Here is a 72,089-nt window from a genome sequence, read left to right as displayed (position 1 = left end):
AAACTTGCCACCCGGAAACACCACCAGCTGATCCGCGCCGCCAAGAAAACAGCATTCAAGGACCGGTTGGACAACAACGCACACAACTGCAAGGAACTCTTCAACATCGTCAAAGAGCTTTCCAACCCCAGCGCAGGAAACAACGACATCACCCCATCGCAAGACCTCTGCAACTCCCTGGCTTCATACTTCCACAACAAGATCGCGGACATACACAACAGCTTCAACAACCAACCAACGCACACCATGACCGAACAACCACCCCCCACCACCACCCTCCACGCCTGGACCCCGATCAGCACCGAAGACACCATCCGCACGATGAACTCCATCCACTCCGGATCACCGACCGACCCCTGCCCTCACCACGTCTTCAACAAGGCCGACGCTGTCATCGCACCCCACCTGCGTGACATCATCAACACATCCTTCGACACCACCATCTTCCCCGAGAGCTGGAAACACGCCGAACTCAGCGCTCTACTCAAGAAACCAACAGCGGACCCCACCGACCTCAAGAATTACCGCCCCATCTCGCTCCTCCCGTTTCCAGCCAAAGTCATCGAGAAGACCGTCAACAAGCAGATGGCCGCTTTCCTCGAGACGAACGGATCCCTCGACCCCTCACAGTCCGGCTTCCGAGCCAACCACAGCACCGAGACCGCCCTCATCGCCGCCACCGATGACATCCGAGCCCTGATGGACAATGGAGAAACAGCGGCCCTCATCCTCCTGGACCTCTCCGCGGCATTCGACACGGTCTGCCACCGCACCCTAGTACGGCGCCTCAGCAACGTCGGAATCCAGGACAAGGCGCTGGAATGGATCATCTCCTTCCTCAACGGGAGAACACAGAGAGTCCGCCTACCACCGTACAAGTCAGAGGCCACCGAAGTCATCTGCGGCGTCCCCCAAGGATCATCTCTGAGCCCCACCCTCTTCAACGTCTACATGAGCCCCCTCGCGGCCATCGTACGCAAACACAACCTCAGCATAATCTCCTACGCCGACGACACCCAGCTGATCCTCTCCCTGACCAACGACCCCGCCGCCGCCAGAGCCAACCTGCACGAAGGGATGAAAGAGGTAGCCGAGTGGATGACGACCAGCCGCCTGAAACTGAACTCGGACAAGACGGAGGTCCTCATCCTGGGCTCCTCTCCCTCCGCCTGGGACGACTCCTGGTGGCCTCCCGCCCTGGGCACCGCACCCAAACCGACAGACCATGCACGCAACCTGGGCTTCATCCTGGACTCCTCCCTCTCCATGACCAGGCAAGTCAACAACGTCTCCTCGGCATGCTTCAACATCCTACGCATGCTACGGAAGATCTTCTGGTGGATCCCCACCGAGACCAGGAAGACCGTCACCCAGGCCCTCGTCACCAGCCGACTGGACTACGGCAACGCCCTCTACGCCGGTACCACCGCCAAGCTCCAGAAGAGACTCCAGCGGATCCAGAACGCCTCAGCCAGACTCATCCTCGACATCCCACGAACCAGCCACATCTCCGGACATCTGAGAGACCTTCACTGGCTCCCCGTCAACAAAAGAATCACCTTCCGCCTCCTCACCCACGCACACAAAGCCCTACACGACCAAGGCCCGAGCTACCTCAACAGCCGAGTCAACTTCTACGCTCCCAAACGCCACCTCCGATCAGCCAACCACGCCCTCGCCGCCGTCCCCCGCATCCGAAGAGCGACTACAGGAGGAAGGTCCTTCTCCTACCTGGCCGCCAAGACCTGGAACTCCCTCCCGACCGACCTGCGCCTGACCCAAGACCACCTCTCCTTCAGGAAGAAGCTGAAGACCTGGCTGTTCGAGCAGTAGCGGCTCCCCCCCCCCCCCCAGCGCCTTGAGACCCTACGGGTATGTAGCGCGCTTTATAAGTGTCACTGATTGATTGATTGATTGAATTACAGCCATTTTCGTTTTTCACTATTCCATGCTACCTGTCCCCCATAGTCCAGAATGGGCAGTTTGATTATTACATTTTATAATCCTATCTGACTCAGGGAACTAGGTAGAAATTTAGTTTAGTATGCCTGAACTCAGAATGATAAAATACATCTTTAAGTGAAGTTGGTTTTAACATTCTGTGTTTGAAAGTACCACTTTCTAGAAAGTAGGTTGCTTCTCCGCTAGTGGAATTATAATTCTTCCTGGGCCTACTCCTATCCCCACTGTTGACTGAGGAATGGAGCGCTCCCCAACACATCTAGGGGAGCACTGACAGACTTGGAGAGTTGTGGAGTAACTCTCCGAGAGATGTTCATACAGTGCTTTGTAAGGGAGATACGGAAAAGAGAAGAAGAAAAAGTAAGAAGGCCGTCCAGGAACACAGCCAGAGGAGAATGCAGTGAGACCTGTGCATTCCACATCTCCAGTGTGCTGTGTCATGTTGTCTGTGATGCAACAAAGGAAGAATGAGACATACCTCTGTTTATGGCGCTAGAGCCCAGTGTGCCAGAGTCAGTCAGCCTGCTTCAGTGCAGAATGTAACAAACCTGCCTCTGACTGCCGTGTGCCTCTCAGCTCCATGGCTGCTGTAAGGAGGCGTGTTATGACTTTTATCCTCATTATGCATCCTTTCCCTTAGTTACCTGTTCCCTACTGCTCAGCCACTATAGATGTGGTGTGTGTGGAATGTTGGAATGCTTCATGAGGTAGTGGAATGCATGGGTGCCTGGTGTGGGTGACAGAGAGACAGTTGGAGTGTTTGGGCTGAGCGGCAAGGATGCTGCTCCTGGTGGGGCTGAACTTCTTATCTTACTTACTGTTAGACCTGGTACCATTGGCGTGAGCCTCCCTTCCATTTTTTACTGATTGCCTCCTCTTTTTTTTATATATTTTTGCTGGTTAGATGCTTTGGGCACTGTGCCACTGCTATTCGGTGCCACAGTGCAAGTGATCCCTATGTTAAATTGTTGTACTAATTAGTGACTCCATGATTGGGTTATTTGATTTACTTGTCAGACCCTAGTACAGTGCACCGTGTGTGCCCAGGGCTTGTAAATCAAATGCTGCTGGTGGGCTTGCAGCACTGGTTGTGCCACCCACAGAAGCAGCTTGTAAAGTGTGTCTCAGGCCTGCCATTGCAGAGCCTGTGAGCAGTCTGTGACTGCCATGTCGACTTGGCAAGTACACCCACTTGCCAGTCCCTAAACCTTCCCTTTCTTCATGTCAGACACCCCTAAGGTTGGCCCAAGGGCTGGGTGCATTGTAAGTATGAGGTAGGACATGCCCTGGTGTGTGTGGCATGTCCAAATAGTGAATTACAGCCATTTTCGTTTTTCACTATTCCATGCTACCTGTCCCCCATAGTCCAGAATGGGCAGTTTGATTATTACATTTTATAATCCTATCTGACTCAGGGAACTAGGTAGAAATTTAGTTTAGTATGCCTGAACTCAGAATGATAAAATACATCTTTAAGTGAAGTTGGTTTTAACATTCTGTGTTTGAAAGTACCACTTTCTAGAAAGTAGGTTGCTTCTTGCATAACTATCCAAGCCTGCCTCAGCTAGGTTGTGTATTCCTTGTCTGGAGTTTGAGTGACATGGGCTGGGGGATTCCAGGAGACAGGGTGAGTCAGCACAGTGCTGAATAGAGAGATCTGCATCTAGATGGGTTGGAGGAGTTGCATCTGGGAACTGAATAGGGCTGTGCCTTCCCTCCACAATGCTGGCTCCATCTCCTGTGGTGTGTCTGATGTCCCTGGCCTACACTGAGAAAGGAAAGAAGGTGTCTTGTCAACAAAGTGCTCCAGGACTGACCGGAACTGGTTTGGACTAGGCAGAGGCCTCTCTGCCTTCAGAGAACAAAGATAATTTGAGTATAAACATGGGGACCCAGACCTCAAGACTTTAGATCACTTCTGGGAACAAGACAAACCTTTTGCCAAGGAGAAGAACCAAGTAAGCTGCAGGAGTTTGGACTGCCCCTCTGCCAGTGTGCTGTTTGCTGGGTTGGCCTGCATTTCATTGCCAAGGAAAGGGGAAGGAACTTTTAAAGATCTTTCATCATCGTGCAGAATATTACTCCAAGGGCTTGTTGTGAGCTTGCCTCCTGACCATAGTCTCAGGGATACTGTGAGAAGGTGGCCTGATATATGCTGTCCACTAGTTCTAGTGGGCACCTTGTATCAGTCCAAACAACCCCTTATGGTGATAGGTTAAAGACAACCTTTATTGAAAGCTATCCTAGTGGTAGCTATGGAGAGCAGCCTTCAGGCTAAGTCTTGAAGGAATGTAAAGCAGCTTGTTTTACCAGTCTATATTCTCTTGAATGATCAAATGAAAGGACAACCACACCAGGTATATATTTAAAATATATGTATTTAGGTTAACACACATCCCTCTAGTCTCTTTATGAGACTGGAGTTCGAAGTACTTAAGTTACAAGATAGCAATCATCAGTAATAGCACAAATACACGTTTGGGCCCTAGGGGCCTACCAAACCATATACCAAAAAAGTGGTATAAGAACGACGACTGGAATAGACACTAGGCCTATAGCCTCTAGAATCACTGAGACCCCAAGGAACCACCCAAGGTAGTGACACAGGGGACCCACAGGGACTGTATGCAGTGTGTGAACACAACCGCGGGTTCCCGTTATCTTCTATGGGCAATGTCGCGGTTGGAAATTTAAAGATTAGGGACACTTCTAATCGAGTCAGGACCAAACCCTTTGGGACTTAGGTAGTTCTAGGGCTAGCACCCACGTGAGCACCGGAGTATTCGAGTTACCTCACCCAGGCAAACCGGGTGCATAGGTGTCTTTTAGTGTTGGGTCGCGTCGTCGATTTCAATGGGAGCCTGCAAAGAACTGCGGCTGCCGTGAAGAGAAGTGTCGGAGAGATTCAAGCCTGGATCTAGGATGTAAGGAACCTGAAAGCAGAGGGGACAGAGTCTGGGTCACTTGCCAGTGATCGGCGGCAGGATGGACCAATGCCCACAGATGTCGGGTTCTTCAGGTGAGTTGATGGGTGTCTTGACTCTTCAGCCACGAGGTCCAGGAGGCGGCGACGAAGTCCACAAGCCGGATTCGAGCTGTCCAATGAAGTCTGTCGAGTGCTGCGGTGTCGGCGACCAGAATGGACCCAACAAGCCTTGGCAACGGCAAGTCACTGGAAATCAGAGAAAGGACTGCGGTGCAGACCAGCAAGGTCTGAGGGACTCACCCAGCGAGGGTAAGTCAGGGTATGTCTGGGGCAAGCAGGAAAGCCCAAGCAGAAAAGGAGTTGCCTTCGTGGGGACCAGCTAACCAACGGGCTAGTGATCGCGAAGGAGCCTCGAGGGGTCGCACTTGAAGCTGGCCCACGGGTCACTCGTGGAGTGGAGGCCAACAATCTTCGGTGCAGGAGGTGCTCAAGGGGGGGCTACTGAGCCTAAAGCACAACTTTGAGTAGGACCAGGAAGATAGTGTTGCTGCAAAACTTCATGGTGTCCAGGGGTCACGGTTCCACATCACCCATGATAGCCACGGGCCTCTGCTTTGCTGTGGACTCAGGGTAGCCTCCAGGAAGTCTGGAAATCCACCTCTGGTGATGCAAAGACTTCGGCGTCTGGTGGGAGCTTCAGCGATGCAGACCGGTCAGTTGCTTCTTTGGTGCCTGCCAAGCAGGGGAGTCACTCCTTGACCCCAAGGGAGATTCCTTTAGTCTTCTAGTCAGGATAGAACGTCGAAGGTCCAGGATATAAGTTGGAGAGTTTCGTCCAGGGTAATCTAAAGTCCTAGGGACTGGATTCCTATACTTATAGTAAGTTTAGGGGATGGACTAACTCTAAGCCCCCAAGGGTGGTTACACCCATTTCCTTTGACAAGTTTTGCGCCAGAGCTGGGGCAGGTAGCCCCTGCAACCGGTATGAACTGGGCTATGCACAGGGACAGCAAACGTACCCCCAGTGCAGGACTTCAAAGCACCAGAGAGTGCTCCCACCCAGCCCCAATACACATCAGCCTGTCTGGGGAGGTGGTCACACCTCCCTTCGGCAGGAAACCTATTGTCCAGGCCTCCCCTGCCGGAGTTTCGGTCAGCAGCAGGAGGCCAGACCCATGTCTGTGGCAGAGGCATCCATTTTGTGATGCCAGGGCTCAGAAAAGTCCTACCGGGTTTAGCCAGTGTGAACATGTCTCTCCCTCTAGAAGGCTGAAATGCTACCCCCGCCGCCAGAATTGGCGGGAGGTAGTATTCCAAAGCGTTTGACACCAAACACTACATTTTTTGATGCAGCCATTCCAAAGTTAGCATTTACCGCAAGGTTATAATGCACTTAAGAGTATATGGTATGGCTGTATCACATAACAGCCATAAGGAAGTTTTCCGAAAGCTGCAGAGGGGCTCACCTCATGCTTGGGCACCCTCTCGCATAAAACCAAGCACTCTGCCTTCAGGATTGTCAAGGCCTGCCATAGGAGTGGCTTATAGGTTTATATGTGTCTGTATTGGGTAGTGATATAGGTAGCCTATACCACAGTAACGTGTGCAAGCACACCCTTACCCAGGCTGCTGTAGCAGACCTGCGGTGCCATTTTGGAGTGCTTCTCAGGGGTGGCATAATACATGCTGCAGCCCCTGGTAGGTCTCTGAGGTACCTATGCCCTAGGTACATAGCATACCATATACTAGGGGCTTATAAGGCACTACAGAATCCAATTAGATATGTACCTAATATACATGCAAACTGTTGGAAATGGCCCTTTTTGCAGGGTCATCCCTAAGATATTTGCCTTCCTCCTGGATTTTTCCTAACTTGTGTTTTTTTGGCTTTATGACTTGGTAAATATGACAGTGAATTGGTATATCCCTGATTGGCTTATTTGGTTTACCTGTTAGTCCCTAGTAGCGTGGCCTGTGTGTGCCCAGGGCTGGTAACCCAAATGCTGCTGGTGGGACTGCAGCGCTGGTTTGCACCACCCACAGAAGCAGCTTGTAAAGTGTGTCTTAGACCTGCCACTGCAGTGTCTGTGTGCAGTCTAGAACTGCCATATTGGCTGTAAAGTGCACCCACTTCCCAGCCCCTGAACCTTCCGTTGGCATCATGTGACTCACCCCTATGGTAGGGTGCAGCATTGTATGTGTAAGGTAGGACATGCCCTGCTGTTTGTAGCATGTCCTGGTAGTGAATTACACCCAATTTCGTTTTTCACTACTGTAAGGCTACCTGTTCTCCATAGGCCAGAATGGGCAGTTTGACTATTACATTTTATATTCCTAACTGACCTAAAGAACATGGTAGAAAAACTAATTTAGTATGCCTGAGCTCAGAATATTAAAATACACCTTCTAGTGAAGTTTATTTTTATATTGTGTGTTTGAAAATACCACTTTTAGAAAATAGGTATTTTCTTGCCTAAGCCTTCCAGTGTGCTCTGCTGTTATGTGTATTGGCTGTCCGGTTTTAGAGTGACAGGGCTGGGGAACTCCAGGAGACAGGGTGAGGTGTCCCAGTGGTGAATAGAGAGATCTGCATCTAGATGGGTGGGAGGAGTTGCACCTGGGACCTGAATAGGGCTGTGCCTTCCCTCCACAATGCTGGCTCCACCTCCCACTGTGCATCTGATGGCAGACCCCCACTTTCTGAAAGGAAGGATGCAGCCTGGTAAACAAAGTGCTCCATGACTGGGCAGGACTGGTTCTGGCTGGGTTCAGTGACTTGTAGTTTCTGAGAACAAAGACTTTTGGGGTATAAATATCTGTGCTGAAACCCCTACAATTTGTATTGCTCCTGGACGACAAAAAGAACCTCTGTCCATGTAACTGAAGGAATCTGCAGGAGGTGACTGTCCTTGTGCTTGTGTGCTGTTTCTTGGATTGGCCTGCAGTGGTTACTACTGGACTTGGAAGAAGAGGAAAAGGACTTTGAAGAGAACTTTTATTTCAACTTGCTAGAGCAATCACCCAAGAGCTAGAAGAGAGCTAGCCTCCTGCTGGGGTCTCAGGCACATCAGACTCCACCACCAGCCTCCTGTTTCCTCCCAGCGAGGATTTCTATCTGCAGGTGAGGCTCCCGTGAGTTCCAGGGCCTCTAGTTCTACTACAGAGAAAAGAGAAGAGTGCTGAAAATCGTCGCTAACGCTCGTGTGCGAGCCGCAGCAGCTGAAGCGCGTACGAAAAATCATCGCGCTGCTGCCGCTGAGGGCTCGCTACCGGAAATCGACGCTTCACACGTTTGCGGGCTGCCAAAGGCTCGCTAACCCGAGGATCATCGCATCGCACGTTTGCGGGCTGCCAACTGCTCGTTAACTAAAGTTCATCGCATCGAGTTCATCGCTTCACGACATCGCAGCGCGGACGCTGGGCGTCCGCCATTTTCATCGCATCGCACCCGGATTGTTGCTCCCTCGCGGAGTGCCATTTCTTTTCATCGCAGCAAAATCGCACACGCACAGGGCCCGGCGCATCATCCTCCCTCGCGACAAGGATTTCAACGCATCGCCGGCGTAGCGTGGAGAAGTTTGTCGCTTTGTCCCACACGCTTCTACAGATCAGCACATCATCCTCCCTTGCGGCAAGGATTCAACGCATTGCTGGCCTCGCGTGAGGAAAATCATTGCTACAGCTCCTTTGCGACATTTTGGTTGTTTTGCCACAGAATCCAGGTACTTTGGAAGTAAAAGGGTTGCAGAGACCACTGCTTTGAACTAAACTCCTCTTTGCACACTTTGAACTATTTTTGCAGCATTTCAAGAGTAACCCTATTTTTCTAGTATTGTGGGTTTTTACTGTTATTGGTCTTGTGTTAAGTATATATAAAGATACTTATTTCTTATAACTACTTGTGTGGTGTCCCTTTGTAGTGTTCGTCACTGTGTTACTGTGTATGGTCATAAATGCTTCACACCCTGCCTCTGAGATAAGCCTAGCTGCTCGTGCTACGTTACCACAGGGTTGAGCAGGGGTTATCAAAGGGTGTAGCCCGCTTACTCTGACTTAGGAAGAAGGGTCCCTACTTGGACAGTGGCCAGCCATTGCCAACTAGAGACTCCCATTTCTAACACAAACCATTTTGGAGAGGAAGCAGCTAGGCTGTGGTTCTGATTGGCAGCGCCACAGCCAGACTAAGGTCGAAAAACAGTGAAACACCAGCAAAAAGTGGGGGTACCCATGTGTGGCAGATGCTACTCTCCTACACAACCCCCCCCCCCCCAAACGCACGGACATTAAGCTAACCTTGACCTGTTGAGTCTTCATGTTCTAAGTGGAAATACCTAGAGAGTCCATCTGCATTGGCATGGTTACTCCCAGGTCTATGTTCCACTGTAAAGTCCATCCCCTGTAGGAAAATGGACCACCTAAGCAGTTTGGGGTTTTCCCCCTTCATTTGTTTTAGCCATAAGAGGAGCTTATGGTCTGTCTGAACAAGGAAGTGAGTACCAAACAAGTATGGCCTCAACTTCTTCAGAGCCCAAACCACAGCAAAGGCCTCCCTCTCAATGGCTGACCAACATTTCTCTCTAGGGGTTAGCCTTCTGCTTATGAAAGCTACTGGCTGATCCTGACCTTCTTCATTCAATTGTGACAGTACAGCACCAACCCCCAATTCAGATGCATCAGTTTGAACAATGAAGTAGTCAGGACTCTGCAGAATGGGAGCAGTACATATGGCCTGCTTCAGGTCATCAAATGCCTTTTGACAGCTAGCTGTCCACTGAAACGTTTTGGGCATTGTCTTAGAAGTTAAGTCATTCAAGGGTGTCACTATTGATCCATACCCTTTGACAAATCTCCTATAGTACCCAGTCAGGCCTAAGAAGGCTCTCACCTGAGTCTGGGTAGTGGGAGCAACCCAGTCCATTATGGTCTGGATTTTGCTCTGCAATGGTTGAACCTGGCCTCCACCTACAAGGTGGCTCAGGTACACAACCTGACTCTGCCCTATCTGGCACTTAGTAGCCTTAAGAGTTAGGCCTGCTTTTTGTAGGGCCTCCAAAACATTCCTTAGGTGGATGAGGTGATCCTCCCAGGTGGAGCTAAAGACAGCAATATCATCTAGATATGCTGCACTAAAGGCTTCCAGGCCTGTGAGAACTGTATTCACCAACATTTGGAAAGTGGCAGGCGCATTTTTCAGACCAAAGGGCATTACCACAAATTGATAGTGCCCACTAGGGGTTGAAAATGCTGTCTTTGGCTTGGCATCATCAGCTAGCCTGATCTGCCGGTAACCAGCTGTCAAGTCAAATGTGCTAATGTACTTGGCTGAGGCCAAAGTATCTATAAGCTCATCTGCCCTTGGTATTGGATGGACATCAGTCCTGGTGACTGCATTGAGACCCCTGTCGTCCACACAAAACCTCATCTCTCTTTTTCCAGCAATGGTGTGAGGTTTTGGCACAAGGACCACTGGACTAGCCCAAGGGCTATCTGAGGGTTCAATAACACCTAAATCCAACATTTTCTGGACTTCTGTCCAGATAAAGTCCCTGACATGGTCAGGTTGCCTATAAATCTTATATTTAATAGGCAGACTGTCCCCAGTCTCCACTTCATGAGTGCACCATGTAGTCTGACTTGGAGTCCGTGAGAACATGTGTCTGAACTGATTGAGCACCTGTCTGCAATCAGCTTGTTGCTGGGCAGTGAGGCTGCCTGCCAAGGCTACACCATCAACTGACCCATCATCAGGGTTCTGTGAGAGGAGGTCAGGGAGTGGGTCACTCTCTTCCTCCTGTCCCTCATCAGTTGCCATGAGCAAGCCCATGTCAGCCCTGTCCACATATGGCTTCAGTCTGTTGACATAGAGCACCCTATGGGGACTCCTGGGAGTTCATAGGTCTACTAAATAAGTAACCTCTCCCTTCTGTTCAACAATAGTGCGGGGTCCATTCCACTTGTCCTGGAGAGCTGCTGGAGCCACAGGCTCCAACACCCACACTTTCTGTCCTGGCTGGTAAACAGTCAGTACATCCTTTTGGTCAAGCCAGGCTTTTTGCAGTTCCTGGCTAGCCTCAAGGTTTTTGTTTGCCTTTTTCATGTACTCAGCCATCCTGGAGCGGAGACCAAGTACATTGTCCACTATGTCTTGCTTTGGGGGCTTGAGAGGTAACTCCCATCCTTCCTTCACCAAACACAATGGACCCCTGACAGGGTGACCAAACAGAAGTTCAAATGGGCTGTCGCCAACCCCCTTCTGAGGCACCTCCCTGTATGCAAATAAAAGGCAGGGCAAGAGCAGGTCCCATTTTCGCCTAAGCTTTTCTGGGAGTCCTTTGATCATGCCCTTTAAGGTTTTGTTGAATCTCTCAACTAAACCATTGTATTGTGGGTGATAGGGTGTGGTGAACTTGTAGTTCACTCCACACTCCTTCCACATAGCAGTCAAGTAACTAGACATGAAGTTTGCACTCCTGTCAGATACTACCTCCTTTGGAAAACCTACCCTTGAGAACACACTCAAGAGGGCTCTTGCCACTACAGGTGCTGTAGTGGTCCTTAGGGGAATTGCTTCTGGATACCCGGTGGCATGGTCCACTACCACCAGTATGAATCTGTGCACAGATGCTGTTTGGGGATCCATGGGACCAACAATGTCAATGCCTAGCCTTTTAAAGGGCACCCCACCACAGGTAGTGGTATCAGGGGGACCTTTGTTGTGCCACCTTCTTTGCCACTGGCTTGGCAGGTTACACAGGAGCAACAAAACTCCTTTGTGTCTTCAGACATGTGTGGCCAGTGAAAGTGAGGAACAATTCTGTCCCAAGTCTTGTTCTGGCCTAATGTCCTGCTAGGGGAATATCATGGGCTAGTTTCAATATGAAACCCCTAAACTTCAGAGGTATAACCAACCTCCTGGGTGCACCAGGCTTGGGGTCTCTACTCTCTGAGTATAGGAGTCCATCATCCCAATAAACTTTATGGGTGCCACTAGCATTCCCAGCAGCCTCATCAGCAGCTTGCTTTCTGAGGGGTTCAAGAAGGGCCAGGTTTTCTGCTCCTGGCTCAGATCAGACCTGGAAGGGCCCCCTGTCCCCAAGAACTCAATCTGGTCAGTTTCTGGGACAGTTCCTTCTGCAGGCTCAAGATCATCTCCCTGAGGAGACTGATCAGTATCCTGAGACAGGTGGGAAGGCTCTGCCTTGACCTTACTGCTCCTCCTCTTGTGAGGCACCTGGTCCATTATTCCAGAATCCAGGGCCTGTCCGGCTTTTGACATTTTTGCCTGTGACCTAGTCACAGCAAAGACGTGCAGGGATCCCTAACATTTCTGCATGTGTCCTGAGCTCCACTTCAGCCCAAGCTGAAGTCTCTAGATCATTGCCAAGCAAGCACTGTACTAGCAGGTCCACACTTACCACAACCTTCTTAAGGCCAGTTGCCCCTATCCAGGTGAAGTTAACAGCTGCCAGAGAATGGTCTGTTCCGACATTTCTAGCATTGGTCACTTGGTACATTTCACCAAGTATAATCTGCCTAGGATCCACAAGATCTGCTGTCACCATTGTGACACTTGCTCCTGAGTCCCTGAATGTCCAAGCTTCTACTCCATTAATTAAAGGCTGCTGTCTGTATTTGTCCAAGTTACTGGGACTCACAAAGGGGGACATATCCATGCCCCCATCACTGACAAGCACAGCCTGAGTTGGTACTCTGACTAGGCCACAGTCCATCTCAGAACCCAGGGTCAACCCTACTACACCCGTATTCTGTGTATTCCCACCACCAATTGTAACTGCACTAGGGGGAGCAGGTGCCTTAGGGGCATTGGTGGGACCTGGAGTATTTCTTTGGCCTTGGTGCAGTCACTAGTCCAGTGAGTTTTCTGTTTACAGATTTTGCACCAAGGTTTCTTTTGGCCTTTACCCTTTCCTGACTGTGAATCCCCACCTGAAGAAGATTTTTGGGGCCCTTGAGAAGACTTCTGGTCTTTACCCTTGTCCCCACCCTTGTCAGAGTTTTTGGAATCTTGCTTCTTTGGGTCACCACCTTGGTTCTGTACCTTCAGCCTCACCCTGGTTCTGACCCATTTGTCTGCCTTCTTTCCCAATTCTTGGGGAGAGGTCAGATCAGAGTCTACCAGGTACTGGTGCAACAGCTGATTTTGACAGTTATTAAGAATCTGCTCCCTCATTATCAGATTGTACAATCCTATGAAGTCACACACTTTACTGCCCAATAACCAACCTTCCAGAGCCTTAGCAGCACAGTCAACAAAGTCAACCCAGTCCTGGTTTTGTGCTTTTTGGGTGTCTCTGAACTTTAACCTGTATTGTTCAGTGGTTAGGCCAAACCCATCTATTAGAGCACTTTTTAATACTTTTTAGTCATCAGCATCCTCTTCTCTTACAGTGAGGAGCTTGTCTCTACCTTTGTCTGCAAAGGAGAGCCATAAGATTGCTGCCCACTGACCTTGAGGGACCCTCTGTACTTTACAGGCCCTCTCCAAGGCAGTTATCCATTTGTGGTAGGGAGGGACAATCTTACTTAGGTTTCTATGGTCATAAGACCTCTCCCTATCTCTAGGGAATATGCTGCCACCAAGGGACTCTAGTCCCTCCTTTTCACTAGCTCTGTAGAGCTCCAGGGCTTCCCTATCTAAGACCATCTGCTGCTTTCTGAGGTTGAACTTGCCTTGCTCATACTTCAGCAGTCTCTCTCTCCTCTCCTGGGAGATTTCCCTCCCTCTGTGAGAAGAAACAAAGGTTCCTATAGAGGAGTTAGACTGGATAGATCCCCTTGACAGAGATCTAGGGAAGGAGCTCACTGGTTCCTGGTAGGGACCCACTGGTTCCTGGCTGGTTAGACATTACTAATGTGGTGTGGTGTATTGCACTACCTACACTAGTGTGGCCTACTAAACTCTCTTGAGTTGTTGAAAGGGTGTGCTATCCCTTAACACACAACTCTAAGTTTAGTAGAACTTACTGTAGCTAAACTTGATATTATATGTACCTCAGGTACCTTTAGTGGTTTACAGTTGATCAATTCAATTGAGATTATCTGGTAAAACAATAGCAAGCTGGAATCCCACACGCTGCACACCAATGTGAGAAGGTGGCCTGATATATGCTGTCCACTAGTTCTAGTCAGCACCTTGTATCAGTCCAAACAAACCCTTATGGTGATAGGTTAAAGACAACCTTTATTGAAAGCTATCCTAGTGGTAGCTATGGAGAGCAGCCTTCAGGCTAAGTCTTGAAGGAATGTAAAGCTGCCTGTTTTACCAGTCTATAATCTCTTGAATGATCAAATGAAAGGACAACCACACCAGGTATATATTTAAAATATATGTATTTAGGTTAACACACACCCCTCTAGTCTCTTTATGAGACTGGAGTTCGAAGTACTTAAGTTACAAGATAGCAATCATCAGTAATAGCACAAATACACGTTTGGGCCCTAGGGGCGTGCCAAACCATATACCAAAAAAGTGGTATAGGAACCACGACTGGAATAGACACAAGGCCTATAGCCTCTAGAATCACTGGGACCCCAAGGAACCACCCAAGGTAGTGACACAGGGGACCCACGAGGACTGTATGCAGTGTGTAAACACAACTGCGGGTTCCCGTTATCTTGTATGGGCAATGTCGCGGTTGGAAATGTAAAGATTAGGGACACTTCTAATCGAGTCAGGACCAAACCCTTTGGGACTTAGGTAGTGAGCACTGGAGTACTTGATTTACCTCATCCAGGGAAGCCGGGTGCATAGGTGTCTTTTGGTGTCGGGTCGCGTCGTCGATTTCAGTGGGAGCCTGCAAAGAACTGCTGCTGCCGTGAAGAGGAGAAGTGTCCGTAGAGATCCAAGCCTGGATCTAGGATGTAAGGAACCTGAAAGCAGAGGGGTCAGAGTCTGGGTCACTTGCCAGTGACCGAGGGCAGGATGTACCAATGCCCACAGATGTCGGGTGCTTCAGGTGACTTGATGGGTGTCTTGACTCTTCAGCCACGAGGTCCAGGAGGCGTTGACGACGTCCACGAGCCGGATTGGAGCTGTCCTACGAAGTTTGTCGAGTGCTGCGGTGTCGGCGACCAGAATGGACCCAACTAGCCTTGGCAACGGCAAGTCACTGGAATTCAGAGAAAGGAATGTGATGCAGACCAGCAAGGTCTGAGGTACTCACCCAGTGAGGGTAAGTCAGGGCACTTCTGGAGCAACCAGGAAAGCCCAAGCAGAAAAGGAGTTGCCTTCGTGGGGACCTGCTAGCCAACGGGCTAGTGATCGCGAAGGAGCCTCGAGCGGTCGCACTTGAAGCTGGCCCATGGGTCACTCGTGGAGTGGAGGCCAACAATCTTCGGTGCAGGAGGTACTCAAGGCTGGGGCTATTCGGAGCCCAAAGCACAACTTCGAGGAGGACCAGAAAGATAGTGTTGCTGCAAAAGTTCACGGTGTCCAGGGGTCACGGTTCCACGTCACCCATGATAGCCATGTGGACTCAGGGTAGCCTCGGGAAAGTCTGGAAATCCACCTCTGGTGATGCAAAGACTTTGGCGTCCGGCGGGAGCTTCAGCGATGCAGACCGGTCAGTTGCTTCTTTGGTGCCTGCCAAGCAGGGGAGTCACTCCTTGACCCAAAGTGAGATTTCTTCAGTCTTCTAGTCAGGATAGAACGTCGAAGGTCCAGGATATATGTTGGAGAGTTACGTCCAGGGTAATCTAAAGTACTAGGGACTGGATTCCTATACTTATAGTAAGTTTAGGGAATGGACTAACTCTAAGGCCCCACCTATGGGTGGGCTTGAAGAGAGGGGAGGTTACACCCATTTCCCTTGTCCAGTTTCGCGCCAGAGCAGGGGCAGGTAGCCCCTGCAACCGGTTTGAACTGGGCTATGCACAGGGACAGCAAACGTGCCCCTAGTGCAGGACTTCAAAGCACCAGAGAGTGCTCCCGCCCAGCCCCAATACACATCAGCCTGTCTGGGGAGGTGGTCACACCTCCCTTCGGCAGGAAACCTATTGTCCAGGCCTCCCCTGCCGGAGTTTCGGTCAGAAGCAGGAGGCCAGACCCTTGTGTGTGACAGAGGCATCCATTTTGTGATGCCAGGGCTCAGGAGAGTCCTACCAGGTTTAGCCAGTATGAACATGTCTCTCCCTCTAGAAGGGTAGTATGCTACCCCCGCTGCCAGAATTGGTGGGGGGGGGGGGTAGTATTCCAAAGCGTTTCACACCAAACACGACATGTTTTGATGCAGCCATTCCAAAGTTAGCATTTACCGCGAGGTTATGATGCACTTAAGAGTATATGGAATGGCTGTATCACAGAACAGCCATAAGGAAGTATTTCCGAAAGCTGCAGAGGGGCTCAGCTCATGCTTGGGCACCCTCTTGCATAAAACCAAGCACTCTGCCTTCAGGATTGTCAAGGACTGCCATAGGAGTGGCTTATAGGTTTATATGTGTCTGTATAGGATAGTGATATAGGTAGCCTATACCACAGTAAGGGGTGCAAGCACTCCCTTACCCAGGCTGCAGTAGCAGACCTGCGGTGCCATTTTGGAGTGCTTCCCAAGGGTGGCATAATGCATGCTGCAGCCCCTGGTAGGCATCTGAGGTACCTATGCCCTAGGTACATAGTATACCATACACTAGTGGCTTATAAGGCACTCCAGAATCCAATTAGATATGTACCTATTGTACATGCAAACTATTTTAGAGAGGAAGCAGCTAGGCTGTGGTCCTAATTAGCAGGGCCACAGCCAGACTAAGGTCGAAAAACAGTGAAACACCAGCAAAAAGTGGGTTTACCCATGTGAAGCAGATCCTACTCTCCTACAGATACCAGACTTCACCCCCTTCTGTTTGCCTGCATCTGGAACTTGCTGTTCTAGTGCTACAGAAGGACTCTGCAATACCGACGTCGGCAGCTGCCGTGCCACATCGACGCCAGCGAATGACATCGTAAGCCTGCCATTGCAATCAGCGCTGCTCCAACTTGCGACGCCGGCCCGACGCCTGCTGCTGTGCCGCATCGAATCCGAAGCCAACATCATCTCAGAGCCGATCATAGACGTGGGTGGTCAAGAATCCATCGACAGCGTGACATCATACGGAACCATGGTTTTGGCGCCATCGTGATGTCACCTCCGCTCCGGTCAGGAACCGACGCCTCCCCTGCCTGTGCAAGCATCCAGGTCCCGACGCATCATCTCCCCCGAAGCAAGGAACCGACGCCGCAATGCGCAAACGACACTGCATCTCCCCGACGCCGTGAGCTGTCTTTGTTTCCACGTTTCCAAGGTACTGTTCTTTGTGGGTCTGTTTTGACTCCGGGCCCGACGCCGCGCACTTCGTGGTGGCGCCGTACTTTGGGATTTCTTTGACCTTGACGTCGTGATAACTCCCGTTGGGGTTATCTGTTGCTAAAGACTATTTTTAAGTGAATAACCAATTTTTGAACCATTTCTACCATTTTGAAGAATTCTTATTGATTACAGTACTGTGGATGTTTGTCGTTTATGGTCTTGTGATAAGTCTATATAAAGAATACTTATTTTTATAAAAACCTGTGTTGTGTCCCTCTGTAGTCTTTTCACTGTATTACTGTATGTATTCACAAATGCTTAACACACTGCCTCTGAGATAAGCCTGTTTGCGTGTGCCAAGCTACCAAGGGGGTGAGCTGGGGTTATCCAGTAGTGTAATCCCCTTTCCCTGACTTAGAAGCAAGGGTCCCTATTTGGTCAAAGCTGTATACCATGGCCAACTAGAGACCCCCAGTTCTAACATTGTTGGTCAGGATTTGGACCTGCATTTGTGACTCATATACATTAATTGGTGTACACTACTAGTGAGTGCAGACCAAACGCGACCATATACTTTTTTTTGGTAGATTTTTTTCCCTTGGATTAGTTTTCCTGAGAACTGCCAATTCTTACTGCCATGAGTAGACCAGCATCTGTTGCATATATGTATCTAGATTTTGAGGAAGAGAGGTTGGAAACCTACACTTTGAAACAGCTCAAGCATCTCTGCAAGAAATTGAAAGTTGCTACACCAGGCATTTCCTAAAAGGATGACTACCAAAAGGCGCTGAGGGCCTGGGTAGAAGCAAGAAATGCCCCTGAGTTGGTGGTGGAGCCAGCTGGGGATGCAGATGGGCAACTGGATGGCCCAGTGTTTCCTACCAGGGGAGGGGTACTCTCCCAACCTGGCAGTAGTACCTCTTCCAAAGACCTGTCCCCAGAGAGTTGGAAGACAGGGAGAGAAATAGGGCACACAAGCTGGAGATGGCTAAGCTTAAGATGAAGGGTCAGAGGGAATTCGAGAATAACAGATTGTCCTTTGAGAGAGAGAAAATGAGAATGGAACATGTGAGGATGTTGAGGGAGTTAGAGATCAAGGCAAAGGGCTTATAGATCAATCCCTCTGGTGGCAGCGGACCATCTGTGCTTTCAGAAGGCAGGGTGTATATCCCCAAGGATGTCATCAAAGATTTCCATAAGCATGAAGATATTGGGCAGTGGTTTGCAGCCTATGAGATAGCAATGTTGGCCCACCAGGTCCCTGAGTAGGATTGGGGAGCGGGGTTGTGGGGCCGCTTTGTGAGTGAGGGGAAGTATACTTTGCTAGACCTACCCAGTGAGAACAGGTTGTCTTATGCCCACATGAAGGAAGCCCTGATGACAAGGTATGGTTTGACTCCAGAACTCTATAGACAGAGGTTCAGAAATTGTAAGAAGCTGGAGGGAACCACTTGGGTAGAATATGTATCTTTCTTTTGCAGAGCTATGGATGGTTGGTTGAAGGGTAGCAAAGTGAATACTTTTGAAGCTCTCTATGATTTGATTGCAACGGAGCACTTGTCTGCTAATTGTTTTCCAGAGCTACGCCAGCTTCTTATTGATAGCAAGTTGACTAACCCTAGGAAGCTTGCTGAGGAGGCGGACCACTGGGTCAGTACCAGGGTCCACAAGGGTCATGTGGGAGACTCTGCCAAAGATGGGCAGGGTCCCCAGCAGAAGAGTGGGGGGGAACAAGGGTAAACAAGGGAGAGTTCCAGAAAGGGCCCCAAAGTATATCCCAAGGGAACCAAGGTAAGGGTTCCCAGCCTCCCCCTGAGAAAAAGTCAGAGCCCCCGACAGGTAAACCTGTACACAGGGGGCCAGCTACCTGCTTCCAGTGAAGCAGGTGGGACACTGTTGGTATGATCCCCAGTGTCCCCAAAAGGGTCAGTATGTGCCACCCCGTGCACTACCCCATCAGATGGACAGTGTAGCCCTGGGTGGGGAGGAGATGGGTGCCCAAGGTGGGTGAGGTCTCACAGAAATGTCCCTTGTCTCATTAGGAGACTTTGAGATGGTCCCTAAGACTCAGTTGCCTGATACCACTAAGAAGTACAGGCAGTGGGTGACCATCAATCGCCATAGAGTGGAGGCTCTTAGAGACACAGGAGCCAGTGTGACAGATGTCAAGTGTCATCTGGTGTCTCAAGAGCAGGTTGCCCCCAATGCCTTTTACCCAGTTGTTGCTGCTGACAACACAGAGAGCCACTGCAAGGTGGCTCAGGTTCCCTTTGAGTGGGGTGGGATCTCTGGTACTCTTCAGGTAGCTGTGAGGCCAGCCATGCCTGTGGATTGTTTGTTGGGCAATGAGTTGGAAAGCTCCCCTTGGGATAAGGTGGAGAAGAAGGCTCATTTGGAGATGTTGGGTGTGCCTGAGTGGGCGTGTATGACCACTCGGTCTATGGCAGCCAGTAAGGGTGTTCAAGAGATCCTGGAGCATGAAAGTATGGCCCAGGAACCTGCCTTAAAGAGAAGAGGAAGGGGCGCGGGAAACCAGCCCCCATTGTTCCCACGGTCCAGGAGATGGCAGATCTTGAGGGGGATGCCCTGGAACCTACAGGGGAGCAAATTGCTGAACTGGGGGACCTACCTGAGCTGACCCATTGGCAGCAAGAGGGAGGACCCTCCAGGGAGGAATTTTGTGCAGAGCAGAGGAAGTGCCCTTCTCTTGAGGGTTTGCAGCAACAGGCCACAATCCAGGCAGCAGGTGATCAGTCTGGATCACATTGGATCTACTGGGAGAACAACCTCCTGTATAGTGAGCTTAAGGTTGCTGAGCCTGGGTCAGCCCGTGTGCTGGTGATACCCCTGCGCTTCAGAGCCTTCCTACTGGGGTTGGCTCATGATGTACCTTTAGCTGGACATCTAGAGCAGGACAAGACCTTTGAAAGGCTTGTCACCCACTTTTATTGGCCCCAGATGCGGAAGAGTTCAGATACTCATTGTAGGACTTGTCAAACTTGCCAGGCAGGTGGGAAAAGTGGAAGGAAGCACAACGCTCCTCTCCAACCTTTCCCTGTAGTCAATACCCCCTTTGAACGGGTGAGCATTGACATTGTGGGGCCACCGGACCCCAAGACAGCCATGGGCCTCAGATTTATCCTGGTCTTGGTGGACCATGCTACCCGGTACCCGGAAGCCATCTCGCTCAGGACAGGGACGGCCCCCGTGGTGGGACATGCACTGATGGGGATTTTCTCCTATGTGGGGTTCTCCAGAGAGGTGGTGCCAGGCCGTGGTAGGATAGGATAAGGATAGGATAACCATTTATAAAGCGCAACGAATGCCGAAGCATCTTGGCGCTGGTAAGCAGAGAGAGAAAGACCCCATCTTAGCAACGGATCTCGTCAAAAAGCCATGTTTTTAACAATTTTCTGAAAGCTTGATGACTATCTATTAATTTCAAGGCACAAGGAAGCTGGTTCAAGAGACTAGCAGCATGAAAAGAAAAGGCTCTGCCGCCCCATCTAGCTTTCCTGATCCGATTTATCTTAATAAGGCTTTGAGTAGAGGACCTGAGTGCCCGACCCGGAGAGTAAGGAATGAGGAGCTTCTGAACATCCTTGGCTCCCCCCCAAACACAGCCTTATGTACTAGGCATATAGCCTTAAAATCTATACACCGCTGAACCGGGAGCCAATGTAGTGTTTTGATTCCCTCAGCGATAGATTGATCTCTGGGGACGTCTAACAGAAGTCTAGCTGCAGCATTCTGCAGAATCTGCAGTCTCCTCATCAGAGTCTTATTTATCCCTAACAGCAAGGCATTGCAGTAATCCATTCTAGATAGCACAAGGGCCACTACCACAGTCCTGCGAAGGTCAGGTTCAATGAAAGGAAAGATCTTCCGCAAGGTCCTTATTAAATAGGAACAGGAGGACGCAAGATTATTGATATGCGCTGAGAAGTTAAGCTGGTTGTCAAACAACACTCCCAAATTTCTGACCTTGGGCACAGGACAGGGGCATTCCCCGGCCTCGGCCGGCCACCAAGATCCATTCCACAAAGAGGTACCCTGGCCAAACTCTATAATCGCTGTCTTCTCAGTATTGATTTTCAGGAAGCTCTCTCGCAACCAATTCATAATTTCCGACAGGCAACTATGGAACTTGATAGCCGTATCATTCGATTGTTCAACAGCTGACACTATGAGCTGGGAGTCATCAGCATAGGAGATTATCGTAAAGCCATGTTCCCTAATGAGCTTGGCCAAGGGGGCTACATAGATGTTGAAAAGCGTTGGAGATAAGGCTGAGCCCTGCGGTACTCCACACGGTAGATGGAAAGTATTTGACTGCAAGCCGTCCCATAGCAGGCTCTGCTCCCTGCCTTCCAGAAATGAGGATAGGAAGGCCAGCGCAGCAGTACCAACTTCATATCTAATTATATGAAGTCCCTGTGGAAGGAGTGTGGTGTAACATACAAGTTCACCACTCCTTACCACCCACAAGGTAATGGGCTGGTTGAGAGATTCAACCGGACCCTTAAGGGCATAATTATGGGTCTTGAGGAACCTACGAGGCGTAAGTGGGACGTCCTCTTGCCATGCCTTCTTTTTGCTTACCGTGAGGTGCCACAAAAGTCCCTAGGGTTCAGCCCCTTTGAACTGTTGTATGGACACCCGGTAAGAGGACCTTTGAGCCTAGTAAAGGAAGGCTGGGAGCAATCCCTTGATCAGTAGCAAGATTGTCGCCAACTATTGGGACAATTCTCTGATTTGTTATACTGGATTCTTGGTGTAACTAAGTGGTGTGTCTATAACGTGGACACTGGGGACAGTCCTCCTGTGAAGTACAAGGCTTACAGAGTGACTGACAAGGTCAGAGCTTACATCAAGGAGGTCTCCAAGATGTTTGCCTTAGGGGTGATTGAGTCCTCCAACAGTCCTTGGGCCAGCCCAGTGGTTTTGGTCCTAAAGGCTGCTGCGCTTGGTGCCACACCCGAACTCTGGGTCTACCGAGGACTCAATTCAGTCACCAGGACTGACGCGCACCCCATCCCCAGAGCTGATGAGCTCCTTGATCGGTTGGGGGCTGCACAGTACCTCAGCACATTTGATTTGACGTCTGGGTACTGGCAGATCGCCTTGACTGATGGGGCTAAACCAAGGTCAGTATTCTCCACACCAGATGAGCACTACCAATTCCGGGTTATGCCCTTTGGGATGAATAATGCCCCTGCCACCTTTCAAAGGTTGGTCAACCAGGTGTTGACTGGACTGGAGGATTTCAGTGCCGCCTACCTGGATGACATTGCAGTGTTCAGCGCCAGTTGGGAAGAACATCTGTGCCACCTCTGGGAAGTGTTGATGGCACTGCGAAAGGCAGGCCTCACGATCAAGGCGAGTAAGTGCCAGATCGGGCAGGGTTCTGTGGTGTACTTGGGACACCAGGTAGGGAGCGGCCAGGTGGTGCCCCTGCAACCCAAGATTGATGCAATCCTGGCATGGGAACCCCCTAAGACTCAGACGCAGGTGAGAGCCTTTTTAGGAATCACGGGGTACTACAGAAGGTTTGTCAAGGGGTATGGCAACATTGTTACTTCCTTGACTGAGCTGACTTCCAGGAAGCAGCCCAAGAAAGTGAACTGGACTGACACCTGTCAGAAGGCTTTTGATGCCCTGAAGACTGCCATGTGCACAGCACCTGTGCTTCATGCGCCCAACTTCTCAAAGGAATTCATTGTTCAAACGGATGCTTCAGAGCAAGGTGTGGGGACTGTTCTATCACAGATTAATGAGGAGGGCCTAGACCAACCTGTAGCCTTCATCAGTAGGAGGTTACTTCCACAGGAACACAGGTGGAGTGCAATTGAGCGTAAGGCATTTGCAGTGGTCTGGGTACTGAAGAAGTTGAGACCATACTTGTTTGGGACTCACTTCCGGGTTCAGACCGACCACCGGCCCCTCAGATGGTTGATGCAGATGAGGGGTGAGAACCCAAAGTTGTTGAGGTGGTCCATTTCCCTACAGGGGATGGACTTTATAGTGGACCACCGTCCTGGTACAGAACACACCAATGGGAAGCACCATGTGACTCTTGGCAATAGCTTACTTAATCTTCCCGATGGCCCCCAGCGCCTATAGACCCTTACGGGTGATTGTTCGCGCTGTACAAATGTGGATTATTATTATTAGAATGCTGATGGTCTGTCCAGATTTTTCCGCCTTAGTGAAGAGAACTCCCAAGGGGAAGGGTAGTTCTCCCCATATTTCAGCTGGAGAGGACACTTGTTAGACCTAGTACCATTGGCATGAGCCTCCCTTCCATATTTTACTGATTGCCTCCTCTGTTTTTGATATGTTTTTGCTTGTTAGATGCTTTGGGCACTGTGCCACTGCTATTCGGTGCCACAGTGCAAGTGCTCCCTATGTTAAATTGTTGTACTAATCAGTGACTCCATGATTGGGTTATTTGATTTACTTGTCAGACCCTAGTACAGTGGACCGTGTGTGCCCAGGGCTTGTAAATCAAATGCTGCTGGTGGGCTTACAGCACTGGTTGTGCCAACCACAGAAGCAGCTTGTAAAGTGTGTCTCAGGCCTGCCATTACAGAGCCTGTGTGCAGTCTATGACTGCCATGTCGACTTGGCAAGTGCATCCACTTGCCAGTCCCTAACTCTTCCCTTTCTTCATGTCAGACACCCCTAAAGTAGGTCCAAGGGCAGGGTGCATTGTAAGTAGAAGGTAGGACATGCCCTGGTGTGTATGGCATGTCCTAATAGTTATTTACAGCCATTTTCGTTTTTCATTATTGCAATAGTACCTGTTCCCCATAGTCCAGAATGGGCAGTTTGATTATTACATTTTATAATCCTAACTGACTCAGGGAACTAGGTAGACATTCGAGTTTAGTATGCCTGAACTCAGAATGATAAAATACATCTTTTAGTGAAGTTGGTTTTAACATTCTGAGTTTGAAAATACCACTTTCTAGAAAGTAGGTATTTTCTTGCCTAACTATCCAAGCCTGCCTCTGCTAGGTTGTGTATTCCTTGTCTGGAGTTTGAGTGACAGGATCTGGGGGATTCCACGAGATAGGGTGAGTCAGCACAGTGCTGAACAGAGAGATCTGCATCTAGATGGGTGGGAGGAGTTGCACCTGGGACCTGAATAGGGCTGTGCCTTCCCTCCACAATGAGGGCTGTGGTGAGTCTGATGTCCCTGGCCTACACTGTGAAAGGAAAGAATGTGTCTTGTCAACAAAGTGCTCCAGGACTGACCAGAACTGGTTTGGACTAGGCAGAGGCCTCTCTGCCTTCAGAGAACAAAGATAATTTGAGTATAAGTATAAATAAATAAATTGAGTATTTGTAAAGCGCACAGCTACCCGGAGGCATCCCGGTGCTGGGGGCCGTCGGGAAGATTAAGCAAGCTATTGCCCAGAGTCACATGGTGCTGGTCTGATCTGCCGCCGGTGCCAGGGATCAAACTGTGAGCCCCAGCGTCCGATGTCAGTCACCCTGGCCGCAGCACCACACCTCTTCCATATGGGGACCCAGACCCCAAGACTTTAGATCACTTCTGGGAACAAGACGAACCTTTTGCCAAAGAGAAGATCCAAGGAAGCTGCAGGAGTTTGGACTGCCCCTCTGCCAGTATGCTGTTTGCTGGATTGGCCTTCAGTGGTCTCTTCATTGCCAAGGAAAGGAGAAGGAACTTTTAAAGAACTTTCATCATCTTGCAGAATATTACTCCAAGGGCTTGATTTGAGCTTGCCTCCTGACCGAAGTCTCAGGGATACCAGACTTCACCCCCTTCTGTTTGCCTGAATCTGGAACTTGCTGTTCTAGTGCTACAGAAGGACTCTGCAATACCGATGCCGGCGAGCGACGCCAGAATCTGCACCGAAATCGCGAGCGCTGCTCCGACTTGCAACGTGGACCCGACGCCGGCCGCCGTGCCACCTCGACGCCAGGGAACGACATCGTAAGTCTGCCATAGCCGTGAGCGCTGCTCCATCTTGCGATGCCGGCCCGACGCATGCTGCTGTGCCTCATCGACTCTGAAGCCGACATCATCGCGGAGCCGATCGTCGACGTGGGTGGTCAAGAATCCATCGACAGCTTGACATCGTACGGAACCGTGATTTCGGCACCATCGTGATGTCACCTCCTCTCCGGTCAGGAACCGACGCCTCCTCTGCCTGCGCAAGCATCCAGGTCCCGACGCATCATCTCCCCAAAGTAAGGAACCGACGCCGCAACGCGCCTACGACGCCACTTCTCCCCAATGCCGTGAGCTGTCTTTGTTTCCACTTTTCCAAGGTACTGTTCTTTTTGGGTCTGTTTTGACTCCGGGCCCGACGCCGCGCACCTCGCGGTCGGCGCCATACTTTGGGATTTCTTTGATCTTGACGTCGTGATAACTCCCATTGGAGTTATCTGTTGCTAAAGGCTATTTTTAAGTGAATAATCTATTTTAGAACCATTTCGGCCATCTTGAAGAATTCTTATTGATTACAGTATTGTGGATTTTTGTCGTTTATGGCCTGTGATAAGTCTATATAAAGAATAATTATTTTATAAAACCTGTGTAGTGTCCATCTGTAGTGTTTTCACTGTATTACTGCATGTATTCACAAATGCTTAGCACACTGCCTCTGAGATAAGCCTGTCTGCTTGTGCCAAGCTACCAAGGGGGTGAGCAGGGGTTATCCAGTAGTGTAATCCCCTTTCCCTGACTTAGAAGCAAGGCTCCCTATTTGGTCAAAGGTGTATTCCATTGCCAGCTTGAGACCCCCAGTTCTAACACTTACCATCTTGATTATCCTGCAACTAAGCCTAATAAACCATCTACTTATAACCTACTTCATGGCTAAATTTGGACTTCCTTTGGATTGTATCAATGGTGATAAGTGGAAAAGGACCTCCTGTGAGAAAAACGTCGCTTCTGATACTTAAGAGGAGTCATGTTTGCTGCAACAGGGGAGGAGAGACATTAGGAGTACTTTTAAGAGAACCTATTTTAAGCCTGCTGAGAGAAAATGTGTTTGGGAGCCCCACCAGTGTCAGTTTCCATCAGATGGCCTCAGCACAGGGCATTTGTACAAGCACTGCAGAGGTAACGTGCCTTTGGAACCAACTTAAAACGTTTTCTGGCTGTACTGATGCGGAGTGAGCCAACGGTTCCTTGCTGTGAGTACTTCAAAAGTGAAGGGGATCCAGGAATTATGTCAAATGTTTAGGGAGAACAGACCACAAGCTTCCGGCAGCTCTCCATTGGCTTGGAGGTGTAGTGCTTTAACATATATTTACCACCCTCTATTGCATTAAATTGGCAGTTTATTTGAAATTGTACACCAGCATTTTATGGGATTGAACCGTCCTTTTTGTGCCAGTGGTGAGTTCGTAATGGACCTGCTGTCACTGGATTTTGTTTTTCTGCACTTCAATCTGACTGCCGGTAACCTGAGAGTTATTAAAAAGGGGCCAGCCAGGGCCGTTTCTAGGTGTTTTGCCGCCCTAGGCGAGAACTGAAAAATGCCGCCCCTCCATTTTACTACCATCACTCTCTCCCCCTGCCATCCAGGCTAGAAAGGCACACCCTCTCCTGCCGAACCCTTCTATGTTGTTCTTATTTACTATCAGGAAACACAACAGTCAGTCCTGCAAACAACCTCAACGAAAGGCCCAGACCAGACCGTTACAGTAGCCATACACTCACAGAATTGTGTACATGGATGCCCAATAGAACCTTGTGTTTAAATACCACCAAGGCATCAAGTGCACCTCGTTTTCAAAACCATAAACAACATAAATAGAAACTTGCACTGCCCACTCACCCAGTACCTGTCCTCAGTACCCATCAGTGAACACAGACATCGGGGCTCACTTGGTCGTACCTGTCCTCAGTACCCATCAGTGAACACAGTCTTCCGTGCTCACTCGGCCAGTACCTGTCCTCATTACCCTTCGATGAACACAGTTTTCAATGCTCACTCGGCCAGTCCCTGTCCTCAATACCCCTCAGTGAACACAGTTTTCAATGCTCACTCTGTCAGTGCCTGTCTTCAGCACCCCTCAGTGAACACAGTCGTCAATGCTCACTGTCAGTACCTGTCCTCAGTACCCATCAGTGAACACAGTCTTCCGTGCTCACTCGGCCAGTACCTGTCCTCAGTACCCTTCGATGAACACAGTTTTCAATGCTCACTCGGCCAGTACCTGTCCTCAATACCCCTCAGTGAACATAGTTTTCAATGCTCACTCGGCCAGTACCTGTCCTCAATACCCCTCAGTGAACACAGTTTTCAATGCTCACTCGGCCAGTACCTGTCCTCAATACCCCTCAGTGAACACAGTCGTCAATGCTCACTGTCAGTACCTGTCTTCAGCACCCCTCAGTAAACACAGTCGTCAATGCTTCATCGGTAGGTACCTGTCTTCAGCACCCCTCAGTGAACACAGTCGTCAATGCTCACTGTCAGTACCTGTCTTCAGCACCCTTCAGTGAACACAGTCGTCAATGCTTCATCGGTAGGTACCTGTCTTCAGTACCCCTCAGTGAACACAGTCGTCAATGCTTCATCGGTAGGTACCTGTCTTCAGTACCCATCAGTGAACACAGTCTTCATGCTCACTCGGTCACTACCTGCCCTCAGTACCTCTTAGTGAACACAGTCTTTAGGGCTCACTCCGTCAGTACCTGCTGTAGGAGAGTAGGGTCTGCTATCCTATGGTCACCCCAAATTTTTGCTTTTTGCTTCACTGGTTTTTGACATATTGAGGCTGTGGGCCTGCTAATCAGACCCCCAGCCTGCTGTTCTCTCTACTAAATTAATACTATGCACTCTAGGTGCATAACCAATTGGAACTAGATCACCCTGGGAGCCCCTTGTACCAGTGTACACTAGGTACCCAGGGCATTGGTGTATCTAAGGCCTACCAGGGGCTGAAGCATGTATTATGCCACCCCTGGCCTTGCCTAGCAATTTGACACAACTGGCTGATCACTCAGCTGGGGTAAGTTGGTGTAACCACCTCTTACTTAGGTGTAGTATACCTATACCTAACCTTAAATGGAACACATGTTAACCTATAAGTCACTCCTATGGCAGGCCTTAACAATCCTGAAGGCAGAGTGCTTGGTTCCATGTGAGATGGTGCTCTGGCATGAGCTGAGCCTGTCTGCAGTGGTCGGAACAACTTCCTTCTACCGTTTCCAGATATCGTCATACCATATACTCTTAAGTGCATTATGAACCTCGCGGTTAAATGCTAACTTTGGTTTGGCTTTATCAAAACATGTCGAGTAAGGTGTCATACGAATTGGAATACTAACCCCTCGCCAATTCTGGCGACGGGGTTAGCATTCCACCCTTCTAGAGGGACACGACATGTACAGTACCTGAAACCCGGGTAAAATCAGACATAGCCTCAGCTCCACAAAATGGATGCTGCCACCACAGACACAAGTCTGCCCTCCTGCTGCTGGGAGTCCATCCAGCTTTGCAGGTGTGGACAAAGGGTTTCCTGCCAGGGGAGGTGCGAGCACCACCCCAGACAGGATTTTGTGTAGAGTCTTGCCTAGTGGTAGAAACGGCCCTGTCTGCAGTGTAACATTGCCTCAAGCACCGAGGCCTCTGCTGAACTGCCATGTCGGGTGCTCTACACTGCTGGCCTTATAATGTGTGAAGAGTGCATCTGTCAAGATGTGCGTTTGGGGGCCGAAGTGTGACCGGGGATCGCTGTGAGTAATGGGCGCATCAGACTGTCTCGCCTGCGGTGTCTGCCCGCTGTAGCTGCTGAGTATCGTTGCCGCACAAGGCCTCTGCTAAGCTGCCTGGCTGGGCACACACACTACACAACTGGTCTTGTGTTGGTAAAGACTGCCCGCCCTCTACACGACGCGCCTGTTGGAGCCAGTTCCCTACCGTTTTGGGTCAGTGTACACTGCGGAGGACGATTCATCGGGTCTGCTCTGTGGCTGGGGCGTTTCTGAAGACGGAGAGTCATGGCTCATGTGACACATTAGAGGAAAGGCTGTATCCTCTGTCTGAGTATACTGGGTGGTTTTCAGTAGAAGAAAGTACCTCAGCAAGCAAGACCCAGAAAGACATTAACCCTTTCAGAGCTCCCCTAGCATTTAATTATGGCGCATTCCTCAATTGTGATTCCACCCCCACCTCTGGCACAACAGGGTCAACCTCCCATTCAAGGGCAGGAGTGGATAGACCTGTTTGATAATTACATTATTGCACTGGATGGGCTGGAATTCCCTCCTGAATGGAATAAAGCGTTGTTATTAGACACCATTAGCAAGGAGGCTCATCATATTTTTAAATATTTAACTGAGATGCTGGGTAGTGACAATCAGCCTGTCGAGGATGTGTTTAAGGAGGCAAAACTACGTCTGGAAAAAACGGTTTGCCAAGGAGGAAAATATTGTAATGTAATGTTACGAGTTTTATAGCAGCCCTCAAAAACCAGGCAAATCGCTGGATGACTGTGTATCAGACTTATGTGAACGTTCTATAAAGTTTTATTTTGGTCAAATGACCGACGATCAGGGACCAACTTATTGTCCGGTGGCAGAGTAAAAAAGCACAAGAGCATATGTGGGCAGCAAAAAATCCTTCCTGGAAGGATGCCATCTCCATTGCCAAGGTTAAGGTCCAATTGGTCGCACACTGCTCTACCTACCAGCGAGTAGCCCCAAAGAATTGTGGTCCCTGAAGTCAGCGTCGGCGGGTACGCCTATGCCCGAGTATTGAGTGCAAGTAAGTGTAGCGTTAGCCATCCCTGGACACGTGTTTCGAGGTAGTTGCCTCTCGTCAGCAGGGAGTAGGTGAGTGTGTAGGGTTGCTGTGTAGGCTACCATTGCCAAGGTTGTTGAAGAATTGGAGGGCTGTATGGAAGAGATGAGTAGGAAAGAGGCTGTAGAAGGAGAAGTTGCTGCAGTTGGAAAGACCAAGCAAATACAATAATCAAGCACAGAGAGAGGCACAAGCAAATGGTTGCTCCAGGTGCGGCAGAGCGTATCATACCAGTGACTCAAAGTGGTGTTTTGCTTCAAACAGGGAGTGCAGAAGATGTGGCCATAGAGGTCAATATGCCCGGGTTTGTAAAGAGTCTGCCAAATCCCGTGCTTCAGTTACCGATGACTTCAGTTGGGAAGACGAGAATGAGGATTGTGTGTTGATGGTTCTCCCTGGCTTGGGAGAATATGTCAGAAGGATTCAACCAAGGGCACAGTCATGGCCAGCATGGCTCACGGGCGAGGGGTCACGAGGGAAGGGGGTCGCATTGGGAGGGGGTTCAATAATTAAAAAAAAACTAAAACCTATCTTTCTCCCGGCCCGGGTCTTGCGTCTTCACTGCTCGGTCTGTGATTGGCCGGGACGCCGCCTAGCCAGTGGCTGGAGAGGATTGCATATTCTCCATGTAGGCTGCAACCCAGAGTACGCATGACTGGTTTGGGCGGCCCGAGAGGGCCGACCAAACCAGTCATGCATACCCAGGAGTGGGCAAACCACTCCTGCCCTGCCCGGGCATCTCTGCCCACCAGCCCGCCCGCAGTGTAAAAAGAAATATAAAATGGTAATAACCAAAAGTTATTATTATTTTATATTTTGGCTTTCTCGCACTGCGAGAAAGCAGTGGGGCGACACTCCTCCGTCCTAGTGGAGGAGCCGCCCCTGCAAAGGCATCATTCCAGATTCTGGGCAGATGGGTGGAACTGATGGACCGATTCCAGCTCTTTATTGAAGATCGTACCTAAGAAGATGTGGAGAAGGGAGAGGCCTTATGTTACTCTTCTGCCCAAAAATATTAATTCTCGAGGTTACAGGGAGAAAAGATAGAAGTGTTGGGATATTTTTTGTCTCCCATTGAGTTCAAATCACAACAGGCCGTGGGAAAAGCTTACGTGGCTGAAGATGGGCCAAAGACTTTGGGGTCAGGATATCAGTTTGACCTGCATATTGTTATTGATCGAAAAAGGTAAGAGAGGCTGGCTAAGTAGAAGGCGTCCCTTTAAAGGACAGTATCCCTCACCCACCTCACCCAGCAGAGTTGGCATGCTTCATCATAGGGAATCCTCCTCGCACAATGAAGCCTAGTCATGATGCGGGCTACAACCCTCTCGCTGCGAGGGAAGAGCTCAGGGATGTTTTGTTTTCAGAGGGGTTCTCATTAAGACCCGAAGTGAGCTGGCAGAGTGTTGTGAGTGGTACAGTGCTAATGAGGGTGATTAAAAGCTAGCTACAAGGTTTACCGCATACTTTTATTCTGTCTGCCTTATACTAGGGTTAAAAACAGCAAGGAGAACATACCAGGCAATGTATTAGTAAGTATACAACTCATAGTGGCTGGCTCACTATGAGTTGTATACTTACTCATACATTGTTCAGTATGTTGTTTTTTGTTCCCCTACAGGTACCACCAGTGATTTCACCATCTTGCTACCCCTTGATCACTGGTCTAGTATCAAATACAGTTTACTGAAACACTCACCATTGTTGTTATTTCTTTTCACTATTACAGCAGTAGCTCACTCACTATCCTGAAGAAAGCCATGACACTTTCAAGGTCATAGGCTGAAACATGCCGATTTAAGTTGAGGACGACTTTATCTAATGGTTCCTGTCATACCTCTTTTTATCCTTGCTGTTTTTAACCCTAGCACAAGGGGTTTTGCTTGGTCTTTTGCTTTCTCGCCCTATGTGCTCCGGTTATGCCCCCAGAAGTGGGTCCCGGGCTCACTGTACCACTGGATTCAATTTAGCCTGGCTGATGAGGTGGTGAAACCCCGAAACTGGTCACAGGATGCTTGTTTCCAGTCCAAGGAGGGCCTAACTTGGCAGTTCAGGCTGGACTGTTCCCATGAGGCACAGAGTCAAGACTGATTTGCATATGGCCATGTCTAAACTGGGGTGGCATGGTGAGCAAAAGAATGATGGATTTAACCCAGATCGCTTGACTGGGGGTGAATGTTCTGATTTGTTCGCCATTCCGTCGATCAATTGTGTCAGTCACGGCCGCTGCAGGTAAGAGCGGTGAGGCAGTTGGGCCAGTTTGGGGGGGGGGAGGGGGATTTTCAGCGACAACCACGAGGGAAAATTAATTATTCATTTAATTTTCCCTTATAGTCATCTCTCGAAATCCTCCCAGCTGGCCCCACCGCTCCTACCTGCAGCGGCTGAATAGTGTGTCTTTTGCTGTCTCACCCTAAGTACCCAGGATATGTCCAGACGTGGGTCCCGGGCTCACTGTGCCACTGGATTCAAGCTAGCCTGGCTGATGAGGGGGGAAACCCTGAAACCGGTCCCAAGATGCTTGTTTCCGGTCCAGGGAGGACCTGGCTTGGCAGTTTGGGCTAGACTCTTACCATGAGGCACAGGGTCAAGACTGATTTGCATATGGCCAGATCTAAACAGGGGTGGCATGGTGAGCAAAAGAATAATGGATTTAACCCAGATCTCTTGACTGGGGATGAACGTTCTGATTTGTTTGCCATTCCGTCGATCAATTGTGTCAGTCGCGGCCGGTGCATGCAAGAGCGGTGAGGCAGTTGGGCTGGCTTGGGTGGGTGGGGGGGGGGATTTTGAGAGACAACCAAGAGGGAAAATTAATTATTCATTTAATATTCCCTTGTGGTCATCTCTCGAAATCCTCCCAGCTGGCCCCACCGCTCCTACCTGCAGCGACTGAGTAGTGTGTCTTTTGCTGTCTCACCCTAATTGCGCAGGGTATGCCCAGACGTGGGTCCCAGGCTCACTGTGCCACTGGATTCAAGCTAGCCTGGCTGATGAGGGGTGAAACCCCGAAACCGGTGCCAGGATGCTTGTTTCTGATCCAGGGAGTACCTGGCTTGGCAGTTCGGGCTAGACTCTTACCATGAGGCACAGGGTCAAGACTGATTTGCATATGGCCAGGTCTAAACTGGGGTGGCATGGTGAGCAAAAGAATGATGAATTTAACCCAGATCTCCTGACTGGGGGTGAATGTTCTGATTTGTTCTGCATTCCAGCCATCAATTGTGTGTCTTATGCTTCAAAGGATTATGGTGGAGGTTTTCAGAGATCTGGAAAACCTAAAGTTTTCCCAAGTTAATATTCCGGAATTTGGAGCATCCATTCAGGAACACAACAACATCTTAAGGTCTATGTTGGGTAGGATAAGGGAGGCTGGTCTTACCCTAAGGAAGGAGAAATGCAAGTTCCTTGTAGAGGAAATTTAAAATCTTGGCCGTACGATTTCGGGGCAGGGCATTCAACCTAAAATTTACTTTTTGAAAGCTATTAAGTCTGCACCCATTCGACATGATAAAGACCAGTTACGTTCATTTATGGGCTTGGTCGAATACTATACAATTTATTTTCCTAATTTTGCAAACAAGACAGAAGAATCTAGAATGTTATTGCGGAAGGGGTGTTCATTGGTTTAGGGCAATGCTCAGCAAAGTGCTTTTGATCGTGTAAGGAGAGACGTTTGTGAGGCGGGAATTCTTGCACCTTTTAACACTCACCTTAGAACATTTCTAATGGTGGGTGCCAGGGCGCATGGTTTGGGGGCAGAATTTTCCCAGGTGCGGTGGGTATTGAAAAAACGGTGGCTTCTGCGTCATGCCCATGGAGGGAACGTGAAAGCAACTATTCAGTTATAGAGTTCGAGGCCCTAGCAGCTGCCTGCTCTGTCGAGCATTTTAGGACCTATTTATGGGGTTTACATTTTTGCATACACATTGATCACAAACCCTTGGTGAAAGTTTTGAGTCCTGGTGGTACTGGTAAGAGCTCAGCTATGCTGGCTGGACTTGCTTCCAGACTTCAGGAGTATCGTTACAACGTTGCCCACATATCAGTATGGAAGAACGAGCAAGCTCAAGCCTGCAGGATGGGGGAGGGGCGCCAGAGGCTAGCGCTGAGCTGTCTCCTGCTGCCATAGGTCTGGGAAGAGAGATAAGGAGGCGCAGCGGTGAAATGAAAGAACAGTGACTTGAGCTAGCCTGAAAAACCCTGGCCTTGTCACCTGCAGAGCCCAACGTCTGCCACATGTCTAGTCATCAATGAAAAGTGTGTACGGGCTGTAGGCAGAGCCAGCAAACACAAACAAAACAATACACTTACGTGTTGGCACTGCCGTAATGCATCCTCCAGGCTCTTCTTTTAATTCCCGCATTAAAGCATGCCTTATGCCAAACTGAATTTGATCTGGTGAATAAATCTTCATGGTATTTTTCTCTATTTACGTTGCTGTATACCCTGCTGTGCATTTGAAAAACCCGATAAAAAATAAAATGAAAAAGAAATAAGCTGTCCAGTTTAATTGCACCACTGACGCATGTTCTCATCTATTTAATGAAATACAAAGTCTCACTTCCAGTTGGCAACTTCCTGTAAATACTCCTTAGTCCTCTGCATCAGTGTTTTGAAGATGCTCAAGTGAATTGAAGCTGTAAATACTTTTCTACAGCAGCAACCGAGAGTGAGACCCTGTAACTTGGACTGTGTGTGTCTTAAAAACATCCATATCTGTGGCATCTAAAAACATAGGTCTTTCCTGCCATAAAATGTTTGTTCGTGTGAAATGTATTCTCTCCTGGAGCCTGGAAATTGAGGTTCTGTTAGTGGCCAGTAGAGGGCGCACCTCGCCTTCTGAGATTAATCCACTGGGCACATTGTATGAAAGGGAGAAGGGTTTCCTGTTCCAGGTCAGCGGTGGCAGAGACAGCAGCAGCAGCAGATGCTGACATCACTTCCGGCCTCTTCGTCTGTGTCCAGCCTGCTGGAGAAGGCAAAGGACGCCCTGTCTTTCTGTGCAATTATCTTCATCTTCAGACCCTCACAGCCCCCCCAGACCCCAGATGTGCACCTGCCCCACCCCAGCCACAGGAGAAGGAGAGAGCCTGGAAATGTCTGCACTGGTTTCTGCTCAGGTAGGAGATTGTCAGCACCTTCTGCTGTGTTTGACGGTATAATCCTGGAGAAATTCTCAATCAGGAGCCGGGCTCTTCTATGGGGGGGGGGGGGGGGGGGGAGAGAGGGCGGAGGCTTTTCTTCGGGCCCTGTGGGTGTTTGTGGTCATTATTTGTATTAAGATCTGTGCACGGTGCTTTGCATCTTACTGCACTATCAGAAATCTGTGCATGCTGCAGTGCATTTTACTGAACTGTGAAGAATCTGTCCACACAGCAGTGCATCTTACTGCACTATGAGGAATCTGTGTCACTGCACTGCATCTTACTGCACTGAAGAATCTGGACCACTGCACTGCATCTTCCAGCACTGTGAGGAATCAGTGTACTGCACTGCATCTTACTGCACTATGAGAAATCTGTGTCCCTGCACTTCATCTTACTATATTGTGAGGAATCTGTACATGCTGCAGTGCATCTTACTGCACTATGAGGAATCTGTACATGCTGCAGTGCACCTTACTGCACTATGAGGAATCTATGCACTGCCATATACTGCACTGTGAAAAATCTGTGCAAACTGCACTGCATTTTACTGCACTATAAGAAATCTGTGCATGCTGCACTGCATCTTACTGTACTGTGAGGAATCTGTGCACTACATCTTACTGCACTATGAGGAATCTGTGCACGCTGCACTGCATCTTAATGCACTGTGACAGATCTATGTACACTGCATTTACTGCACTATGAGGAATCTGTGTCACTACAATTTATCTTACTGTACTGAGGAATTTGTGCCACTGCACTGCATCTTACTGCACTGTGAAAAATCTGTTCACATTGCACTGCGTCTTAGCGCTCTATGAGAAATCTGCGCACATTCTTTGCTCGGCTCTCGCTGTTTGTTGACTTGCCCACCTGTACCCCTGTGTCAGAAGCATGTCCTCCAGGCAGTTTACTGTCAAGGCTTCCCTGCTGCCCGTGCCCCTTTGCCCCTGTTTTCCTATCTCAGTCTAAGTAAAACTTCAGTCACTGCAATAGTTTCCAGCGGCATAGGTTGGCTTATAGCCTTATCTGCTGCAGATTTTGTGTGTCTGCTGCAGGGATTGTGTGTATGTGTATTGACCTTGGGTCTGCCAGGTAGGAGGCCTTCCAAGCAGTATGTGTCTGTGTTTTTGATTAATCTCTGCAGGTTTTATGTGTGTTCATGTGAACAGGGTAGCGTTGTCTTTGCAGGCGGTGTGTGTGTGTGTTGTTATGAGACACGTCTAAAAAGGGTGTCTGTTTTAGCAGATGTTGGCGACTGTCAGTCACTCTTATTGGCCTTTCCTCTCTGTACAGAAATCTTTAGGATCACTGGATGTAAGAGGGACTGCTCTGTGCAGAATAGTCAGGTACTTCTCGGCACACTGCAGACGTCTGAGCAAAGTCACGTGTGAAGTTCTTCCCCATAGTTTGGTAAAATTAGGCAGGTTTGAGTGAGACTTCAGCACAACCTCCAAATGTGTGAGTGACAAAAGCACCCAAGGCTACTTGTATGATAATGCTGCAAAGGGTTACTGTACTCTCTCATCAATGGTGTGTTGATGAGGATTGTACTATGATATAGGAGTCTATGTGAAGGATTCCATTCTGCTCTGCTTGTCACTTCAGCAGGAAGGGGAGAACAAGATGAACAAGCAGAAAATGCTAGAAGTGGCCAGAATAGAGAAATAAGAGTGACAGAGAGAGAAAAACACGAAGGGTGGAGTAAAGTAGTTAATAGATATTGATCAAAATGTGAAAGAAATACGTTTGTAGGGGAGGGACTGAGAGTTCTTGAAGAAGGGCAGGAAAAGAAATGTAATGAACATTATGTGGAAATTTCCAAAAGTGTAATTATATGTTGTGAGCTAAAAATGTAATTTAAGTGTGAATTGAATGTGAGTCTTCAAGAGTTATAGGTGTAATGTGCTGTTTAGTGGTACCAATAATTGAACCAACTTTAGAGCTGTGGATCTGTGATTTATTCCCAATCAACAAACGGTGTAAATGAACCAAATGGAGGAATCAATGTATTTTCCTGCGTGTTACCAATTTTACCTTAGTGAGATAGCTAGGAGGTCCTAGGTTCCAACTGTCCTCCTGTATAAATAGGTTAATGTCAAATCACAAGGGGGAGAGTAGAGGTAGGAGAGATAGGGACTCGTCCTCCACGAAACTTGTCAAATAACCAAAAAGAGAGTCCCTTTTATTGCAGAAGGAGAGCGCACTCCTTGCTAGGACTGTAAAGAAAGAAAAAACGTTTTCTTTCAAATAACCCTCACCCCTTCCCCAGGTCTCCCCTCGGTGGCATGCGTCATCATGGTCCATCCCTGCCCTCTATGGACAGGGGCATGCTGCTACCTACAAATATGCGGGAGCACTTAATAGTAAAATAAGGGTGTCCCTGTACACCTATACACCTATGTGGTCTTGTTATGAAGATGGAGTGGGTTTTGGAAGTGAACGTAAAAAATATCAAAATAGTGTGACAAAACCAAAAAAACAATTCTACCCCTAAATGAGTTACAGAAATCTGGGGACAAGCGGGAAATGCTAGAGGCGTGACTACCTACTGTTTCCCTGGTTGGTCGACTAGTTTCAGGCCCTACCCCAAGGCTTTTCTTCAGGACCTCAAAGGAGAAATGATGCTCCCACTCCTGATGTTGCTATCAGCACAGTTAAAGTGATAAAAATAAGGACAAAAGTATATACAGCACCTAATTGGTTTGCTTTAAATCTCAAAAGTCTTGCAGAGGTACGAAGAGAAAGAAAAAGGAAAAATTGCTCAACCTTCTGGTCTACAATGGGTTAAAAATCATTGGTGATTCACTGGTTATATAGTGGTGAAAATACACCAAAACAGTGCGTATTAAGTGGGAAAATGCTGTGATAATTGGACTAACAAGACATTACAAACATATAAACATTTAAAAAGCATAAATTGCAAGCACATTGTCATGTTACCGTGGTGATTGAGGTTAATTACATACATGATCAGATACCTTCACTGGGCCTCATGAGACCTTCGAGGAGTTGAAGGGACGCCTGTAGTCAAACCCTGAAGGCACGTTAATAAATGAGAAATTCTCGGAAGTTAGAATACTGTCTAAAACGACGTGACAAATCGCTTACGAGATGTTGGGCAGAGCACGTCTACTAACTTCGTCAAGGCTACTCCCTTTCGGCAAACCTGATTTGCTCACTCGAGGCTCTGATGTTACTGGAACAGCTTGTGAGTTCAGCATATAACGTTGGTTCATTGCCAAATGTAAGCTTCCACGTAGGTTAATACACATACTGCACAGATCTGTAATTTTGTATCCTACATACCAGTCCTAATAAGTTCTGTTGGAAATAGCGCTTTCTATGGTGCATTTCCTTGCCTTTTTTGGCTTCTCTCCCTTCCGGTTTTCCGCTGATCTATGTGCTAGACTTAGGATTTTGAGCCCTTTTGACACTGCCATTTAGTGCCAAAACGCTGTGCCCGTCATATACATACTGGTGATTAGTGTAGACATGATTGGCTGAATTGAGTTAGCTGTAAATCCTTTGTCTATAGGTGAGATATATATCTAGAACATGTAACTCAAAGGCTCCTCCATGGGCCTGCAGCACTGGTTGTGCCACCCACGGAGGTAGCTCTTTAAACGTGCCACAGGTTTGCCATGACGGGGTCTGTGTGTGCAGGTTACTGTTACTTGGCTTGGGATTTAAAAGGCTACTTGGAAAGGTTCTGCAATTCTCTTGCTATATCGGAGTACTTCCTAGTGACAGGGTGCGGTGTCGGGAAGAGGTAGGGCATGTGTGCGTTTGTGCTACATGCACTGGTAATGAATGGCACCAGGTGGTGTGTTCGGTCCAGTAGGGCATGTTTCCCGCATTGGATTGATTTGAGGGTTCTGTGGAAAGGCGCAGAAGCTGGATTTCTTGCATGCAGAAGTGTGGCAGTATAGTGTTTTGATATTGATGAATTCAAAATAGCTAACCCTCTCCGGTGGAGCGAGTAGATCCGACATTACGATGTTGGAAATACCTCTTTGAGAAAGTGGGCATTTCTGTGCTCGTGGCTCTGTGTGCCTTTCTGACTGTCTCCAATTCACAGCTGGGTTCTAGGGGGACAGTAACATTTGTGCATTCCGAATAATACAGCCATAATCTAGGGGCACAAAAGAAATTGCAGACCTCTGACTTTGAGGGGCCTTCTTGGGTTGGTTAAGAAGGGGTAGAATTGGCACCTGCATTCCAAGGGGCAGGGTTGTGACCCAACTAAAGATACTGATCAAGCCTCCCATGGTAGGATGTCAGACAGGACACAATTTAGAGAGGACCCTGTTGCAGGGATTCTGCCCAAGAACAGAGCTATGCGTAGGATTATGGGTTCTTAGTGAATAGGGACTGAGTCATCCTACCACATGAGTACCCATAAGCCCAGGACTGACTAGCTATAGTGTGTCACTTGCTCTCCTACTCACTCACAGAGAAACAAGTGATTAGACACCCCAAAATACGACATTCCCAGATCTCCTCTTCAGCTCATCTCTTTTCCTGTAAAGCCATGGCTTAAGGTGGGGATTGATTTGGTGGGTCCGTTCAATTTTCTTCCCTACAACTTACGCTTTGCGTTTGTGTAAATGGATTTTCACAGCAAGTGGCCTGAAGTCAAGTTTTGTGCTTCTCCCACAGCAAGCAATGCTATTCTTTTCCTTAAATAGATCTTTATAAGAGAAGGGTTTCCAGAGGCTCTAGTTTCTGATAATGGTTTGCAGTTTGTCAATCAGGAAATGAGCGTGTTTATGAATGAATCTGGCGTGAAACATTTAAGAAGTTCGGTTGGACATCCGCAAATCAACGGTCTGGTTTAAAGGATGAACAGGGTTGTGGTGGATGCATTAAGTGGGCTAAACATAATTGTTTTGATGTGGAGGGTGCTGTCAGATCCATGTTGTGGTGTTATCGCACAACGCCACATTCTCTCACAATAGTTGCACCCTTTGTTTCACTCAAAGGTAGAGTACCCACTTCTGCTCTTTATCCAGCTTGGCTTTTAAGAACTGTTTGTGACAAAGTTTCATGTTGGTTGGATCATGTTGCTTTAGAATCTCGAGTCAAAGTTGCGCAGAAGATGTCCGACAGGTATAATCAAAAGAAGTCAGCCAAGACAGTCAATTTGCGTCCTGGGGACATGGTTCGGGTCAGAAACACTAATTTTGTCAAAAAAGGTGGTATGTCCTTTGGTGAACCTGCCTGTGTCGAGAAAGTTTGTAGTGGTGCCATTATGGTACGTGGTGGGCATTGGTGGCATGCGGGAAACGTTGTGAAAGTTCAGTCTACTGTACATAATTGTAATGGCACCACGGGTGATGTTGTTTTGCCTTCTGGACTAACTAATGTTTCTGCAGGTAATTCTCATTCTGGACCAACTAATGTACCTTCAGGTAATGCTTCTGAAACCATTATGACAAGTCATGTGCCAAGGAGGTCTATTCGTGTTAGACGTGTTCCTTGGAGTTTACGATGAACTTTTCAAAATTTCTATGTTATCTCATCTGCATTAATTGTTCTATACTAGATATTTTTCTTGTATTTCCATGTTCAGGCATTCTGACTTTTGTTAATTATTGTTTCTTCGTTTATTTTTATTGTATGCTTTTAATTTGGTTGTTTTTAACCAAAGGAGGTAATATGTTGTACCTAGATATGCTTGTTTAAGGTTCTATACAGAACCCCATGTGTTGTCATGGTGTTGGGATGCGGGGAGTTCTAAGAAAGACAGTTGGTGCCTCTCTTCTGTCGTGAGAGGAGCAGTGGCTCGTTGTTCCCACGAATAAATACTGAAGACTAAGCTACTGTGTCCAGTGGTGTTAAATTGTGTTTGGGGACACAACAGTACTTAACCAGGGTCAATCACATCATTACACCTGCTTCTCGCTCAACCCGTCATTGGTCGTGGTAGACGTGACATTAATTTCTCCTTCATCTCGGGCAATGGACACTCCATGTCATCCCCACTGGATAGCCAGCTTGTGCCATCTGGCACTAGAGAGACTCTCCTCGTGCTCGGGATACTCCCTTCCAACTATAGTCCTGTCTGCACCTGCATCCTTCAGGGTAATGACCTTCCTCCCTTGGAGGATAACTAACAACACAGACCCCATGATATTGGATGGCTGCACCTAGGAGCATCCGTGTCCCCTTCCAAAATGGTGATTGTTGCTAGATTGTGTCCAACAGGGGCCCATTACCCAAGTTAACAACTCACTATAATGGGTGCTGCTGGGACACGTCTGTCACCCGACAGTTCTTTGGTGAATGCCCCCACTGTTGGACCCCTGTAGCAAGTTATCCTTTTGAGCTTGAAATGATGTTCTTTTTCTTTTGTACTGACTTGAAACCCAATTCCTTTTTGCCTGTGTCCTACCGATTTGAATGTTCTATGGTTCCTACAAATTAAGTAGGACTGTGTATTCTGCACAACATAAACGTCAAAATATGGGAACTTGGTTCACGAGTATCATCAGGAATTGTTGGCCTGGTTCCTAACTAGCTCACAGTGCCCGATCTGAACCCCCTAAACTCACTAGGGTACCAGATGGTATCAGCAACCACGAACATGACCACTTTATTACTTTCCAAGGGAAACATGGAAACAGACCTACCCTTTTGTTGTTTACTTTTGCATGCCCAAGGTGAACACAAGAAAGATACAAATTGGCTTTTCAAACATTTATTGAAACAATCATATTCTTGTGTAAAAAGAGTGTGCTGCAATTATCAGGCAAAACAAACAAAGCAGTGTAACCAGCATTACAAGAATGGTGTAAAAGACAAAGATGTAATTCTTTCCTTTTTGGGTCCACTTCGGTTCTCCCTTAGTTTTGCGTTTTAGGCTGTCCGTGCTCGCTCTGCATAGCCACATATAACACATTTGTGTTTGTGATATTGTTTTGAGAAGACGCTGTACGCTTTTGTTATTCAAGGACTATTCTTGGGATTTCATCTACACATTTCACACAAGGTGCTTGGAATACATAACAGCATAGTGTACTGTTTTCTTTGCTCGTCCAGCAACAGCTCCTTACATTTAGAGATAACACGGTCGCACAACTGCAACTCCAGCACAATAGTTTATGATATAAACGGTGTTCTGTCCCCTTGGGGGCAGAGACGAGAATTCCGGCAGAGAGGACTGTTCTGGAATGACAGCAGTGCCCGACATGCAACCCTGCGTAAACTAAGTTTACACTTGTGATGCCGACCATCTTACTACTTACACTAGGTATGGGGTCTTAGGCAAATCCCAGAGATCGCAAATGTATCCCTGTGCTCACATAGTAAAGGTAGAACGAGACACACATATAATTTGCCATGGTTGGGATGTTGGTCCTATACAATCAGTTAGTAATTCTAATAACTTTTAGTTGCATCTGCCTAATGATCGCAGCACATTTGCTTCATAATAGAATATGATAGTTTCAATAAATGTATTGTAAACTTTCTTTGTGTCTTGCTTATGTTTACTATGGGCATGCATGAGTGAGTAAGTGAGTAACACAAGGGGGGATCCGTTTCCACAGTGCCCTTGGGGAGAGCGGGTCATGTTTGAGGTTGCTGAAATCACCTGTTACTCTGGAAAGATTAGGCGTTCAAGTGAGGTACTGTGATCTGCCAGGATTGGGCCGACCAGTACTGACGTTGTAGAGAAACTCAGTCCCTACACTCTGACATCCTGTCGTCCTAACAAACAGTTCTGCTTTACCAACGGAATCAGTGCAACAAGATCACAATTATAACATTACTGTGTGGTTATATGATTATATTATTCTACTCCTACCTAACACTATCTATACGATTGCTGGCATAGTGGGAGTACCCTTTGCCAGATACCTTGGGTTAGCCTAAACTGCCATACCTGACTAAGATGTATCACAAAGCCAGCCTGTGTAGAATGGTTAGCCTCCATCTGTTTTTGCATCAGTCTTTGTGTGTGTGTTAAATTTTAAATCAAAAACAATTCTGTTGTGTTTAGACATTTCTAAGGCCCACGGTTTGATTTTAAAACCTGCTATTTCCACTCAATGGCATAATTGTTCTCAGTTGACTTTGTCCATGCTGTAAGAGAGACGTGTCATTAAGTGTAACATAGAATGCATAAGATACAATATTATTTAAAGAATATATGTGATTTGACCATGCTGTCAAGGCATTGTCCACAACAGCCAATGCATTTTCCAAATTAATCCTGTCAATTTATCTTAAGCGTTCAACGGTTTCCACAGTTCATTGTAAGTGGTGTATATGAATCTTTTAGAATGTGGTGAACTCGGACCCAACAAGAAATCTTGTAAACCCATGTCATCAGAAAGGAAATATAGATGTTCCGTAACTGCAGATAATGTGGAATGTTGTAACCATTGCTATGTTGAAGCAGGTTCTGATTATCAAAAAGGAGAACAGCGAGGCTTGGCAATCGGGAACAGTTTACATTTAATTAAACAATAATGGCCAGGAACATCAGCCACATCTCCTACAGCTGCGTGCCGAAATTCCCTTTGCATTAGGTACATGGCATGCTTTATTCTGTGCGCTCGGTGCAATAAAGTGAAGCTTGTCCCCCTTTGGGCAGGAAATACTGGTACAGTGGATCATAAATTGTGTCTTTACATGTTTGATTCCCTCTGATAGAAGGGACCATAAATACCAACTGAAAGTCACATTCTGAGGTGGTCCAGGTGGCTGGGTGTGTTGTGTGTATTATCTCGCTTACTGCTAGGCATTGTTTGGGCTTTATTTGATGAGTGCAACTGACTGGCTGCTCTGGAATCGTCCTTAGCCGGAATGCAGGCTCTGTGCTGTGCATTTATTTGTGTTTATGAGTGTGTGCATCTGACTTGTTTCTTTAGGTATTACATCCTGGGGCCATATGAGATTTACTGCTGCAATCTTCCAGGTGTGTTGAGACTTGTTCCATATCTCGGGCCCGATGGGCGACCCTATTTTGCATGCGCAAACGGATTTGCGACCCCTTTGCGCATGCAAAATACAATAGGGCCATGTACATACCCTATGTAGCGAGTCACAATTTTTTGCGACTCACTAAATAGGATTTGAGACTCTTTATTAGGAAGGGCCGTTCCAAGGGGGTCCCTTCCTTATAGCGACTCGCTATCCTATGTAAGAATGTTTTGTGACCACAATTGCGGTTGCAAAACACTTGTAATTTACCACCCTCTTCAAAAGGGTGGTAACCCATTCACAAACAGGAAAGGGTCCCCGTTGCAAATGCAGGGGGAAATATTTTTATGGGGTCCCAGGGTCCACAACCTGCCTTTAAAAAATGAAGGGAAGAGGTCCCGTTTGCAACTGCACAGGTACATATTTTTAGGGATCCCAGGGACCACCACCTGCCCTTAAAAAAATGAAACAAAAACAGACTGCTTTAAAAAAAAAGCTGCTTTATTTTCAATCAGTCCCAGACATGGAGGTCTGCTGAACCCAGCAGGCCACCATCCTTGGGAGGGCCAGCCATTCCCAATGGGGTTGCAATTTGCAAGTGCCTCATAAATATTCATGGGGCATGAAATTTGTGACCCCATTGGGAATCGCTAACAGTGTCTCAGACACTGTTGTACATGGCGTTTACCGACTCTCAAATTGCAACTTCCAATCGAGCGCAATTCGCGAGTCACAAATTTTCATGGTAGTACATCTGGCCCCTGGTGTCTCCATCACATGAAGTGCTAGGGGTGAACAGAGGGGGCTGTGTTACGTTGATCGGATAAAGTGTCACTCTGAAACCGTAACAAGTGTTTTATGGTGAATTTAGGTAGCGCAGGCAACAGTTGTTCTGTGGTGTGCTGGACTCCTAAGAGCGGGATCTTTCTATAAATTAATCCGAAGCTAACATTCCCCCATCTAATTGAGTGTCTTGAGCATGGACGGTTCCTCTTTCTGGCTTGTAGTACGAGCGTTTCCCCTGGCATTGGCTGTCCTAATCAGGTGTATTCCCCCCTACTTTCTGGGTAGCCTTCTTCACACAGGCACATATTAGTTGTAGGTTGCAGCACAGCAAGAGCAAGATTACAACCACTGGTAACAAGGCTTTGCATAAGTCTGCGATCCATAAACAAACCTGTGTACAATTCTATGTTTGGGGCACCACCTTCTTTAACCATTACCTGCTGTAGGTTGACAGTGAGCCTTTGTATAGGTTTTTCATGGGGATGAAGGTACAGCAGGTTGTACCTATCTTGGCGCATACACACCCTTCCATTGTTTTTTATTAAGTCCAACACATACCGGTGCTGCATCACCAGGAGTAAGATGGTGTGCATTTTTTCATTCTGTTGAGGCCATCTTCAGTGGTGTTCATCATTTTCAGCAGTTCCCTCCTGGTGATCTGCAGCCACCGAGTGTAGGCCTTGGTTTGCACGATGAAGAAGCGGGTTGAACCTCCTACACATATTTGCGCATCGGTGAAGAGCCAGAACTCTTCAGAAATGTCTTGAATCTGTCCAAACCAAAGTACCCAGCTGACCATCTTCTGTGTACTTGGTGTAGAAGCGGGGTGCTTTTGCTGATGGGATGGTGATGCAGTGCAGAAATATTACTCCGGGTATGACCAATGTTGCCGTGTAGAGGGTGACCAGTGAGCAGACCCCTCTCCAGTCTGGGACGAGCTGGCTGTAGGCGTGGGCGCTGCATTACCAGTATTAGTTCATCATGGTGGAGGTGCCCCACTGGATATCATTATTATAGGTTATACTCTTGCATTTTGCTGTTTCTCCCCCCCGCCCCCCCTACGGGCATTGTCCCTTTCCCCCTAAAACACAAGGAATACACTGACAGCTACCTGACTACACTGAGTTTCTTCTTACCTTCTATCCATATGTACCATCCTGTCTCTGATTTCCAGGGGTCTTGGCATTGCGTCAGTAGAGTGTCATTCAACTAGAAATTTTCAATGCCCTCAGAATACTATTCTCTGTCAGTGCATCCACATCCCTCACCACAGCAGAGCCAGAACAGGAGGTTACTCCTTCCATGTCCTAGCTCCGACTCTATGTAATTCTATGCCTCCTAACCTTATAAAGATTCAAAATCCTTTACTGTTCTGCAAACAGACTGACGATTTTGCTTCTCTGCCTCTGTGATATCTTCTGACACCTGGACCCTCATCTCCTCCCCAAGGCAGGCAACCTCCAGGTGTTTTGCTTTCTAAGGCTCTTCACCCCACCCCCGCTTGTAAAGGGTCAAAGTGGTAGCACCCATGCACTAAGTGCCCTTATCAGCTGCGGAAATAAGAGACGGTGTACACCAATACCCAGCCCAGTGAAGACCTGAAACAGACACAAAAAGGAATGTGTGCTACGTGTTCACCTCCTCTATTTGTACCTCATAAGGAGCTACCTGTGCACTTCCTCCATTTGTATGTCCCGGGCAAGCTTCTTTGTTGATGCTTGTGATCCTTGTACTGTCAACCATGGCCGATGTCTGCTGTGTGCATCAAGTCACTCCCCTGCTTTAGTTGTCAGTGAACCTTGCTGAGCGAGCACACAGACATAAGGGAGTGTTGCAGGGTTTCTGCACATACACAGAACCATGCGCAGGATTATGGGACCTCGGTGTATAGGGGCTAAGCCTTCCTACCACCTTAGTGCCCACGAGCCCAGGTCTGACTAGCTATAGTGTCTCACTCGCTCTCCTACTCATAAACGGAGGAACCAATGATAAGACAACCAAGAACACAACACTCCTGTATCTCTCCGGAATCACGGTAACAAGACACACCTTTTCTCTCACATTCTCGTACTCGTCCACAATAAGATCAGACTAACGTGCTCAAAAATGCAGTATACGTGCCACAACCAGCAGCAACATGTATAATATCAATACAGTTAGCATTGCAGCAAGGCAATGTATCATAAGGGGAGATGTCATGTTATAAAGACTGTGGATAAAGGACTATAAGGCCTAACCACCCTCCCCTTTGTAAGCAGAAGTATTATTATATAATAGAAGATTTCTGGGCTTTGTCAGCAGACCCCATACCTCATGCCATAGATCGCATTTCTACATCACAGGTGCATGTTGCTCTTCTCCCTGGAAAGGTCCCTTTCCAAGTGTGTGTCACCCAAACGTGTATCCCCATAATATCAAAGTACAAGCTTCCAGCAAGAACAGATGCCTTGGTAAGTTTTGTCTAAGATGCTAGGGCCTGGCCAGAACAGAATAACAAGAGTCTGTGTTTATCGACCTTGCTCACAATGTTCAGACTAAACTCCAGGAACAGACAGAGAACAAGCACAGCAGAGAGTTCTCATGTGAAAGGCATGAACAGAGTTTCGTAAAAATAAAGGCATGTAGTGTTGTGCGCAAAAGCAGCATCATGGCTACCGGGCTCATGCTAACTAAAAGATGTCGACAATGACTCTAGCACCCACGTGACAGGAGTATGGAAAGTGATGAACACGGAATAAGGTAAAGCTGAATTTAAGAAATGCCCAAAGGTTTAAATGCTGCATTCACCCTCAAGCAACGGACATCTTGTCCCACTCTGCCAACGCCCCAACCACCCACAGAGTATCATGCTCGCAGCAAACGGAATTAAATAGAACAAATGGTTCTATCGGGTTTATACAATTGCTTAGAGTAATATATTTACTTTACCGAACCAAAGAGTATTTAAAGCACATACAAAGAAACGAATACACCAACACGAGAAATATATTTAATCATATATTGTAAAGGGTATTGAATACCGCTGGCTGTCACAAATACAAATTAAATTGCAGGAAGACAATGAGTGACTGTCATGAGAGAGTGACATATAGTGAATAGTGAAATGAACAGTACACTATATACATGACAAATACATTGGTGACATGAAAAAAGGAAGAAAAAAAATCTTTCAAGTATTGTGTAGGGATCTCGCTTCTAGTGGCCTATGGCGCGGCACAGAAACCAGGGGGGGTCAGGAAGTTTATGCTTATAGACCCTTTATTACGTCTCACACAAGTAGGGAGGTATCGTCTAACAAGGGTTGTAGTCAAAGGAAACAAAAGTAAAGGATGGTGGTCTCCACGTAAAGCAACAGTTCACCGCCTGGGATTCGAAGGGAAACAAGTGTCCCCCGAACTCTTTCCTTTTCTTTGTAGTTGTTTTTGGTCTTCCTCTTTCTGTCTGCAAAGGGCTGCTCTTTCTCTTGGGAGGGTCCACGAATCGGTGAAGCCAAAAAGAAAGAAAAGAGAGGTGCGTCTGGATTAGACTCTTTGGTCGCAATATAGGGGTTTTGTGCCACCTTCACCGGTCGTTCGTGAGGGAACAGGGGAGGGGAAACCGAGGGTAGGAAGGGAAGTGATGGTGAGGGAGTGGGGCTTCGTGCTACCGTCTCCGTGTGATTTAACTTCTGGCTCCCCAGCAGCCCCACCAAAAAGACCCCCGCAGTGGCACTTGCCTGAGGCCACGACCCGTGAAGCGGGCCGCGGCGGTTGGACCCGGGGCGTCCTCTCCTCGTTCTAGGCCGCCGGGCTTGGATGCAGTGTACTCTCTCTCTTCGCTGGGTCCGCGTCCTCCGTAGCTCTCTCCGTGATCGCCTGCCGTCTCGGTCCTCTCTCGCCTCCTGGTTCTGTCCTCGCCGCCTCCGTCTCTCCTTCCGCGCTCGCTGTCTTCCTCCCGCTTGTTCGCCTGTTCTTTCGCCGTCTTCTCTCCTCCGCCGGGCTCCTCCTCCGCGCTGCTGCTGCCCGGCTTCCTGGTTCCGCTCTCCCCTATTTCAGGTTCCTGCCTGCCATCACCACGCCTCCCACGCACCACTAGACCGCGGGCTGTTTCCGGTCTGTGTAGTTCACCGATTGATTGGCTGCCACCCTTCCCGTTTGTCGCGTCCTCCGGCTCCTTACATTCGCCCCCCCTCAGGAATGGACGTTGGGGCCATTCAATGCCCGGATGTCTGGATAGGTAATCTGCACAGACTTGCTTCGTACCCGGCATGTGGATGGTTTGAAACGAGAAGGGTTGTAAGGCAAGAAACCATCTGAGAATGCGGGAATTGGAGTCTTTGTTCCGTGCTAGCCACGTTAGGGGAGCGTGGTCTGTAAGGACAAGGAACTGTCTGCCTAGGAGGTAGTACTGTAAGGATTCGATAGCCCACTTAATGGCCAAACACTCCTTCTCTATCGTAGAGTAGTGTGACTCCCGGGGAAACAGTTTTCTACTGATATATAACAGAGGTCGTAGTTCCTCGTGGGGGTCTGGTTGATACAGGACTGCCCCCAATCCGTGACCGGAAGCATCTGTTTGAAGCACGAAAGTGCGACTGAAGTCAGGACACCGTAACACGGGGGCGGTGCAGATAGCACGTTTGAGGGTCTCAAAGCTGGTTTCTTGTTCTGTGGTCCATGTCCGTATGTGTGAAGGATGTGTTTTGGCTAGGAGGTCTGTCAGGGGGCTAGCAAGGGAGGAAAAATGGGGAATGAACCGTCTGTAATAGCCTATGAAGCCTAAGAAGGAACGGACCTCTCTCTTAGTTTGGGGTCTGGGAATGATGCGGATGGCCTCGACTTTGTCTACTTGGGGTCTGATGTGCCCTTCCTGTATAGTGTACCCTAGGTATTGTATGGTGTTGGTTCCTAGGAGGGACTTCTTGGGGTTGATGGTAAGACCTGCGTCCTGTATAGCAGTAAAGATGGCACGGAGATGTACGAGGTGGTCCTCCCATGTGGGGCTAAAAATCACAATATCGTCAAGATAAGCCGCGGCATATGCCTGGTGCGGACGTAGTATTTGGTCCATTAGTCTTTGAAATGTTGCTGGGGCCCCATGCAACCCGAATGGGAGCACATTGAAATGGTAAAGGCCAGACGGTGTGGAAAAGGCGGTTTTTTCTTTGGAAGTTGGGTCTAATGGTATTTGCCAATAGCCCTTTGTTAGGTCTAGGGTTGACATATAGCGTGCTTGGCCCAGTTGCTCCACCATCTCGTCTACCCGTGGCATGGGATATGTGTCGAACTTCGTGATGGCGTTCACTTGGCAGAAATCAATGCAAAAGCGCAGACTACCGTCTGGCTTTGGCACGATTACGACCGGAGAACACCAGTTGCTCTGGGAGGGTTCTATGATACCTGCTCGGAGCATATCTACCACTTCTTTTTCTACTGCCTCTCTACGTGCTTCTGGTATGCGGTAAGGTTTCTGTTTTATGACTTGGGGACGTAAGGTCACTATTTCGTGCTGGACTAAGTTGGTTCTTCCAGGGTTTGTGGAAAAGAGGTTGGGAAACGTCTTGGTTACATCACCCAGTTGGGTTTGTTGGTCATCTGTTAACTCCTCCCCAAAGGGGACGGGATGTTCAGTGCGGTCATTGACTGACAGGAGAGGTATGTGTAGCTGTGGTGAGTGACAGGCCAGTAAAGCCGGGGTGTGTTTTCCCTCGGGTTCCTCCCATTTCTTCAGGAGATTCACGTGATATATTTGTTTGCCTCCCGCTCTGTGGGGTAGTAGAACACTGTAGGTGACGGGGGTAAGCCTCTTTTCCACTACATATGGCCCCTGCCACTTCGTTAGCAACTTGTCGTCTGAGGAGGGGAGTAACAAAAGGACCTTGTCCCCGGGCTGGAACACCCTAAGACGACTGTTGTGATCGTAATACCGTTTTTGTGTCTCCTGAGCTTCCTGCATGTTTTCTTGCACCAACCCCCATATACGTGTTAGGGAGGATTTCAGATCCGTGGTGTACTTCATCAGGGTCTTTCCCTCGTCCTCCTCCTCCTCCCAGTGTTCGCTAGCCATGTCTAACAAAGTGCGAGGTTTTCTCCCGAACAGCAACTCAAACGGGGAAAACCCCGTAGACCTCTGCTCATGTGTCCGTAGGGCAAAGAGGACTAAGGGTAACTGACGATCCCAATCCCTTCCCGTGTCAGAGACGACTTTGCGGAGTAGGTGTTTGATGGTTTTATTGTACCTCTCCACCAGGCCGTCTGTTTGTGGGTGGTACACTGAGGTCCTTATCTTCTTTATTCCTAGCAGGGTACAGATCTGACTCATCATCCGTGACACAAACGGGGTACCCTGATCGGTCAGGATTTCAGAGGGGAACCCGACTCGCGAAAACAGGGTAATCATGGCCTGAGCCACAGCCGGAGTGGTCATGCGGGACAATGGAAAAGCCTCAGGATAGCGACTAGCGTAGTCGACTATGACTAATATGTAATGGTGTCCACGGGCTGAAGGAACCAAGGGTCCCACTAAATCCATCCCTACGCGTTTAAAGGGAATGTCGATAATGGGCAGAGGCATGAGGGGGGCTTTAGTGACCGACCCCGAACTGGTGTATTGACATTGCCTACATGTGGTACAGTGTTTAGCCACGTCCCTATATACCCCTGGCCAGTAAAACCTCTCTAGGAGATACTTCAGAGTGTTTTCTTTTCCATAGTGGCCACCTCCCATTTTATTGTGGGCCAACTGGAGTATGTGGTTTCTGTAAAGTTGGGGAACCAGTAATTGTGTTCTCACTACTGTGTCTCTTTTTTCGCTTCTATACAACAATCCCTTCTTTACTAGGAAATATGGTCCTACCTTGTCTGGTGACTCGTCCTGAACCTGTTCCCAGGCGTGTATGAGGGATTGGTCATTCCGTTGGGCAGTCCGGAAACTGTACGGGGTTGATTCCTCGGCCTCTGCAAGTGAAAGGGGAAAAGCAGTTTGTGACAGAGGGGAACAAACAAAAGATTTCTTGTCAAGTCTTCTTTCTCGTCTACTCTTCTTGTCTCTGGTGTTTTGGGACTCAATCTCAGCGGTTACAAAAGGAGCCTCGTCTAACCATGTGGGTTTCTTTCTTTGTGTTCCCTCAATATAGGACTCAAATTTTGGGTGATCGGTCCCTATGATAACGGGTTCGGGTAAACAGGGGATCACTCCCACTCGCTTCAGGTGCGGGTCGTTATCTACGTCTAATAGGACTTCGGCCGTGGGATATGCTTTTGTGTCCCCGTGTACGCAGGTTACGTTTACGAGTTCCGTGGTGTGTAACTGGTGACTCCCAACCAAGGACCCATCAACCACCGTAACATGACATCCAGTATCCAACAGCGCCTGTCGCTTTTTCCCATTTAAATAAACCTCCGTTTTGTATCTATGGGAACCCTCCCTCGTTAACATTATCCTGCCACGAGAGTACCCTACCTCCATGGGCTCAGGGGGGCTTACGCGGTGGGGACACTGCCTGGCTATATGTCCCCACTCAGCGCAGCTGAAACACTGAGGTCCCTGTCCACTAGTAGCCGTAGGGACCGGTTTTTGAAAGGGACGGGGGGCCTGCAGAGGTCGTGGCTCGGGTTTGAGAGTGGGTCGAAAGGATGACTGTAACGGGATTCGGGAAAGGGGAGCCGGAGCCTGAGTTCGTACAGTGCCTGCTCTAAACTCTGGTCCTCTGTGATAGGCGCAAGCAATCTCAACCGCAGAAGCAGTAGTGAGATTTGGGTGTTGTTTCACCCATGACTTGGTGTTGGGCGGCAGGGCATCCAAATACTGTTCAAGAAACACTTTTTCAGTTACTTCTTCTATTGAAGATACATGGGGCATTAACCATCTTGTTCCCAAGTCCCGTATTCTATAATACAAAGCCCGGGGGTTGTCTCCAGCAGTCCATTTTTCTTTCCTGAATTTGACGCGGTAATGTTCCTGATCGAACCCCAGTCTCTCCTGTATTGCTTTTTTCACTTCCACGTATGTTGTCGTTCCGTCCGGGTTGGCAGCCTGATAAGCGGCTTGTAGTTCCCCAGAAAGGAGCGGGGCGATGTATTGGCCCCATCGCTCTTGCGGCCAAGCTGCTGTGGACGCCACCCGCTCAAAGTTCAGAAAGAAATAATCCGGATCCTCCCCTTCCTTATACTTTTGCAGGACTGTTCCAGGGTTCGTGGTCCCTACTGTTGCCTGGTCCTTAAGGGCGACCTGCAGCGCTTCTCGCTCCATTCTAGCTGCTTGTAACTGTTGTTCGTACACCAACTGTAAGTGTCTCTGGCCCTCGGCCAACTGAGTAAGCACATCCTCTATAGGCACGGGCTGTGACATGTCTCTGTGCACCAGTATCCCACTTCTGACACCACTTTGTAGGGATCTCGCTTCTAGTGGCCTATGGCGCGGCACAGAAACCAGGCGGGGTCAGGAAGTTGATGCTTATAGACCCTTTATTACGTCTCACACAAGTAGGGAGGTATCGTCTAACAAGGGTTGTAGTCAAAGGAAACAAAAGTTAAGGATGGTGGTCTCCACGTAAAGCAACAGTTCACCGCCTGGGATTCGAAGGGAAACAAGTGTCCCCCGAACTCTTTCCTTTTCTTTGTAGTTGTTTTTGGTCTTCCTCTTTCTGTCTGCAAAGGGCTGCTCTTTCTCTTGGGAGGGTCCACGAATCGGTGAAGCCAAAAAGAAAGAAAAGAGAGGTGCGTCTGGATTAGACTCTTTGGTCGCAATATAGGGGTTTTGTGCCACCTTCACCGGTCGTTCGTGAGGGAACAGGGGAGGGGAAACCGAGGGTAGGAAGGGAAGTGATGGTGAGGGAGTGGGGCTTCGTGCTACCGTCTCCGTGTGATTTAACTTCTGGCTCCCCAGCAGCCCCACCAAAAAGACCCCCGCAGTGGCACTTGCCTGAGGCCACGACCCGTGAAGCGGGCCGCGGCGGTTGGACCCGGGGCGTCCTCTCCTCGTTCTAGGCCGCCGGGCTTGGATGCAGTGTACTCTCTCTCTTCGCTGGGTCCGCGTCCTCCGTAGCTCTCTCCGTGATCGCCTTCCGTCTCGGTCCTCTCTCGCCTCCTGGTTCCGTCCTCGCCGCCTCCGTCTCTCCTTCCGCGCTCGCTGTCTTCCTCCCGCTTGTTCGCCTGTTCTTTCGCCGTCTTCTCTCCTCTGCCGGGCTCCTCCTCCGCGCTGCTGCTGCCCGGCTTCCTGGTTCCGCTCTCCCCTATTTCAGGTTCCTGCCTGCCATCACCACGCCTCCCACGCACCACTAGACCGCGGGCTGTTTCCGGTCTGTGTAGTTCACCGATTGATTGGCTGCCACCCTTCCGGTTTGTCGCGTCCTCCGGCTCCTTACATTTTGTCCTATATGATTTTACACATGGAATGTGAGACCCATTGATAAACCAAATCGTGATCAAGAGAACTGTGTGGACATATGTTAGATGTCGACGTTTCGACCCTGGAAGCAGCGCACACTGGTATGCATCAGAGCAGGTCTTCCTCAGGACTGTGAACGGAGGAGTGGACAGCCACAAAGCAGACTCTTCAATGAATGAGATCAGGAATTTGGAGGCGTGAATCAATTCCAAGGTTAAACTTCACTAATGTTCAAGTTCAGTAGTAGTACCGCAATTAGGAGAGTTCTTCCTAACTGCAATAGCACTGTTGCTCAGAGGATCTCCACCAGCCAGTTGGAGTCTCCTCTATGGGCTCAATTGACATCCAGCAGCTGGTTGGAGTCACATGTTGGGAGCCTTGACTAAATATTCAGTGATGACAAAATAGATGTATATCTTCCGGGAGCAGCGTCCGTCTGACCGCTTCTTAGACGAGTTAAAGCAAACGTAAGACACTAAGTCAGATACCATGGTAAGGTAGAAAAAGACAAAAAGCACACACTTCTTGGCAGTAGGGATATCGAAGGTATATCACTGGCAGTGATTAAATCTCTATTATAAATGCTGCAATCTTCCCACAAATGATTGGACGAGCCCCAGGTAAGTGCAACGATAACTTAACAAACAGAAAAGTAAAGACAGGAGTTGGAACTTCAGCTGATCCTGTGTGAACAGGAAAGTATTGTCAAGAACAGTGTGAATGGAGCTACATTTGTTATATACTTCCTGAAGTGTTACCTTTATTACATCGTGAAGAGTTTCCTTTGTCATACACTTCCTGAAGAGTTACCGTTATTATACACTTCGTAAAACTGAAGCAGCATATCCTGATTCATCTCTTTTTCCACAATGTCTTCTTGTTTAAACAGGGCTCGACAAATCCACTCGACTGCTCGCATTTGCGAGGTAAATTTTATGTGTTCGAGCTACTTTTATGTCCCATTCGCCCTTTCTGGCGAGTAGGAAAACCTACTAACTTTTGTCCTCCGTCTTTGAAAACGGAGCAAATGTGACAACATAACAAGATTTAAAGGCCTTTTTATTGCTCACAAAGTAAATGAGCAATAAAGATGCCTTTAAATTTTGTTATCTTGTCACTTTTGCTACGCTTTCAGAGACGGAGGTCAAGTAGGTTACTGTTAGGTCGATGAGATTTTTTAAGGTACTAGACCTGCAGGACTAGTACCATTTTTCAGATTTTTCGAGCCCTGTTAAATGAAACTTGACCATGTGCGTCTTCCTAAATCTATACCTCTAGCGAATGGGTGCTCCGTGAGTGCCCTTTCTTTACTAAGTTACTCTGTAAACACTGGTAAATCACCTCCTTTTCTGAATTACGATGTGGCATGTTCAATAGAACATTTAGTTAAATATCTGTGTATGGTGAAATGTCTCTTGGTTACTTTAAAAAATGGTAAAGAAGAGATGTCTTTTACAAATATTTAAATATTGTGTATTTACATTCTCTTACATTTCCATTTAGTGATAAATCTCTTTACATCCAACAGGAAACCAGCCTTGAATGCACAAATGATTATGAATAATGACAATAATCGTGTAAATCTCCAAAAAGCCGTCAGAAAAAATGAGCTCCAATATTCAGGTAAAGAGCTGCACAGTCAGAGACTGAGGAACCTGAACATAAACTGATAGATCCTGGAAGAAGCAGTCAAGAGCAATTCAGTGGATGTAAGAACCTGAGCTGTGCACCTCCACACCACAAGACGAAGAAATGACCTCTAGAAATATAACACAACAACAATAACTAACTACTGCCTGTATAAACAAGTCTCAAAGCTTTGATCATTGGATCGGTGTGAGGTGGATACATCATTGCTCTGTTTCCTGTAATGATGGCAGACCACCATTCATTGCGCTAGTTGTATTGTAAACTATTTCTGGCTAAACCACAGGAGCAAGAGAAAAGCACAATGGAGTGGAGCCAGACATCTGAAGAATAAAGGAAAGAGAGAGTCGTTGATCTACAACACACTGTCCCAATTTGCATCGGCCTGAAGGAAGACTAATCTTTACCCATAAACATGCAAAACCATTATACAATCTAAAGACATAACCACCTACAAAGAAGCTTTACTTGCCACAATTATAATATATGTTGTTGGTGAGTCTTGTATTTCGTTGTGAAATCTGAAATCAAGCATCCAACATACCACACACATACAGAGAATGTGAGAATAACACAAGTGCTTTATCAACCATGTTAGCTCTTCAGGAAACACAGTCATGGGAAGCAGACAATTCTAAACCCGACCCAGAGACACTAACCAAGAAAGAAGAATCAAACCCATGCAGCAAGAGCTTTAGTTTGTCATCACTACTAAAGAGCCATCAACAAACACACACAGGAGAAGCAACGTGCAAATGCAATGAATGCGTGAAGAACTTTAGTCAGTTAGCACTCCTAAAAGATCATCGGCGAACACACACAGTGGATAAACCTTACCATTGCAGTGAATGTGTGAAGAACTTCAGTCATTTATCAACCCTCCGGCGCCACCAGCGAACACACACGGGGGAAAAACCGTACCATTGCAGTGAATGTGTGAAGAGCTTCAGTCATTTATCACAACTCAAAATACATCAGCGATCACACACAGGGGAGAAACCATTCCATTGTAGCGAATGTGGAAGTAGTTTTAAGGAATCTTCAAAATTAAGGAATCATCAGCGAACACACACTGGGGAAAAGCCATTCCAGTGCAGTGAATGTGTGAAGAGCTTCAGTCAATTATCAATCCTGCGAAGACATCAGCGAACACACACTGGGGAAAAACCTTACCATTGCAGTGAATGTGGAAGTACTTTTAGTCATTCATCAACTCTCAGGATTCATCACCGAACACACACAGGAGAAAAGCCATTCCAGTGCAGTGAATGTGTGAAGAGCTTCAGTCAGTTATCACACCTACAAGAACATCAGCGAACACACACAGTGGATAAACCTTACCATTGCAGTGAATGTGTGAAGAACTTCAGTCATTTATCAACCCTCCGGCGCCACCAGCGAACACACACGGGGGAAAAACCGTACCATTGCAGTGAATGTGTGAAGAGCTTCAGTCGTTTATCGCAACTCAAAATACATCAGCGATCACACACAGGGGAGAAACCATTCCATTGTAGCGAATGTGGAAGTAGTTATAACGAATCTTCAAAATTAAGGAATCATCAGAGAATACACACTGGAGAAAAGCCATTCAAGTGCAGTGAGTGTGTGAAGTGCTTTAGTCGATTATCAATTCTACGAAGACATCAGCAAACACATACAGGGGAGAAACCATACCATTGCAGTGGATTTGGAAGTAGTTGCAGAAAGGATTTTCAGCTAACTACAGGGATTAGTGATAACACCTATAAAAACAACACACTTAAATAAGTTTAACAAGCACAGACTGATTTGTAGCTGGTTTTGGTGTTTGGCCATTTTGTGCAAGAACTGGTTCAATGACAGCTGCTAGAGAACAGCGTCCAAAGGCACAAGAAGTCAAAGTAGGAAAATGTGACCTGTAACTCTGAGAGTTAATACCTGCAGTGCACAACATTTACCTCCGAAGCCCTGACGTGGGAAAAAATGATGCTCATTTCGATCATCATATGCATATGTAAAAGCACCCACCATAGTGGCACTTCCTCAGCGGTGTCCAATATCAAGCTGGACTCTTGGGAAATTTGCTGGCTAACCACTGACTATGTAAATGATTCACGGTGAGATTAATTGTATATGAATATATTTTAGACGTGTCTTATTTACAAAGAATCACCCAACCAACTCCTAACTGCTGAAAGGACAGAATCAGTGCATGATGGCAGAATTATTGATCGGAGAGAGAGCTGTTGAAAAGTTTAGTTCTGAATAGGTTTCTGAAAGCTTGATGGTTAGGTAAAGATTGAATCTTGAGCAGTAAAGAATTCCAGCTCTTAGAGTCCAGAACTATCGATTCCCTGCTTCACATTTCTTGAACCTTGGCACTGGAAAATACATCTGGATTCAGAAGTAAAGGAACACAAATGATACAGATTTTTGACATAAATGATATTGAGGTTTGTGTTTACAAGTAAAAAGAAACACTTGTTTTATAAACTGCCGGTGAATGAATGGACATAAAAAGTATGTGCTGCCTCATGAGCAAACATTGAATCTTTGTGATGCCGTTGGGATGTCCTCAGACCACAAATAAGATAGATTGTAGGATTCTGAATCATCTGTAAGGTGCTTTTGTGTTGCTGGAACAGCCAAATACACAGTGTTCTTATGGCCCAGCCTTGCTTAATTGAAGGAGTTCACCAATATAATATGCACATCAGAAGAAAGGATACATCTTCAGTAGCCAAAGATAGTAAAACTAATGCTTTCCACCGAGGGCATTTTAACAAAGTGCTGAGTCTGGGAAGTTTTTCCTGCTGCCGACCATCATCACCACCACCACCACACAGCCAGTGAGGAACAGCAACAAGACTGCTCTTCAGCACACCCATCCTTATACATAACACACTACAGGGGTTTGCTCCAGGGTCAAACTCACATTACTTTCACGTTAACAGCAACAAGTTCTAAACCGAACAAATTAAATTTAGGAACAAGTGGTTTGTACGGCCATTAGTGGCATAATACATTTGAAACCCAATACTTTATAAATCTGTATTAATGATACATAACCAAACATCCAAACACCACCTATGTATGGACATCCAAGAGCCTTTACAAACCACACTACAGAGGTGTGTACTAGGATCAAACTCAATTTACTTTAACGTTAACATGAACTAATTTATTATACAGCAAGAACAGTCATAATGCTATGAAATGTACACAAGGATGACTAGATTTGACATATTACTAACAAATGTATGTTTTTTGCTTTGTAATAAAAGAAATGTATTTGCATTCATGGTATTTGACTGCTGGTTGTATGGAAAGAGATGTTAAATGTGATTTCTTCCCTAAACTATAAAGATAATTTGTGATGTCAGCAAAGAGCCTAGATTATTTGGCAATGGAGGTGTCAATAAATATCGGATTTATTTTGGAAAAAGAAAAATATGCGTGTATTGTGGCACTCCTCTTGTTAATAATCCATAAAAATGCTACAGAATGCTGAGTACTTGAAAGCATTCTGTCATACGAGGGATTTAAATATGCATTTGTCAAATACAAAATTGACTTACATTTTTATTTTAAGCTTCTTATACAGCGCTTCTTTATCTAATAATCCCGGATGGGTTTTCTCCGAGAGCCCTTTCTCCTTCGGAAGAAGGGTAATTTTTTCCTAGTATTTTTCACTTTGAGACTGCCAATCTTTTCATAGAGTTCCTGAAGAAAAACAAGTAGGTCAGAATGCCTACCATAAGTAGGGCGGACGGTCTGATGTACTTACACCAACCGCCCCAGGTATGTCGGTCATTGTTGTGAGGGTTTCTGAGGTTCTGACCTCAGTTGAATCAGAGGGGAACTGTGATAGATTCTTCTTACCAACCTCAAACATTCTCCAATTTATTTTTGTAATCCGTTTAATACAATTTGCTAAGGGATTACACATGAGAACCATGGCCATGCTTTCTTCTCTTACTCCTGCATTAGGGATCAGGAGGTTGTCTATGATTCTTGGCCTCTTATTCGCCTGCTTCAGTCCTTCTGGGATAACCTCTTTCACCAATTTATCCTTCAAGGATTTCTGTTGTTTTTCAAAGAGCCTTATTAGAACAGTTTCTCCAAATTTGTAAAACTGTTGAAAGTGGAGATTCTTCCTTAGAGACCTTGGTTGGAAGTTTGCAACATTGTGTCTGGTGTTGTGTAAACACGCAATCACACAAGGGGGCTAGAGGAGATTTCAGGAGCTGCGTGGGCCAACTCCCCACTAATTATTCATATTACAAAAAAGGCCACGGGTCCGAAATCAACAGGAGGTTATACAAATTACTGGGTGTACTATGCCACTCAGAGGGGGATTTCCCTTTTAAGGATGGTTACCCTCACACACTAGCGGTGTCATGGTTCATCATGAAGGGGCACCGTCCTTAAAAGGGAAACCCCTCTCTGAGTGGCATACTACACCCAGTAATTTGTATGAGCTGTTGTGTGAAACCAGTGTGCCGTTCTCCAAGGCTGTGCAGTTGCATCAAATGTTGTGTAAAAGCAGTGTGCCATCCCACAATGCTGTGCTGTTGAATCAGACTATGTGTAAAAGTAGTGTGCAGCCTTCTTTGGCTGCATAAAGAACTATCTAAAACCATTGTGTCTCCATACACTTGCTGCCAACTGCGGCGTATTTGTTTCCACCTTCTACCTGGGATCCTATCTGTTTGCTGCCGACTGCGGCGTCAAAGTGTCCACCTCCTACCTGGGATCCTATCTGTTTGCTTCCAACTGTGGAGTTGTAGTGTCCCCCTTCCACTCTGGATCCTATCTGTTTGTCGCCATCATTATGCGACGCAGGAGCTGCAGAAAGAAGGGCATGAGGATTCACTAATAATGTGTTGTTACTAAAATGTTACTATGGCAAGTTACAATTCATTCAAACTGTGACTCTGTCACTATTGTGGCAAATATCTCAAATACCCAGCGCCTCCATGTAAGTCTTACAGAATGGTGAACACACATAGATCGACCATTGTATACACCACACTTTATTGAAGAGAAACCTCTGGGGAAGCATCCAGTAAAGAGAAGGAAACTGGAACATCGAGTGCTTGATCCTCAAATCCTTATTTACTTATTTATTTACTTTAGGAAACTTCATTGTCCTGTATCCTTTGCTACTCTCCAGATGGGTTACGTGGTCCATGAAACAATCTGCAATTAATAGAACCTGTTTCATGAGGTCATTCCTCTAGGCCTGCCATGGCTTCCTAAACCTTTCCAATAAAAGAACATTGTGAGAGCAGCAAATTGGTTTCGGCTTCCACTTTCAAAACTTTCCATTACAAACCAATTGTTCATGCTTCTTCTGTTATTAAGCAGTTTTAAAATAGCATGATGGTAGTCTCAAGTCTTTCAAGAAAATCCAGGTGTTCCCAGTGTCTATGATGGAAAGTCCTAATTTAATTAAATGCACTTAGTCGACTATCTTTAATTTTGTGGATAGCGGTTTGACTCTGTTTAATATATATTGTCCCTCCCTAATTTGTTCTCTGATGCAGTGGTCTTTAACCTGTGGTCCGAGGACCCCTGGGGCTCTGCGAGGCCTACTCAGGGAGTCTGCAAATGTTTTTACAAAATTAAATAATATTAAAATTAATAAAGGATGTACGAATGAATAAGCAAAACTGAAAATTGTAAACCTTTTTCAATATTTGATTATGTATTAAAGAAAAGTTGATTGCTCCTCTGCAGTGATTACTTTAAGGTAGTGGTGGATGCAGGTCTCAGCGGTCTCCTTACAAATATGGAAGCTGGCCGTTGTGGTGGAACCATTGCGACATCCATCGGAGCAGGTTGAATTGGAGGGGTAATGTAGGTGTCTTCTGAGCCAGCTTCCATGACTATGACTGGCTCTTCCTCCTCATCCCCATCCATTATTCTAAGGCTTTCAGGAACTTTATTTTTCCCTTGTCACTCATGGCGCTTCTTGGATTCAGCCAGGGTCCAATCCATGTCCAGATCATCAGAGGGGGTGCTTGCAATTTGGAGAAGATGATGGAGTACCTTTTCTTTTTTTTTGCCGGAGATCAGAAATCCAATGGTTCAAGAAGAGGTACATCAAGCTCAGCAGGAAGCTCAACCTCCTGTTCTCCTCGTACTTCAGAAAGATGTACAGCTGGCTGCCTCTCCTGTTGTTCACTTTGCTTAGTTTCCTGCAACGACTGGGTACTAATTTACGGCTGAGACAAATCCGATTCAGACGCAGTGCTTATCGCCATGATGGCAGTGGCTGCCTCGCTGGGAGACATGGCCTTGGGCTTAGGTTGTGTGGTGGCATTGATGTTTGAGTGCCACACCACATTTCCTGAAAAGGTGTTTGTCGTCACGCCAGTGGTGGCACAGGCAAAGTGTTTTTCTCTTCCGCCTGGGACCCTTTTTAGGCAGCACCTTTCTTTGGGGCTGTCTTCAAGCTCTGTCAGTTTGCACTTTGCTGCACAAGCAGAAGAGAGAATGTCTCACGTGTTGCGGTCAAGTCAATTTGTGCTGGAGGTAAAGTGGCTGTTATCTGTTATGCATCAGGCTAAAAGCAAGAAAAACATTTAGTGCAACTTGGCATTTTTGCAATCTGATCATTCATAGTACAGACAATATAATTTAGTGAAGTTATCTTCTCAGAAATAATGAACAACAATAGTGTATCCTTTCCATTCGATAGTCAAACCACACTTTCACCATATATAATATTTCAATAAGGATATCAACATACAGATGTAACTGTTTGCTTTATGTGCATCTAAGGGGAGACGCCTGTGACAGGCAGGGGAGTGCAGGGGAAAATTGAATAATCCTTAAAAAATGAATGCTGGTGTAAGCCTATGGCAGGGAGGGTGTCCAGGGGAAAATGATTAATGACAATCCTTAAAAATGTTATGCTGAATGCTGATGTGTGGCAGGCGCCTATGGCAAGCATGTTAAACTAAGTGATTTCATGGAAAAAAAAGTTTACAAAAAAGAATAAAAAAAGAATGGCATAGCCCTCTTCTATCAATCGCCATAGAAAAGGGCTTTGAAAACTGGATAAAACACACACTAGCTGGCTACACAAAATGGCTGCCGGCCACATGGTCGAAAAACTACTACAAGCATGTGGACACAACAAAGAACACTTGCAGGCCTATGGCAAAGGTACACTGGCTCGCTACCCTGTAGAAAAGGTTCATTAGCTTCAAATGAAAGATGGTTCAGGAATTGTAGGTGGAAATCTTTATTCAGCAAGTTAACAGAGGTAAGTCCAGTTGGAGAAATGACAACCGTCGTTCACACCCACTTATATCTCCCCTCTCTTCCATAGTAAAGATGCACCCACGCGCCCTCCCACAATGCCAACCTCCCACCGCATTATGTAAAAGGTGGACACGAGCGCGAACAGTAGTTTCACACCCGTGTCAACCTTAAACCATTACAAGCGGTGCACCGATGAGCATGAGCACGAGCACGACATAGGAAGGCCACGCTTGTGTATACAACATACACAAAATGGCAACCGGTCACATGGTCAAACAACAACTACAAACAAGGAGGCATGGACAACAAAGAATGCATGTAGGCCTATGGTAAAAGCACACAGCTGGCTACACAAAATGGCCACCGACCACATGGTCAAATACCTTGGCCTGGGCGGTGAACTTTGCTTCGTTTGTGGAGTTTTATGCACTCCGCGGAGCTCACGGAGTGCAGAATACTCCGCTTCGCGATGTGCTGCTGAGTCTTTTTGCCGCTCGCGAACGGTAAGTTCGCGATTGCGTACAGTAAGTTTGCGAGCGTGCGCTGCCGCTCGGGTAGAATTTCTACCCCAGTGGAAGGAATACCAGCACAAACTGCAGTTCGCACTGCACTCCGCCACTCGCGTAGTTCGCAGAGTTTTTTGTAACTTCGCAGAGTTCCGCGAACTACGCCCAGACCTAACAACAACAAGCAAGGAGGCATGGTGGACACAACAAAGAACACATGCTGGCCTATAGCAAAAGAACACTGCCTGGCCACACAAAATGGCCACATGGTCAAACAACAATTGCAAGCAAGAAGGCATGGACAGCAAAGAACGCATGCAGGCCTACGCCAACAGCATACTGGCTGGCTATACAAAATGGTTTCCAGGCACATAGTCAAACAACAACTACAAGCAAGGAGGCATGGTGGACACAACATAGAACATATCTAGACCTATGGCAAAAGCACATTGGTTGACTACACAAAATGGCCACAGGCCACATGGTTAAACAACAGCTAAAGCCAAGTAGGCATGCTGGAGAGCACATGCAGACCTATGGCAAAAGCACACTGGCTGTCTACACAAAATAGCTACAGGCCACATGGTCAAACAACAACTACAATCAAGGAGGAATGGTGGACACAACAAAGAAACATTGAGGCCTATGGCCAAAGTACTGGCTGTCTATATGAAATGGCCCCCGGCCACATGATCAAACAACAACTACAAGCAAGGAGGCATGGTGTACACAACAAAGAACACATGCATGCCTATGGCAAAAGCACACTGGCTGGCTTAAAAAAATGGTCACCGGCCACACAGCACGGAGAACAAAGACAAATGGTGGCCTATAGCAAACACACACACACACACATTGGCCAGACAAAGAAGGCATGGTAACCCAGAGAACACAGCATTAATTCAGCAATGCCAAAAATCAAGATTAAATGAGCTATAACATTTTTACAACAACACACATCTTCCCAAGGCATCAAATAGTATTACCCCACCAAAATACACTCTTTGCAGAACAAAACGTGAACTACATTAAAAAAGCAAAGTAGGGGGAGGAGCCTAGCGCTTGACCAAGATGGCCGCGTGAGCTCAGAGCTCCCGAGACCCTCGCGCCCTCCGTCGACTATCCTGTCTCTAATCCTGACGGTATGCATGGCATCGTGTAGCTGAGTTGTCAGGGAGGCGATTGATGCTACCCGCGGTCGGATCGCCCACCGGGAACCGGACTTACGCCTGGCGGAAGATTGCGGCCTATCTCCCGGGGATGCCAGGGGCTAGAGTTGGCAGGATGCCCGGCTCCTAGTTGAACAACAACGGCCAGGCGAGGTGTGAACTGCCGGACGGAGGTCCCCGCTCTTTCACTTTCGATTTCGTTCCCTTTGTCAGCCCGGCCACTGGAGAGCTCTGGGTGGCTTTGTTACCCCAAGGACGCTCTGCGGGCTACTCTGGCAGCTTACGGCAGAACTGATCACTCCTTATTCCTCTCCCTGAGAGGGACCAGTCATAACTGCACTGGACTGCCTGGAGTCCATTATGTCGGGCAAAGCAGAAGGGGATCGGCTGAAGGCTAAGTCTACCAGGCGGGGAACGTATACCCAAGTCAACAGCATGGACCGATACGCTCTCCAGAAAGCATCACCGAGTGGACCGAGCCAGGCGCCGGATGCCCAGAAGGAGGACTCGCCTGTGACACCGGAGCCCTCCCTACAGGATGTTATGGGCGCGCTCGACGGGATGCAGACCTCGATGGGGAGACAGTTTGAGGCCCTGGCGCATAAGGTGGATGCCATCCTGGTGGATGTCAATCTGATCCGCTCGGACCTGGGCAAGACGAACGAACGGGTTAAGAACTTGGACCTCAAGACCACGGGCCTCACTGATGATGTTACGGAACTGCAGACCGAGGTCCGTAAGCTGAGGGCCGAGAGTGATCTCGTCGCCCGCCGGCTGGAGGACTTTGAGAGCCGGGCCAGGAGCAACAACGTGCGCGTCATCGGGGTCCCGGATTCCTCGGATGAGGCTTCGGCGGACCTGCTTGTTGAGGATTTGGTCCTTAATCATCTGAAGCCTAAGGGCCTTGGAAAGTTCTTTGCGGTGGAAAGGGCCCATAGGGTGCCGGGCGGGAGGCCCAAGGCGGGTGCCCCGCCGCGGCCGATCGTCGCCCGGCTCTTTCATTTTCGAGATCGGGACGCTATCCTGCAAGCATCGAGGGTGACGGGCCCAGTTCCCTTCCAGAATGCGTCGGTGAATTTTTATCCGGACTTCACCCAGCAGGTGCAGAGGCAGAGACAGGGCTTCCTGGGGGTGAAGCGGAGGCTCCGGGAACTGGATCTGAAGTATGCCATGCTTTTCCCTGCCAGACTGCGGGTGGTGCACGAAGATCGGACATTCTTTTTTGACTCTCCTGTTATGGCCGACGAATGGCTGGACGCTTTGCCCCGGCGGCGGACGAGGGACGACACAGCCGAGGATGGAGACAGTGGCCTGGATGGACAGGGCTGATATCTCGGAGCCGGCCTGACTTGACTTGACTATATTTGAAGATTTGAATAGAGTGCAGTAACTGTGGAGGGTTGCGGGAGGACGAGGGGTGCTCTTTTCCTCCCTTAGGGTACTTTTTGTAGACTTTTGGTTTTGTAGGGCGACAGGCACACTGCAAGTTGGGGGGGCTTTGTAAGCTGCAGCAGGGGTGCAGGGTGGGGGGAGTTTCGGGGATTTGGAGTTTGTTGTTGGGGGGTTTATTTCTGCAAGGCATGATGATCATCTTCAGGGTTGTTCCATGGTGGCTCCTCGGGTGTGGGGTGGGCCTCTTTCCGTTTGAGGATGGGGGGTAGGGGCTTGAGTGTTATAAGCTGGAATGTTAATGGTTTGGGGGATCGCATTAAGAGGGGGATTGTTTTGCAATTTTTGAAACGATCAATGCCGGATGTTGCCCTGCTGCAGGAGACGCATCTTATAGGTAATACGTGCTATGCCCTGAATAGGAAGGGGTATAAATTTATTGCACACTCGGGATTCTCTTCTGGGTCCAGGGGTGTGGGCATCCTAGTTAGAGCATCGTTGCCTTTTGAGGTGGACTCCACGATTGTTGACGATAGGGGGAGGTTTGTGGCGGTGGCGGGGCGGTGGGAAGGAAGGACTTTGGTTTTGGTTTCGGTTGATGTCCCGCCGGCCCTGCAGGCCTCCACATTTGCTGATCTGGGTAGGGCTCTGCTGACTCTCCCGGGGGGAATGCTGGTGGTGGGAGGGGATTTCAACGCTGTGGGCTCCGGACTGCTGGATAGATACCCGCCCAGGGACACAGGGGGGGCTCAGAAATGGCTGCCAGATTTCCTAGACACGCTTGGTCTGATAGACTGCTGGAGGCTCCGGCACCCCACACAGAGCCAATACACGTTCCACTCCGGGGCACATGGTAGCCTCTCCAGGATTGATTACCTGCTCACTCTGGCCGCACATGCCTCGTTGGTATCCGAGGCGAGGCACATGGCACGCGGTATCTCTGACCACTCGCCAGTGTGGATCCGGCTGGATCTAGGTCGGGAGGGAGGAGGGAGGGTGGCCCCCATCAACCCATGGTATTTCCGAGACCCCAAGATGCGCAGCGCCCTGGTAAAGAAGGTAGATAATTTCTTCAAGGACAATCAGGGAACCCTGGACTCGGCGGTGTCGCTGTGGGAAGCTTTTAAGACCGTGCTTCGGGGGGAAGCCCTCTCCCTGGTAGTGGCTGCCAAGAGGCGGAGAGATGGCGAGGTACGGCAGGTAGAGGAGGAGATTGCGGCTCTTGAAGGGGCTATGGAGGAGGAGGTTGCGGAGTCCTCACTGCATGAGCTTTGCTTGAAGCAGACTGAGTATAGGGACCTGGTGACGAACGCCGCTAAGACCCTCAGTAGGGAACAACAGGGCCGACTGTATGATGTTGGTGATAAGGCAGGGAAACTCCTGGCGTGGTTGGACAGGAAAGAACGGGTCAATAGAGTGGTGCCGGAGTTGACGGGAGAGAGGGGAGAGGCGATTGTGGAACCTGAGGGGATTGTAAAGTGTTTCTCGGAGTATTTCTGTAGGGTTTATTCCTCTGTGTCGGATAGGCCGCCCGAGGACTCGTGTAACCTCCTCCGTGATATCGAGTTGCCCTGCCTCTCTGATATAGATAGGGACGATTTGGATGGGGACATAACGGTCGACGAGGTGGCGGGGGCTATTCGCGCGTTAAACTCGGGTAAGGCCTCCGGACCGAACGGATTGCCGATCGACCTGTACAAGCTGTTCCCGGATAGGGTCGCCCCTCACCTGCGCGCCATGTTTTTGGAGGCGCGGGGGGATGGGACCCTTCCGTTGGATCAGCGGCTGGCGTCGATTGTGGTCATACACAAAGAGGGTAAACCCCGAGATAAGTGCGCCTCCTATCGGCCCATTTCACTTCTCAACGCTGAGCCGAAAATTCTGGCTAAACTCCTGGCGACCCGTTTGATTAGGGTACTTGGCGACTTGATCCACCCGGATCAATCCGGCTTCATCCCGCACCGAAACACAGCGTTAAACCTTAGGCGTCTTCATGGCGTCATCGCCAGGGCGGGAACGTTGCGTGAACCGGCTATTGTGGCGTCTCTTGATGCCACGATGGCCTTTGACACGGTGGAGTGGGCATACTTGTGGGCCGTGCTGGCCAAGTTTGGTTTTGGTCGACCGGGTCCTTGATGGTCATATGCCCGAGAGCACGATCTCGCTTATATATAAGAAACTGATTAACGTCCGGGCGGACATGCTTTTGGGGCTGAGAGAACAGTGGACTAGGGATGGCCTTGAGTTGGATAATGAGGACTGGCAGTCAGCTGTTTCTTCTCCTAAGGAGGTTGCGATCCCGTCGCGTCTGAGGCTGGTGCAGCTTAAAATACTGCACCGGGTGTATGTGACGGGGCCGAGGCTGGTCCACATGGGGTTCTCGGATGACGGCCTGTGCAGGAGGGGGTGTGGTATGGTGGGTACTTTTCTGCACATCATTTGGGAATGTGGGGTCATTGTAGACTTCTGGAGGAGAGTCCATGCAGTTATGGGGGAGGTGACGGGCATTGTTGTGCAGCCGGAGGCGCGGTGTTGTCTCCTGAATATCTGGGGGCCCACTGACCTCGATGAGGCGCGGATCCAATGGGTGACTCTGGGTAATATGGTCGCTAAAAGGGATATCGCGCGATTGTGGGGCTCCTCGGGACCCCCTACACTGACTGCGTGGAAAGAGAACATGGACTGGAGCATGTTTAGGGAGAAGACGGTCTATTGCTCTAGAGGCCGCCCCCGGAAGTGGCATGCCATCTGGGGGCGGTGGAACCAATACAGGGGGGGAATATGTCTTGCCCCTGATCTGGAACCTCCCGAGGAACAGCTTTCCCCCTGACCTTCTTTCCAGCACAGTTTGGTTTTAGGAACCATTTTGGCCTCTGCTGTCCCCCTTCTTCCTCCTTACACTGTCTTGTAACTAGTAGATGAGTGGGGTCCGTCCTCCCCTGGGGACTCTCACCATGGGCTTTCAATGTTCTTGCCTTGCTGGGGTTTGTTGTGAGTTTTTTTGTGTTCACTTAAAATTGGACCTTTGCACTTCTCTTTGTACTGTACTGGGGACACATCACTGTATCTAACTCTTAATGCTGCCGAACCTCCGGGCTGTCGGCTGAATAGCTGGGTCCTGATTTTTGAAATAAAGGTTTTCCAAAAAAAAAAAAAAAAGAAAAAAAAAAGCAAAGTAAAACCCACATTTTTAATTTAATCCAATGACATCTCCGGGCTAAATGATATTTAGTAACATATACCACAGAAACCGTTGTTTCATATACCCAATGAATTGTACTGGTGGGATGGCCGGTGCTCAGACTAGGCCACATAGTATAATTAATTAATAGTGCAGAAGTAAGTAACATGGAGAAAATATACTTATCTAAGCAACCTTTCTGCCTACAAAAGATAAAAATGAAATGCCTAAGAAATAACTAGACCCCTACTGCAACTCAAAGTGACCCACCATAACCACAGTCAAATTTAAACAAGCATTTGCAATGCAATAGGTCTTGCATTTACGCGAGTTTGAGATATTGACATTGCAAATGATAATGGATAAACCTAAATAAAAGGCATAGTCATTTACAATGTCAATAGCTCAAACTCGCGTAAATGCGAGACCTATTGCATTGCAAATGCTTGTTTCTGACCTGGAATGAGGCTGTGGGGCTACTCAGCGCTGCTAAAATGGCACAGAAATGCAGCCGCTCATCTGCTGCCTGCACGGAGAAAGCACCTAGGACCCCTCCCCCCGCCCCCACCCCCCATCGGCCCCCTAGGCTGCAGTAGGCTGCAGGTGTCCCAGGGAAGCCAAGCCACATGTTCCATCTCCAACAGTCCGTCATGAAAGGGCTGCCTGGTCTCTGCAGACCTCCGCTTCTGATGCTGACCCACGGGTGCGGGACAGTGCTGTCAGGACTCCAGCCTCCACACACGCCCGTGTGAGCGGTCAGTGCCCCTGCGCCCACAAACGCCCGTGCGAGCTGTCAGGACTTGAGGGTTCCGTAGGGAAGTTTTCTAGAGGAGGGTGTATTTACTCCTGAGGTAGGATGCGGTAGCACACGTGCACCTTACCTCTGACTAGGATCCGGCGGCAGTAGTCAGAATCCCCCCCAGTCGGGATCTCGTCCATGTCCCGGTGCTGCCCTCCTACTCCTCCTCCCTCCTTGGAGCTTCCTGGCAGTTCCTTCAGCCTGCGGTGACCGTGCAAGGCGCACTCCAGTTCAGCCCTGGTGGTGGTGGGGGCTCCGAGCACAGTCCTTCACCCCCAGATCCGCACAGCGGACTCCTGTCCTCCTCGGACACCCCATCGCTCATATTCTGGTCAAACATTGATAGTGATCCCCGGGGAAGCCCCGGTGAGAAGTGCAGTGCCCCACCCTCCTCAGGAGGAAACAGTCACCAGAGCTGCCCCACGGAATGGCATCCCCGCAGACCTTCTCTCCATGGTGAGGCAGGAAACTTCACAGACATGGTGTCCTGCCATGCACAAGAAGGCTGTGCCAGGCAGTGCCCAGCAGTGCCAAGTCTGTTAACATCTTCTTTCTCTTCACCTCCCTCTGCTCCCCAAACTTAGGTCGGCGGTCCACGCAGGCGGCTCCCGACGTTCAAAGAGTTCAGCCTCTGCCCGCACTCCTTCCTGCCACCCTGGAAACTTGGGCAGCCAGCGGGTGGGCAGCGGGCGCAACTACTCAGCGCAGGAGCATCAGGCGCCGCCCAGAAGCACTCCGGCTCGGAGTGCCCAGGCACAGACAATACTGCTTGGAATATCTGAGTGGTGGTTGGGCGGAGGGCTGTAGTAAGAGGGAGGAGGCTGTAGTGCGAGATTAGCACCACCTACCCTCCTTATTTGTAGCGGCCCCTTCCTCCAGAGGAAGGACAAGAGCGAGGTTACCTCAGGACCTCACTGCCACATGAATTGCTCCTGTGCTGAAAAAAACACGCAAGAGGTGGGTAGGGGCATTTTTAAACTGACCACGTAATTTCCTGCTCCTCTGTCTCCCTGATTGGCAAACAAAGTGCCCATTTAATGGCACGGGCAAGGGTGGAGGTGAAGCTAAGGGGGTGGGGGGCATGAACGGCAGGAAATGCTTGGGATTAGTGGGTGGTCTTTTCCAAAATAACCACTGTCTCATTCATTCCCCCCACACGCCAAAGCCCTCCCAAAAATGTCTAATAGAAAAGGACCGAAGCTGTAAATGACATAGGAGAGAGGTGACAATGGGAGTCTGTGTGTGGTGCCGGGCCGTAAGGAGGGGAGGGAGAGGGCCGAGGAATGCTCCAGAGGAGTCGTTCAAAATCCGGTTCAGCTTGTTCCCTGGATCCAGAGAAGGCCAGGCATTTATTACTGGATGTATTTATAGAGACCTCCGTGAGAGGAGCTTTTATATAAATACATATATGTAGTCATTCACTGAAAAAGCTATGGTTTTATACTAAGTTTTTGCATGTATTCCCTCCTCTTCAGGTACAGTAAGCCACGCCGAATCTATTGAATATATCTAAAAATCATACAAGGCCCGACTTCGCAGTCTGGCTATGGAGTACTGCAAAAGCACTGACCACTTTACTGTTTACCGAATGGTCCCTCCTTGCGTGGCACGTGTTGTCAGGAAGAGCTGCATCGAGCTAGCCTAGCCCAGTGTGTGTGCCCGACAGCTCGGGTGCACCGTTGTGCATTGTGCTGGTGTGTGCACGGTACCACTCCGGATTAAAGCGAGCCGCCCATACCCAGGGTAAAGGGACTCCCAGTTCCACTCTCATGGTGGCTCTGTCAGATCACTGATTGTCAATCACCAGCGTCTTCGTGTTATTTACAACTCGCATGAAGGGAATCAGCACCGCGCAGAGGCCACTCTCTGGATTTAGTTACAACAATCGCTAAACTGTAGCAGACTTCAGTTCATCAGAAATCTA

At 48.3% G+C, this 72,089-nt stretch overlaps 1 pseudogene across 1 annotated transcript; it reads left to right on the top strand.

Annotated features, from left to right (window-relative positions):
- The first annotated feature begins 34,901 nt into the window (after positions 1 to 34,901).
- On the top strand, positions 34,902 to 57,526 carry LOC146839483 (uncharacterized; annotated as a pseudogene). Its single transcript, XR_014981087.1, has 2 exons — positions 34,902 to 35,107; positions 55,746 to 57,526. The product of XR_014981087.1 is annotated as an uncharacterized LOC146839483 (transcript).
- Positions 57,527 to 72,089: the final 14,563 nt, after the last annotated feature.

The sequence above is a fragment of the Triturus cristatus genome, chromosome 4_1 (genome assembly GCF_964204655.1).
Source record: "Triturus cristatus chromosome 4_1, aTriCri1.1, whole genome shotgun sequence".
Lineage (NCBI taxonomy): Eukaryota > Metazoa > Chordata > Amphibia > Caudata > Salamandridae > Triturus > Triturus cristatus.
Note: the sequence above shows the minus strand (reverse complement) of the source record. Positions and strands in the feature narration are given on the sequence as shown.